The sequence below is a fragment of the Pelmatolapia mariae genome, linkage group LG3_W, assembly GCF_036321145.2.
Source record: "Pelmatolapia mariae isolate MD_Pm_ZW linkage group LG3_W, Pm_UMD_F_2, whole genome shotgun sequence".
Classification (NCBI taxonomy): Eukaryota; Metazoa; Chordata; class Actinopteri; order Cichliformes; family Cichlidae; genus Pelmatolapia; species Pelmatolapia mariae.
Window position 1 is genome coordinate 62,147,925 of NC_086229.1, and position 72,089 is coordinate 62,220,013.

The 72,089-nt window shown below is 41.5% G+C and overlaps 1 protein-coding gene and 1 long non-coding RNA gene across 2 annotated transcripts; both read left to right on the plus strand.

Annotated features, from left to right (window-relative positions):
• Nucleotides 1–733: 733 nt before the first annotated feature.
• On the plus strand, nt 734–15,739 carry LOC134623838 (uncharacterized). The gene is made up of 8 exons (XM_065470027.1): nt 734–744; nt 1,846–1,901; nt 2,009–2,377; nt 2,495–2,791; nt 14,717–14,980; nt 15,060–15,305; nt 15,360–15,551; nt 15,636–15,739. The coding sequence occupies exons 1-8, from the start codon at nt 734–736 to the stop codon at nt 15,737–15,739; spliced, it is 1,539 nt and encodes a 512-aa protein (XP_065326099.1).
• A 22,601-nt stretch (nt 15,740–38,340) lies between these two features.
• On the plus strand, nt 38,341–38,636 carry LOC134617748 (uncharacterized). Its single transcript, XR_010091640.1, has 3 exons — nt 38,341–38,381; nt 38,464–38,505; nt 38,603–38,636. It is a non-coding gene; the product is annotated as an uncharacterized LOC134617748 (long non-coding RNA).
• Nucleotides 38,637–72,089: the final 33,453 nt, after the last annotated feature.

Consider the following 72,089-nt stretch of genomic DNA (forward strand, 5'->3'; position numbering starts at 1 on the left):
CCCGATACCATAAAACCAGCTTTAAATACTTGTTGACTCCTCTCTCCGTGTGTCTCTTCCCCACTTCCTCCACGTGTATCTCGGGTAAGAGGAACTAAGAAGGAGAAGTGAGGATGTGAAATTTGGAAAAAGAAAAAAGTGGAAAGACATACTGTCATGGTCCTGGGCCACTTGACCCAGTGTTTTGGGTTTTTGTGCATTTTTGGTCTTTCTATATTGTTTTTAGGTTCACTTGTACTCTGTGGTTATTCTGTGGTTCCTAGGTTGGTTTTTTCAGTATTGTTTATTAGATTTCCCCTCGTGTCTTTGCCCTCTGTGTCTCCCTATGTATCATATTGTGTTTGCTCTTCCCCTGTCTCATTATTATTATCCATCTCAGCTGTGCTCAAGCTTCCCTTTTATGTCAGCATCTTCCTCAGGTCTGTGTCGTGTCCTCCCTCTTAGCCGTTTGTCTCTCTCTGTGTTTCCCCTTGAGTATAGTAGCTCCCAGTTTAGTCTGTGTATCACCTTTTTGCCGTTCAATAAAGCTGTATTTTGAGTTTGAGTTTTTGTTGCCGTGAGGACTAAACTTGGGTCCTTGCCTGCCTGCACACAGCCAGTTTGTGACACATACTTTATGAATAGAAAGGAAGTAATTCAATATGCAATTCATAGCCATTACTGATTATGTATTTTTCCTATTAAAGCCTTTCTGACCTTTTTTGAATTTTCAGCATCAGATGCTTTATGAACAATGTGGAAGAGGTACAGTTTTTTTGTTGTCGCATTAATAAGAAACACTTATTAATGCCTTAAAGTTATTAATTACATTTTGTTTTTGAATGGAAAATACTGTTGTTCTCTTTGATAACATATAAAAAAAAATATTCTACTCCTTATAATTATAGAGCCAAAAAACTTTTAATAATTGTATTCATAATCTTCCTTTTCCATATTCTCTGGCTCTTCACCTTTTTCCTTCTGTTCATAAAAAAATCAAAAGTTAAACGCCACACATTCACATGCAGAGGGTGTCTTGATCGTTTCTGATGTAATTTATCTGGCTTTGTCTTGCTGATCTCCTCAGAACAGCTGCTGTTAAAGCTTCATCTGGTGACTTTTTCCCTTACTTAGTATTATTTAAATCCCTTAGGTGAATGCACTGTTTATAAAAGAATGCAGTGAGTTTGTAACTCTCACTTTATGTGACCCTCATGCAACTTCTTGGAGAACATTAACATTGCACTAGCACTGACAAATAGCTTCAGGCTCCGGTTGACCTGTTCTAATAATCTTTCTCTTTCTTTTTGATGTATGCCAACTTCTGCTTTGTCAGCATTTAAATAAGGATCAAATTTACTTGCCTTTTTTTAACAAGTGACTCACAATCTAAACACATTTTTCACCTACACTGTTTGACTGATTTGAAGTCCTTTGCTCAAAGTCATAATCAGTATAATCAACACTATAGTTATAGTGTGAACCGTTATCACTGATGGTATTCTTTGGTGATGGTCTGTTATCATTCCGCTCTTTCCGAGCGATTTTTTGAACCTGTCAACCCAGAGTCTGTGCATTGTTCGGCTAATTCGGGCCAGCCAGACCTTTTTTGCTGCCGCCGTAGCTTCCTCCATGGTCAACCTCCAGATTTTATTCCCCACTGCTTCCCACATGGTTGTCTGCCGGATTTGATTCGCCACCGCTGCTGCGTTTCCTACGTGGTCAGCCCCCTGAACTGTTTTGTTGCCACTGCTTTCATGTGGGCAACCCCGGGAACTGTGTTTTTTCTCTGTTATCGGCTCTGTTTTGCTTTCTGTTTTCATTTGATCTCACATATTGACTCTTCACTTCTGTCTCCTCTCACAGGGAGAAGATGATCTGCAGGATCCTGCTGCTCATCATCCTCACCTCATGTGTCTCTGGTTAGTTTACGGCTTCACTTTATGAACTCCAATTAAAGCTCAATAAGATATTTGTTCCAGTTCTCAATGTGTCTGCTCCTCTCTTTCCCTCTCTGTCTCCACAACAGGATCATTTATAGTAAATGTGACACAGACCTATCAGGCAGAGGAGAACCACAACATCACCCTGGAGTGGATGTTCACAACAAAACCTGACCCCAAATACATTTTTATCAACTGTGACCAGAAAAGTAGTGGCAAAGTCCATGAAATTTTCAGTAACAAAATCCAGTATCATATACGTGATGTTGTTGAGGTGTCAGTGTCTCAAGATGAAAGGTTTTTAGGACGCGTCCAGAGTGACAAAGATGCCCTCAGAGAAGGACGAATTAAACTTCAACTGTCCAGACTCAGGACTGAGGACTCGGGCATGTACACGTGTCATGTGAAAACAGATTATGGATCTGGCTCTGCCAGCAGTGAACTCGAGGTCACTAGTAAGTTGAGTTGACTTTTTAATAGAGTTTTGCTGCTCAAATCACCTTTGCTGCTTTTAGCCTGTTCCAGGTCTTAGTGTGTCTGCTCTTCTCTTTCCCTCTCTGTCTCCTCAACAGAATCATTTGTAGTGAATGTGACACAGACCTTCTATCGGGCAGAGGAGAACCAGAACATCACACTGGAGTGGACGTTCACCACCACACCTTACAGCTCCTGGAGCTACCTTTTTATTCAATGTTTTCAAATGACTGATAGCGAAATCTCAGACTTGTATCATTTCTATGATGGTGTTGAGTTATCAGTGTCGAAAAAGTTTTCAGGACGAGTCCAGAGTGACAGAGATGCCATCAGAGAAGGACGAATCAGACTTCAACTGTCCACACTCAGGACTAATGACTCTGGTCTGTACAACTGTACAGTGAGGGTAGATAAGGGCTCTGGTTTTGCGGGTTGCAGACTCAGTGTTATTCGTAAGTTGATTTAACAGAATTTCTTTTCTAATAGTTGGTTATCTGTAACACTGACTGCCGTGTGTATTTGTGTAGACTTTTTGAAGTTGAGGATTTTGTAATTTGTGTAATCTACATGCCAGCAACCATTATGATGATTAACAATGATTTTTTTTGTTTTTCCTTGATAGCCATTGTTGAAAATCCTCAAACTCCACAACCATCTTTAATTCCACCTCAAGAGAGTAAAGACAGGTCTGGTCGTGTTGGACTGGGAATGGGAATATCCTCGTCTGTTTTGGTTGTTTGTGCTGCTCTTTGTTTTATTTTGAGAAACAACAAAAAGAGAAAAAACCTGATGTTAAATGTCTCAGAGACACAACTGATCTGCACTAACATGAAACCTTCTAGAGGACAAACTTTCTATCAAGAGTTAGTCGAACTTCAAATAAATACCTGAGTCACAAAATCAATCAAGACTTATTCAAGTCCTAAACTAAGTTATGAAATAAAACCCAATAAACAGATGTCATTATTTAGTTTTTCACTACAGTGTTAATGCACTGTAAGTCAGTGAAAAGTTTTATATAAATGCAAGTCCAGTGCGAGGAACACACACACACACACACACACACACACACACACACACACACACACACACACACATATATATATATTGATTGACTGATTGATTGATTGATCATACTTTATTCATGCCGAGGGAAATTGGGTTAAGGCTGCCAGCCGTGCCAGCGCCGTATATATATACATATATATGTATATATATATATATAAAAAAAAAAAACACCCAGCACGCCCCTACGGGCGGTTTATCCTTCAAGCTCGGGTCCTCTACCAGAGGCCTGGGAGCTTGAGGGTCCTGCGCAGTATCTTAGCTGTTCCCAGGACTGCGCTCTTCTGGACAGAGATCTCCGATGTTGTTCCCGAGATCTGCTGGAGCCACTCGCCTAGCTTGGGAGTCACCGCACCTAGTGCTCCGATTACCACGGGGACCACCGTTACCTTCACCCTCCACATCCTCTCGAGCTCTTCTCTGAGCCCTTGGTATTTCTCCAGCTTCTCGTGTTCCTTCTTCCTGATATTGCTGTCATTCGGAACCGCTACATCGATCACTACGGCCGTCTTCTCCTGTTTGTCTACCACCACTATGTCCTGTTGGTTAGCCACCACCATTTGTCCGTCTGTATCTGGAAGTCCCACAGGATCTTAGCTTGGTCATTCTCCACCACCCTTGGCATCTCCCAAGAAGGCATCGGTGGGCAATGTATATAGATCTAACGAAATTAACATGTTTGAACAATTAGAACATTTCAACAAAATAGAATATTGTGAATAAAGTTTATGGGGGTGGGGGTCTTGTTTTGGCAATGATGCATTTCTTGTCCTTACATTTGTGTTTTTACAATATTAGATTTTTTTTAATGGTTTATTGTTAAACAACAACACAAAAAAATAGATAATTTTATACAAATAGAATAAAGATGGAAAAATGTCCAATGTGATGCAGACAGCTCTGTGGGTGCTGATTTGATGTATCAACTCTAGTGAAACTATAATATCTTTCAAGAAGTGAAATGTCACCATTTCTGTAGAACTGATCTCCTCATTGTTTAACTTATAACACATGTCTTTAAATGTGTTACTGACACTGGACTAGCATTTATATCCACAGTGTTTCCTGATGCTACAATAGAACAGTACACAGTTTAACCCTATAATGCCCTTTGTATCATATTTGATACATGAGACCTCTATCTCATCAACATGATCAATACTTGCCATAATTTCAAAATGTTATGAACAAAACTCTTTTTTTTGTCTAAAATGAATGTTGTTGTTAACCAAAACCTGCCAAAAAATGCCTACTGTGATTCAAAAAATATATAATAAATATATAATAAAAATGTATCATACACAACATGATATAGCAAAAAAAATTGAGGATTTTGTTATAAGGATTATTAAACATCTCAGTTCCAAAAAATCTGAATATTCTGTCTATTTTTTTAATGCTTTGGGTCTTAGAATGTTAAAATAGAATTCTGAATGTGATGTTACATTTTCAGGATTTCTGCTGCCAGCTGTAATAAATATACAAACTTCAAATAAAAATCATGATGACATGGTTTTAATGATGATTTTTTGGTTTTAATCCCATAATTGAGAACTCAAATTCGCAACAAACACTTTTCACTTTAATCTTTTTACCAAATCAAAGATTAACCATTATCAAAACAACTATTTCCTGTAGCATGTTTTCCAATTCATTCAAGATCAAAAGAATAGCAGCAGTGTGTTTAGCACTGTATACTGTATACTATATAGTGTTTGAAAAGGTAGTAATTGGGATCAATAAGTAACCTTTAATTGTGTTATGGCCAACTGTTACAAGTCCAAACATAGGGTTATTTCAGCTTGGCGCTGCTAAGTGTGCACATGGGACCCTTTCTCGGCGTTCATCTTTATTGCCCAGTGTACTGTCCAGCCCTTTCTTTGCCTATACAGTAAATAAACCTGGACCACAGGGGATGCAACAGGGATTCTGTTTTCTCACCTCAGCTGCCAGAAGGTGAGAAAAACCATTTGTTAGCATAGATAGTAGTGTACTTCTGGCCAACCCACCTGACAAAACTGTCAAATTTCTTAACTCTTAACTGCTCTCGGACTCACTTTGGCCATAAAACTGACAACGGGACACAATTCAAAATGATGAATGTAAGACTAGTGCTCAGGTTATGGGGTAGTTCCAGAAAGTTATGTACAGTCATGTGAGAAAATTAGGACACCCTATGAAAGCCTTTGTATTTTAAAATATAGTTGGACATATGGATATTTAATATCAATTTTAATGAATTGCAATTAAGTCACTTTCATTTCCAGTAATACATAAAAAAAACATGATTGGAAATTGATATGTGAACAGTTCATAATAAAGAGCTGATTATTTAATGGGGTGTCCTATAAAAATAGGACAAAATAAACAAAATAGGACTCACATGACTGTATATAAAGGAGGGTCTAAAATGCCCCAAGCTTTTTTCTGGTCTGTCATTTTGTGTGTCTTTGCTGTTTATGCTTTAAGGCTCTTCACCCCAGGGTTTGCTTTGCTTTGCTTTGCTTTGCTGGCTTTCATTTTGCTGTAAAATGCACTGTTTGATGAACTCTGTTCTAACAATTGTATTCTTTTCCAGAGGATCTTTTTGAGTGATTTAATTTTAATTAGATCTGAAAAGCTGGACCCACACCGCACTGGTGTGATAATTGTTGAGTCTGTGCTTCCACAGGCCCCGCTAGTTTAGAGACTTATTCCTCATGAAGAAAACAAAACAGAACATCTTCAACCGGTCTTTTAGGTGGTAGAAAAAACATTAACCAGTGGTGTGTCCTGCTGTAAATCACATGATCAAATCACACAATTAACCCTCTGCTGTAGAAAAGTAACGTAAATGTTAGCGCTGCGCAGGTGTATACACACTTTCTCACAGTGATCTCTGTGAGCAACACAAGTTTCCTCCTGTGGTCCTCCTGCTCCTGCAACAAGAGGCACACACAGAGATAAATCTACACCTTTGTCACATTGGTGTGGGGGTTAACTTCGCATAGTGTTGTTATGTCAGTCAGTCTTGTCAGCTTTTGTCAGCTTTTACCAGTCAGTCAGTTCCCCATTTTCTTTTTGAATTTTCACTCATTCATTCATTCAGTGATTCTTCCTTTGCTGATAGTGGAATCTATCATCGCATTTTGTTTCCACCCTCAGCAAAATGACGACATTTCAAAAAGAAAAAGAATTTAGACTGGATTACCTCGCTGAATCCTTTTAAACAGGGACTCGCTTTCTAATTGTCCCAATAAGTGGCTTTCTCCTGAGCCCATTTTAATTTTGGAGAAACTCACTTTGCAACCATTCACAACAACATGTTGTGTAGTTCTTCCTATTCAACGTTCAGATCTGCTTAGATGACAGAGAAATTATCAAACAAAACTTTTAGTGCACTATGAAAGTAACAAAATAAAAAGGAAAAAAGAAAAGAAAGGAAAAGAAAGGAAAGAAAGGCCTTGTTAAGTCATGACACGTGTTCTTCATTTCAGGGGGGTAAATCAGACCAAACCTAATTGGCAGGCTCAACTTTGCAACAAAAGACAAATCATCAGCCAGTTTAATCTCATCCAATCAGCCACACACAACATACTGCATAACCCTGTTGTCTCATCACGTAATGAGTCTCTTCTCATGTAACCAAATGTGTCACACACCAGAAACTCAACAATCAGCTCACTCATTCAAGACCCCTCATCAGCATTCTGTTTTCTCCTCTATGATGCAACCATCTGTCTTACTAATAATATTCAGTCCACTAGTATATGTATCACTTTCATCTTACTAGTGACTTGGACAAGATGACAAATAGAATCTCATGCTTAAGATGCTGTCTGATCTTCATGAGTGTCATTGTATGTGTATATGCATGTAAGGTTAGTATGGTTAATGCATTTTCTGTTTGTGTGTGTTTGTGTGTACCTCTCTCATTTTATAGTCCAGACTCCTCCTCAATTTTCCCACTTAAAGCAGTTTCCTTTTTTCCCAGGATTGCTAATCCAAATTTGATTATTCCCACACTAAACGAACAGCCTTCCTCTGTGTTCTCACCTGCACCTCTCACTCCGTTCTCCTCTCCCACTTTGCAGTCCAATGGCAGTCAGTTCTCTTCAGCTTTGTCCTGTGTTTTCCACTGTCTCATCTTGCCATTCCACTCCAAACGGTCTCCTCAAAAGTCATCTTCACACACAGTGAAGTTGCAGCTTGCTGGAAACGCATCTCCATCCATCCATGATGATGGGTTTTCTTTCTCTCTGATGCCGTTTGCACACACTGCTGCTGGACCTCTCTGCTCAGGACTCTTTTGTTGTCTCTTGGGCTGCTGTGAACTGTAGATGTGCTGTGCTTCTGGAACTGCACTCCTTGTCTTCAGGCAGAGGTTAGCTTCCGTGGAGCTTGTTTTCTCAGGGTGAGGAACACATAGGAGTTACGCTGTAAACACCACTCAGCCAAAAGCTCGGCCTGACTGTTTCCTAATGATGTTAAACCTATAATTTTCTTCCAACTGCTGCATGTGGAAAATTGATCCAGGTTTGCTTTCACCTGAAAGTGACAAACTAAGACATTTTTAATGATCTTCTTTTAACTGTTGACTAGGCCCTCTCGCTAGCCATCTCTCACTCACTGTAAGAAACCTTGGAGTGTTCCTGGATGGCTCTTTTAAACTTGAGAAACAGGTCTCCACTGTGGTAAAAAACAGCTTTTGCCAGTTGCGTCAGATATCTAAAGCAAAGCCATTCCTTCCTTTAAAGGACCTTGAAAAGCTTATCCACGCATTTATCACATCCAGATTGGACTACTGTAACTCCCTCTACTCAGGCCTCCAACACTCTTCTCTTTACCGGCCTCAGTTAATTCAAAATGCAGCTGCGCGTCTTTTAACAGGTACGAGAATCTATGAATGCATAACTCCAATTTTAGCCAAATTACACTGGCTCCCTGTTAAATATCGCATAGATTTTAAAATTCTTTTGTTCACTTTTAAAATTCTGAATAATTTAGCGCCCAGCTATCTTTCTGATCTACTCCACTTATACAATCCCAACAGAGCACTTAGATCGTCCAATCACAGGCTCCTAGCACAATCTAGGTCTCGAATGAAGTCGAGAGGTGACCGGGCCTTTGCAACCGTGGCACCTAGACTCTGGAATAACCTCCCTGTTCATATTCGTACTGCCGAGTCGATCCAGTCTTTTAAATCACGTCTTAAAACTTATCTTTTTACTTTGGCTTTTGATTCTAACTACTTGGCTGTTCTAGCTTGTTGTGTTGTTACCTATTGTTTGTTGTCCTGTTTTATTGTTTGTTTTAATTGTCTCATGCTTTTACTGACTGTGAAGCACTATGGTCAACACTGTTGTTTTAATATGTGCTATATAAATAAATTTTGATTTGATTTTGATTTGATTTGATTTGATTTTCATTATCCTCATCCCTGCTTAAACAACACACATATCTCTCTCTGTTTTATTTTTTTTTTTTTGAACCCTCCTTTCTTAAAAACAGAAAGTGGGATTGCAGTTGTTTCAGGCTGAGAAACAAAACACTCTTCATGATATCATTCATATTTCATCAACACAACTATTTTATCTCTTTTGTGTCCACTGGGTTAGAAAGTGACCTGCAGAATCATCTCTTCCCCAGTTCGAGACCACTTCACTCACATACTTTCACACCTCTCTGTAGCTCACACACACCATGGCGTCAGACACAATCACTCTCACTTCTGCTTTGCGCACAATTTCACTTCATTCTTCAATGATCTACATACTACGTGCTGCCCGGTAAATACTTTGCAGTGTATTTCATCGCCTTTGTTGGCAGACTTACTCAGTTTATTCCCCATTACAAGACAACAATCAGCCACACTCAAACAGACCACGTCTGGCCCGCACTCGCACACACACAAAATAGGCCTATTGCTTGCTTATTGCTTATTGATTCCGAACTCTCCTACGGCGGAGTCACCGAAACCTAGGTTGTCTTTAAAACTCTCAACGCCCCAAATGGCGGAGAAGCCTGCGTCTCTCTCATGCGGCTAGCACACTCCCGTACCTGCGTTTAACGCACAGCACGTAGCCGCTCTCTAAGGCCTTCTGTACTCACTGTTCGTGTTGTTTTGTTCACGAGAAGAGTCTCTGGATCCCGTCAATCGCCATCCAACCCGAGGAGAGTTCAGACGCAAACTCTCCGGCCTGGCAACAAAATTAAGCACCAGGGCTTTCATCAAGCGTCCCAGATGCTGTCTGCCAGCAGACTTCGGCGGTGTCATCTCCCTCCTCCTCGGTGGACGCGGTGTTGGGCTTCAGCTCGGAAGGACCAAATAAATGTTGAGTCTGTGCTTCCACAGGCCCCGCTAGTTTAGAGACTTATTCCTCATGAAGAAAACAAAACAGAACATCTTCAACCGGTCTTTTACTCGCTAACGAGGAAAGGCTTGGTCAGAACCAGGCTGTGGAGCTTAATGCTCCTCACCTGTCTCCAGCCCAACTCCTTCAAAGAGCAGCCCTCCTCGTAGCCTTTTTATTCCCATGAGAGTTACAGTTTACACAATACAACACAAGCACCTCCCACCGTAAAAAAACCCCCTTGGTTACAAAAGACAAGGCACTATGTGTGTGTATGTGTAAGCACCTGTATGCATGTGCAAGAACGTATGTGTGTGTGTGTGTGTGTGTGTGTGTGTGTGTGTGTGTACAATAAAACCACGTCAGCCTCCCCCAGCACCAAATTGGTTGGAGAGGTGGTCAGAGACAAAGGAATGTCTTTGATCATATAGTTTGAACCAAGACATTACAAATTTAAGAAACATAATGACAACATTCAACAATTTGACTCTAACAATAATGTTATCATGTTGGCTTCAAAATTTGCAACCCAACAGCTGGGGGTGGTGTGGAGGGTGCAGGATGTCATCTGACTGTCGTTATTTTCTAGGGTTAAAATGTTAAGTGCCTTGAGATGACTTTTGTTGTGATTTGCTGCTGTATTACTAAAATTTGATTGAACTGAATTTCACATATTTTAACAGCATTGACTTTTAAAAAATATTTACTATTGTTTAAAGATAAAAATTAAAAGCTTACAGCAGTTTGACAATTCAGACATTTTGCAGTGCAAACACCAATCAGTTGATGTCTTGTTAAAAAACTTCATTTTCAATTTTCAATTTTTTCCACCCACTTATATCAGAATAGGTTGGAAAAAAAAAACAACTACAACAACTAAATAGCACACAGAGCAACAGGCGGGGATTAATTTTCTCATGTCCTCAGACTGTAAATGAAAAGGGCTCACATCACCGAGAGGAACGATGAAGGGAACATCTCTGCAATGTCTGTTGAGTAAGTAAAAAGCCTTCTTAAGCTACATAAAGCTTTTTTTACACAAGTTTTGGTGGCTGATCGATGACCAATGTAAGAAAATGACATAAAAGACAAGTGAACCAGAATTTAAAGCAACTTTAAAACACAAAGAAGACACATTTCGGCTGTGAAGAGGAAGTCTGAGCGTCTTACCACAAAAAACAGGTTGTGAAAAATTTAATTTAGCAATTTAGTGATTTTAAAAACCAAACAGTACAGTGAAAATACAGTTACTTTTACTTTCTGTCTTTTAGACAGTACATACAAAACCTCTACAGTATGAAAACAAAATAGAAAGATATGAACAAAAATTAAAAATCTTGTCTGTTTAAAAATAATCAAAAAATTCCTCCCTTCCCAGATTAAGATAACAATGTTTAAGCTCTGCTTGATTGATTACTCAGAAGCAGACAAATTAATTGTCTACATACAACATAAACAGCAATCATTAATAATACATCTAATCTAAACAATAATCTGTAACACAAAGGTAAATGTAACCCACATAGCAAAATTGGTATGGCCCAGATCTGGCCCACACAATGTGCTTACACATGGCCCACATATCGTAAAGAATGACGGCCCTTTGGTGGCCCAGATCTGGTTTTCCAGGAGGTGGCCCACACATGGGCCAGCACAAGGCCCGTTGTAGACACACTGGTCCTGTGCTGGCCCAGAACAGTTTCAGCTCTGGCCCTAGACGTCAGCCTAATGTGTACCTTAATCAAGCCGTGTAATAACAACATATGCTGGAACACAATAGTGCAAATGTAACATGACAAAACTCAGTTCAGAAAGTGAATGGACTGATTCTTATGTGGCACTTTTCTACTCTTCTGGATTTCTCAAAGTACTCTATACAACATGCCACATTCACCCAACCACACACTTTCTCTAAACTGAGTGCTTCCTAACTACATTCATACACATTCACACTCTTGACATGCAGAACGGAGAAGGCAGGGATCGAACCATTAAACTTCCAAGGAGTAGTTGACCTGCTCTACCTCCTAAGCTACACCCGGTGGAAAGCCTAAGTAAACCCTCACTAGGTTTTGAATAAAGTGTACACTCACAAATCTGTCACACCTGCATTTGAAACGTTGGCTACCATAGCAGTATAGTATTGAAACATGGCATTTGGGTCTTCTAACTAAAATAGGAACACAAATAGTGCCATCATTGCCAGACTTGGCCCACATCTGGTTGACATACATTGGCTTGGAAAAGTATTCACCCCCCTTGAACTTTTCCACATTTTGTCACATTACAGCCACAAACATGAATCAATTTTATTGGAATTCCACGTGAAAGACCAATACAAAGTGGTGCACACGAGAGAAGTGGAACGAAAATCATACATGATTCCAAACATTTTTTACAAATAAATACCTGAAAAGTGATGTAATACTATAGATCAACTTACCTCAGAATATATAAAGCATATAAACAATTACAGCAATATGATGCAACAAACACAGCAGTGCTACTAATCCAAAATACTCAAAGCTTCATAGAACTGAAACAAACATTTATTTTTAGCTCCATTCTGCTGCTGATACATACTTTAGGTTTCTGAATATTAAACTTGTTGCTGCCTTTCATAGTGTGTAACTTGAAGGCCCTGAGTACTTTCTCCCACACTGAAAACACTGGAATGATAACATTATTTGAACATTACCTAATAAGACTGATTCAGGACAGACAATTAGTTATGTTAAACCTTTCTAGCAGTCCTTCACAAACAGGGAACAGTCTGTCTATTCTCTCCATCTGTCAGCTGCTGCTGGCTCTTCCTCCTCCTCTTCCTCACACACTGCTGAGTTTGTCCTGGTGGATCATCAGGGGTGCAAAGCCTCACAGATGATGTGCAGCAGTGGGTCCCTCAGTCTGTCCTCACTCTGGACACTTGCAGTTGTCACACATGGAAATCAAATGTGTGATAAGCTGCAGGATTCAAACACAAGTGTAACTTATAAATACATGTTCATACTTTTATTCCACAATCAGAGAGAAAGAAACAGAGAGAGAGTGCAGCACAGACAGACAGGTGACAGTCTCAGGTGTATACACTGCTACAAAACAGCACAAGAGAAGGAGGATTTAGTGTTCGTGTTATTACGAGTGCTAAACAAGAAGAGTTCCAGATGGTCCAGTGGACACATGTGTGACTCCTGTGATTAAAGCATCTTTCTTTCAGCTTAACGAGTGAACCGTCAGCTCGTTCAAACACACGTTAAAGTCCGTTTGGCTCGACACCACCGAACAGAGGCAGCAATATAACATAGCTAACATTAACAGTGCAGTGAATCCTGCTTGTGCCGTGATATTCAGGACTGCAAACCGAGCAGCATCACTGACTTTCAGCTTGTTGTGTTTGTGGATATATGACTGACTTTAATTATCCATAAAATCATCACATTCTCTGTAAGATTAAGGTCAACTACTGAACGGTGTATATTTCAAAGTAAAGGCTTTAAAACAAAGTTAACGCTGAAAGTACAAACATCACTAATGTCACATAACTTTGCTGACATGTGGCCAACAGTAATGTTTTAATGTTCTTCATTATTACACATTAGCACATAAATAAGTGACATAATATTCAGTACTTAATTTGGAAAGTTTACTCTTTGGCTGCCCCGCTTTAGCCATCCGTCGTTTTTTGGGGGGAAAAAATATCCACACCCACCACCGCGCTATGAATTGTGGGATATGTGGGGCCATGAAGTCTACACTGGACCCAGCCTTCAAATTTGGGGAAATGAAGGGCGCATTTGTCAACCGTATTTGTAGTATACTTCGAATTGGGACACCCTTCGTCGTGCCGCTGTGACATAATTGGTCTACAAATGCGCACTATGAAGCGTGTGGTCACTGGATTAGGACACAGCTGTTGTTTTAGTTTCACTTTCACCTGGTGTCATCCTGCCAATTTGTATCAGCTGTGTCCCCATGTGTTTCCAGTCCCCTCGTTACCTCCTGTGTATCTCCATTTGTTCCTCATCATGTTGCCTGTGTATCTTCCATTAAGTCGTCATAGTTACTCATAGTCATCATAGTGTTTGTTGATTCATAGTTTTCAAGCCATAGTTTCACAGTCTAGTAGTTTCTGTAGTTTGTTTTTTTGCCTTGATATATGTTCCATGTGTATCAGTCAAAATAAAAGCTCGCCTTTTGTTGGAATTAATTCTGTCTACTTGCCTGTGTCCGCACCTGGGCCCTCCACACACACTAGACTACAATCACAGATCTCTGATACACTGTTAGAAAAATAATTTAAGTTAAAGACTTTGTCTAATCTTGAAAATGAAACATGTTTTATGTAGAATTTATTTCAGTCAGTGTTCTGTGTTTTCTGTGGATGTGATTCATGTCTGATTGCAGTCATCGTATTTGACAAATCACAATTTTTACATTTTGACATGAATCATAAACCAGACTTTAGAGGAACATTTTAATCAACACAGACACCAAAGAATCTCCTCTCTTTATCGGGCACAGTAGTACAGAAGAAAGTATGACTAATCACTTGACTGACTCATTGATGAAGAATTGATTTGTTTGTGAAAACTCAAATCAACCTTTTCTCTTTAGTTCTGATCTCGCTGCTGAGCTGCACAACACACCAAGGTCAGTAACCTTCTTCTGTCACAGTTTAAATGCTTTAAATGTTTAGTGATGTTTCCCATCAGGACCGAAGCATTCATGCTACCATAGGGTAAGACGCAGGTCACAAGGCTAAAACATAGATGAGAATGGTTGTCTGTGAGAAATATACAATCATTATTTAACTGCATGTCTTTTGGTTGAACCCTGATTGGGTTCATGTTTCACAATGGATCTCACATATAAAACTACTTTCTCTTCATCCTGGTATCAAGTTTTACATTTTAACCCTCACAGCTCGTCTGACTGTGAGTCCCAGCTGCTCTCAGTTCTTTGACTATGACTCTGTGACTCTGAGCTGTGAGGAGGACAACAGCTCTGCTGGATGGACTCGGAGGAGAAACACAAGCAAACCGAACATCACTCAGTGTGGAGATCGGTGGGGAACAATAGTTAATTCTTCCTGTGACATCAGTTACATCGTCGAACGAGACAGTGGAGTTTACTGGTGTGAGTCCAGAGAGGGTCCCATCAGTAACATGGTTAACCTGACAGTCACTGGTAAGCTGAGTGTGTGGAGTTAGTGTTGATGAAGCTGTGTGTAAATGGATGAAATGCTGTAGTTTGTCTCTGTGTTGAGGTGGATCAGTGATCCTGCAGAGTCCTGTCCTCCCTGTGATGGAGGGAGATGACGTCACTCTGCTCTGTAAAACAAAGACCACTCCCTCCAACCTCCCAGCTGCTTTCTATAAAGATGGCTCCCTCATCAGGAAGCAGCCTACAGGTCACATGACCATCCAGCATGTTTCCAGGTCTGATGAAGGCCTCTACAAGTGTGACATCAGCGGTCATGGAGAGTCTCCATCCAGCTGGATCACTGTCACAGGTGAGGAGCTTCACTCTGATTTCATCTTCTTTTGTCCATATATTCACTGACCAGAACTCTCTGCAGGTAGACCTCCAACCACAACCTTGCCCACCACTTCTACACATATTCCCCCTGCCTCTGCTTTGTCCCCTTACTCTACAACCCTCCATCTTGTGATCAGAGTAGTCTGTCACCTGGTGGTGTTCTGTCCATACTTCATCTCCACTTTCATCGTGGTGTCTCTATATCGAGGCAGAGCCAAAGGTAACACCCTGAGTCTCCTCAATAATTTATCATTATCATTTATGATTGCTTTTGTATTATTTCTCTGATGACCTCATGTTACAGAAAATGACCCCACTATCCCCATGGCAACAGCAACCAATGCTGAGCAGAGATTGTGTGAGGACTATGATGATATTGGGTCGGTGACCACTGAGCATCAGTTCTAAGCTCATGCTCCATCTGCTGGTGTTCATCAGGTCACTGTGACTGAATTACATGTGATATCATAACACCTGGCTTTTATTGAGATTTAAATTTATAATCTGAATACGTATTTGCTGGCCACATTACTTTATAGAAGAAAATGTCTAACTTTGGGCCTAAAAGGTCTTGACAGGAAACACAGGCTTGTGCAGCGCATGCTTTGCAAAAGTGAAACCGAAAGCAGAGTCTGAGTGCAAGTATTTTGAGCAGGTTATTTTATTATGCATTTATATCTTTGATTAAGCTTTGATTAAGTTTTAAGCAGTTGTATTAGATTGAAATATTTGTTTTATATATTTTACACATAAGTCAAGATCAGTACACACAGGATGGCCTTAGCCTGGGCGCCTAAGCTGAGGTCAAATAAGGTGCAGAGCGAGGGCAACACAGCACACACACACACAGCAGTAGACTCATTTAGTAGGGGAAAGTTTAAGCCTGTTTTGCCAGGGTTGCAGCTTTCAGGTTGTACGTGACTGTTTGAGAAGCCGGTGCAGGATGTCCCAGAGACAAGCGACAGCGAAGGCGAGCTGAGGGGACGACACCTGGATGGAGACGAGACATGATGTTCTTCTAAACTGTGTCAAAAGTTAACTGAACAGTTGTGGTTTTGGATTGATGTATGTTTTACTGGATCTGCCTGGCAACAGAAAAGGGGGGCTGTACTACTTCACCCCTATAAAGTCTTTGGTCTGAATATTGTACGACAGTTCAACACTGAATCTGTACAGTGTTGGACTCCACATGTGTATTCATTAAAATGTCGTCTAATTGCACCTGGCAGGATCAGTGGTCATTATTTTTGGTCTTCCTCCTCAATTTCTGAACCCTTAACACTTTGTTCATGTGAACTTTATGAATAAAGGTTTTCCTTGTTGACATCCTGATGTTTCTTTTTCACATTTTTGTAGTTTTTAAGTTTTATGTTAGTGTCAGTGAGAGGGAAGATTTGCAAGCTTGATCAACAACAGCATAAGTACATGTAAGCAGTTAACATGACATTCGTGTCTTTAGACTCTGGTAGTAAACCCACACAGGCTCCTGTCTGCTTCCTCGTATGTATGTTTTTCTACAGACTCATGTACATCAGAGCTTGCTGACTCTTGTGTAACACCTCTTTGTGTAGCTGAAACTTTGACCATGGCTCTATTTTAACCGTCTGTTGTGTGGTTACTCTCAGCTTCGTCTGCAGTCCTTGGCTTTCAGATCTGTGTTTCTGATCTGGTCTCACACAACCAGAGAAGGGTCTGAAAAGAGAAACCCGATGTTGAACTGTGTTCCAGCTCTGAAGGTGATGACGGTCTGCTTCTCCTCCTTTTTTATTTACTTCTACTGAATCAATGGAAACAACCTGAATCACAGACACAGTCCTCAGACAGGGATAGAGACCAAAGTTGAACAAGTTTATCTTTTAAATTTGAAGGACTGGATCAAAATTTGATTATTGTAATGCCCTGCTCTCTGGTCTCCCCAAAAAGAATATTTCACCTTTGCAACTTTTGCAAAACTCTGCAGCTCGTGTGCTGACGAAGACCAGAGGGCGGGCCCACATTACACCGGTTTTACAATCGCTGCATTGGCTCCCCGTGTGTTTCAGGATCGATTTTAAAGTTCTTTTATTGGTTTTTAAATGTCTTAATGGTCTTGGGCCTTCTTATCTTTCAGATCTGCTTTTACCATATGAACCCTCGTGGACCCTGAGGTCCTCTGGTACTGGCCTTTTGATTGTCCCTAAAGTCAGGACACATACTCACGGAGAGGCAGCTTTTCAGTCGTATGGTCCTCGACTGTGGAACAGCCTGCCGGAGGAGCTCAGGGCCGCAGAGAACGTTCATGTTTTTAAAAACAGGCTCAAGACCCACCTTTTTAATTTAGCTTTTAACTAACGTTTATTTATTTTATGCTTATTTATTCTATCCTGTTATTCTATTTATATTATTAATTTAGTTTTACCTAATATCTATTGATTGTATTCTTATTCATTTTTTTATCTTCTTACTCTGTTTATACTTATATTTATATTGTATCCCACTATTATTTATTTTATCTCTTTATTCTGTTTATATTCTTATTAGGTCATATCTCTGGTGTTTCCTCAGAGGGGGCTCTCTGCACCGGGGCTGTGATCGACCGTGGCTGCTAGGGCTCTGTGGATCCTCTCAGCCTGGCTGGGGGGCTTCTCTGCCTCCCTCCTGCTGTGTGCCCAGCCTGGAGGCTGCAGTCTGTGACCGGCTCCCGGTGCAGACAGCTCCCTGTGATAGTGTTTCCTCACTTGGCTAATGCGTACCCAGCCCGATGTGTGTATCCATGACCGTTTCTGTTAATGAGAGTGTGGGGAATGAGTGGGAGGGTGGGGTGGGGTGGGCTGCTTTTAACCATGTAAAGCACTTTGTGCTACAGTTTGTTTTGTATGAAAAGTGCTTTATAAATAAAGATTGATTGATTGATTGATTGATTGATTGATTGATCAGAGATGAGCGTGTCTGAGGTAGAAATGATCAAATAATGAAGGAATAAATGTTCTAAGGTTCCTGTTGAACATGCAGTTTCATACTTATCAGAGATGAATGGGATGGTGTTCTTGTTTCCCTGTGTTTTTAGTAATTATATCTTTAAACCGACCTCATGATGTTTTAGCACTCTTTACAATTCACTGACTCTCAGCTCCCTGGAGTTCCTCTAAACGTTTGTTATTAACAGTTTTCAGGTGTGAAGTCACAAGCTTTCTTTCTCAAACTATCTTAAAAAGAAAAAAATGTGTTTAGGTATTTCCCCCCCTTTTTTTAAATCACAGTTTGCTGGATTAGAACAATTCTATGCAATGTTCTGGTTTGATCTCAAGGTGGCAGTGTTGTTTTACTGCTACCAGAACTGCACTCAGACTGCAAAGGGCTGTGATAACTGTGTTAAAATGTTGAACTAATAAAGTGAAGTTATGACATCTGTGGTTTTTATTATGATCACAGTTATCAAACATTTTTTTAAGAAGCTTTTCCTAAAGAAGATTTTACAACTTATTTCATCCACATATTCCCATGAACTGGGAGATTATCTCTGCAGATAGATGTACAATTGCAACCTCACCCAGCACCCCTCCTTTGCCCCCTTACCTCCTCCTCCCTCCCCCTTGTAATCAGACTGGTCTCTCACCTGGTGATGTTCTGTCCATACTTCATCTCCACTCTTCTTATGGTGTCTTTATATCGACGCAGAGCCAAAGGTCTGAGGATCCTCAATAATTGATCAAGCTTGATTACTTTTAAAGACAATGGATGGATGGATTCCCTCCTGTGCATAGACAGGACAGATTTAGATATATCCAGGACTGAACAAGAAGCTTATCAGTTCAAAGTTTATGAAATATAGAAATAATCAGGTGCTTCTGAGAAACTGACTCATCCAAATTACAAAGGCTGGACTGTCTATGAGTCAATTACAGACGTATTAGAGTTAATGTGATTGTGAGTTTATGCTGTTTTTAAGTTTCTCTTTACATCTGTCTCAAAGCGCTCTGGGCTTATTAATCACAAGAGCAGAAATGGCTGTTCTTTGTAGAAGGGCAACCTCACAGTGTTGACCTTTGACCTCCAGAGAGCCACAATGCTCCAGCTGTTTTATTTGTTAGAACTTATCCACATTTCTCCTCCTGCAGATTTACCCCACAACAATTCTACAGTAAAGCTTATGTTAATCCATTTGTGACACACTCAGTGATCTTTGTCTCTGTGGGTTCTGATTTTGATGTATTAATTTAAGCAAAAGTATAATATCTTTCAAAATGTGAAATGCCACCATTTCTATTGACAGTAGAATTGATCTCCTCAGTGCTTCCTTTCATAGTGGATAGTTTAGAGTTGTCAGGAAAAGGTGTTAAAAGGAGTTCAACTTTAATGCTCAACTTATAACACTTCATGTCCTCAAATGTGTTGCTGACATTGCACTAGCATTTATATCCACAGTGGTTCCTGACGCTGCAATGAAACTTGAAAATACAATTTTAAACTTGATGTTATATTTTTAGCATTTCTACTGCCAGCTGTAATAAATATACAGTCATCAAATAAAAATCATTATGACATGATTTTAATAATGTTTTTATGGTTTTAATTCCATTTCTGAGAGCTCAAATAAGCAACAAATATTTTTCACTTTTGTTTACCAAATCAAAGATTAACCATAATCAAAACAATTTTTCCTTGTAACATGTCTTTCAATTCATCCAAGAGCAAAAGAATAGCAGCAGTGTGTTTAGCAGTGTGTGAATAGTAAATACAGTTCATGGGAACTGCTCTTAGTCTAGTTCACCACCTGAGACCAGTTTGTCTCAGGAGAACCTACCAGGAGCTGAACCCTCCAGATAACTCTGAACATCTGAGTTCACAAATCCCTCCACCATGTTAAGGTGGCAATTGAGAGACAGGGTCACTTTATTGGTGCAGACCTTGGTAACAAAGATGAAAAAGACACAAATATGTTTGAGTTAATCACAGCATTTCATGGCACATCTTACGTTTGCCATATTTGTCCACACTTCCTTGCAAAAGCACTCCATATACGTTAGATTCCGAGGACGTCTCTTGTGCACAGCCCTCCTCACGTCACCCCACAGGATTTGGTTTGCCTACTGTGCTACATGCTGTGTTGCTGTTCTGTGTATTGTGATGAACTGTTTGGGTGTTTATATGACTCTGTTTAATAAACTCTGTTTCAAGAATTCTACTTTTTTTCCAGAGGATCTTTTTGAGTGATTTGATTTTAAGTGGATCTAAAAAATGTATCTCCACATCACTGGCTGGATAAGGTTATCATGTTGGCTTCAAAATTTGCAACCCGACGCCATATATATGGAGTATGCAGGAGACACATGTAGTACACAGCTAGTACTTCCTAGAGCTGCTTCAGTATTGCTGTAGGTCTCTTGGCAGCCTCCCTGACCAGGTTTTGTCTTGTCTTCTTGTCAATTTTGGAGGGACATTCATTTCTTTGCCATGTCACCGTTCAAGTTTTGCAGAAAATCCCAGCAGAATTGGGAAACCAACAGATAAAACACTGAGTCCAGCTTCTTCCCGTTTCTTTGAACCATCTCTAAGTGCTCCTGGTTGACCTGCAGATAAGAAACAGGTGTGAGGTGTCAGATAGGTAATGAGAACAGAACAGAACATGATCTTTAGCGGAGTTCACATAATTGTTGCAGACATGTGGACCAGACCAAACTACTGGTTTTTATATTATATACAAACAGGACTGGTCACCAGGAGCACCGGAACCTTTCCTGGTAATCTGAGGATGATTTGGATCATTAAACCTGAGTTTGTTAGCAGTTTAAAGACTGTGCACAAGCACAACTCTCTCATTGGCCTCTTGCTAATTAATTTGCAGTGAATTTTCTTCATTGTGATATGTTGGATATTGTGACAGTCCTAAGCAGCAGGAAGGGCAAGAACACAGAGGCTTGGGATGTTGAACTGACCTGAATAATTGTCCCAGTTCACCCGAGCAGAATTCATTGCTGCTTAGCAGGTGATTACTTCAAGACAAACTGGTTGTCATCTTCTTCACTAGGATGAGATTGGATGATGTTCCTGTTTTTTAGGCATCAGAAGAGTAATAACAAGAACAATTAATCCGACTGCAGAAAATCCCAGAGATATCAGCAGTCCATTCTGTCCGAGACTGTATCCAGCCTCTTCCTTCTTCCCTCCATCTCCGAATCTTTCTGTCTGACCTGTAGGTGAGAAACAGGTGTGAGGTGTCAGCTGTCAGGTAGGTGATGAGTGAAGAACAGAACAGAATCCATTTCCTCTCCAAACTGCTGTCAGACATTATCTACTGCACTCTGATCACAGCTCTACTTACTCACCTAGTAGTCAAATTCAAATTCAAATTTTTATTTGTCACATACACAGTCATACACAGTATGATATGCAGTGAAATGCTTACACAACTGCTCGTGACCTAAAGAAGAAAAAAGAAAGACTATGAATAGGATAGGAAATAAATATGAAAATTGGAATTAAAAGGGTACATTTGACTAGGAAGGAATAAGATAAAATATATAAATTAAAGTTGAAAATAAAATAACTGTACAACAAAATACACAATACACAAATACACAATATAGAAATATATATGAATGTATGAAGAAATATAGAATAATAACAGCAGCTGTACAAGTATTAAATGGAAATGAAGAAATATAATGTCCAAGGTTGTGCAATCCACGTTTGTAAGTGACTTGTGCAGTGCAAATATGCTTAAAGTGATTAAGTGATGAAGTGATTCGATTAGATGACCACGCATCTAATCAAATGAGTGTAAACAATGTCCAGAATGTCCAGTGTGTGTAAAAACCATATGTGTGGGTCTGTTCTATGTGGTGGTGTGATTGAGAGACCGTATCGCCTGCGGGAAGAAGCTCCTCCTCAGTCTCTCTGTGTTGGTCTTCAGGGAGCGGAATCGCTTCCCTGACCTCAACAGAGAGAACTGTCCGTTGTTGGGATGGCTGAGGTCCTTCACGATCTTCCTGGCCTTGGTCCAGCACCGCCTGCTGTAGATTGAGTGCAAGTCAGGGAGCTCGGAGCGGATGGTGCGCTCAGCTGATCGCACAACCTGTAGAGCTCGTCTGTCCTGCATGGTGCTGTTCCCGAACCAGGTTGAGATGTTTCCCGTCAGGATGCCCTCTATGGTGCACAAGTAAAAGTTCCTGAGCACCTTGGAGGGCAGCTGGAAGTCTCTCAAGCGTCTGAGGTGGTAGAGACGCTGTCGGGCCTTTTTCACCACGGTGTTGATGTGACAGGACCATGACAGGTCCTGCATGATGTGAACTCCAAGGTATTTGAAGCTGTCCACTCTCTCCACTGGGCACTCGTTGATGACGGGGGTCTGGTAGTTCCTCTCCTGCTTAGTGCTGAAGTCCACTATCAACCCCTTTGTCTTACTGACGTTTAGAAGGAGGTTGTTCCTCTGGCACCAGTTCTCCAGATTCCTAATCTCCTTCAGGAAGGCCGTCTCATTATTGTCAGAGATCAGGCCCACCACGACGGTGTCGTCAGCAAACTTGATGATGGTGGTGGAGTTGGTAGTGGCCACACAGTCATATGTGTACAAAGAGTACAGCAGGGGGCTCAGAACACACCCCTGGGGGGCTCCAGTGCTGAGAGTGATGGAGGCTGAGACATGTCCACCCATCCTTACTGCCTGTGGTCTGCCAGTTAGGAAGTTGGAGATCCACTGACACATAGATGAGCTGAGTCCCAGGTGCTCCAGTTTGGTGGTGAGTGTGGAGGGAATTATGGTATTAAATGCAGAGCTGTAGTCGATGAAGAGCATTTTAACATAATTCCTCCTTCTAGAGTCCAAGTGAGTAAGTGATGTGTCGAGGAGATGAGAGATGGCATCGTCTGTGGAACGATTTGGACGGTAAGCGAACTGTAGTGGGTCCAGTGTGTCTGGTAGTGAAGAAATGATGAAGTCTCTGAGCAGGCGTTCAAAGCACTTCATCACTACTGAGGTGAGGGCTACAGGGCGATAGTCATTGAGAGAAGCAGGGTGGGGTTTCTTCGGGACAGGAACAATGATGGACTCCTTGAAGCATGTGGGGATCACCGACTGAGATAAAGAGATGTTGAATATCTCAGTGAACACAGGTGCTAGCTGGTATGCGCAGTCTCTGAGGATACGACCTGAGATGCCGTCTGGTCCTGCTGCTTTCCTGGTGTTCACTCTCTGCTCGGAGATGATGATCACGTTTCCGGTATTGGCAGTATCTTCCTGTCTACAGCCGTTAGCGCTGCTAGCAGTAGCATCATTAGCGTCTTTAGCTGCAGCCTCGAAGCGAGCATAGAAAGTGTTCAGCTCGTCTGCCAGAGTCACGTCGGCGTTCGTCATACCGGTTGTTGGTGCTTTATAGTCCGTTATTGTCCTTAATCCCCGCCACAGGCTCCTAGAGTCGCTCTGTTGGAGTTGTGACTCTAGTTTCCTCCCGTAGCGCTGCTTCGCCTCTTTCACCGCCTTCCGCACGTTATATGACGCGGCTTTGTATGGGTCCATGTCCCCCGTCGCGAGTCCAGTGTTGTAGGCAGCGGGGCGGGATCTCAGAGTGTCGCGGATGGTTTTATCCACCCACGGCTTCTGGTTGGGAAACGTTGTGATAGTCTTTGTCTCCACGGTATCATCCGCTAGTTTCCCGATGAATCCCACAACCGCTTCCGTAAACACGTTGACGTCATCATCGGAGCTGTTTCTGAACATGTCCCAGTCTGCGTCGTCGAGTGTGTCCTGTAAGGTGGCCACCGATTGGTCCGTCCAGCGCGTGACCTTCCTCTGAACCGGAACTTCCTGTTTCAGCCTTTGTTTGTATTTTGGCATGAGGAAGATGGCAGCATGATCAGATTTGCCAAACGGAGGGCGAGATTGTGCCTTGTAGCCGTCCTTGACCGTAGTGTAGCAGTGGTCCAGTGTCCTTTCACCCCTGGTGGGGCAGGTGATATGTTGATGAAAGTTCGGCGCTGTGCGTTTGAGGTTGGCACTATTAAAGTCCCCCGTCACAATAAGCGTGGCGTCTCGGTGTTGTGTCTGGTGCTGGGTGAGTGCCTCATGCAGCTCGCATAAGGCAGTGTCCATGTCCGCTTGTGGTGGAATATAAACGGCACTTATAATGACCGATGTAAACTCTCGAGGTAGATAAAAAGGACGACACATGATGGGCAGTAGTTCCAGATTTGGTGTGCAGGAGTGTGTGAGAGGAACAACGTTCGCGCTGTTGCACCAATTGTTGCTCACCATTAAACACACACCACCTCCCCTTGACTTCCCCGAGTCCCGTGTCCTGTCCATGCGGTGAACCGAGAAGAACTCGGCCCGCTGGATGGCATGGTCCGGCACCGCTGGGTTCAGCCATGTCTCAGTGAAGCAGAGGAGATTGCAGTCCCGAATGTCTCTCTGGAACTTTATCCTGGCCCTGAGGTCATCAAGCTTGTTCTCCAGTGACTGGACGTTGGCGAGCAGGATGCTAGGCAGAGGTGTGCGGTGTGCACGAGCTCTCAGCCTGTTCCTGACGCCGGCTCGTTTCCCTCGAGGCCGCCGCTTCGCGTCGCGTCCTTTGTTCTCCCTTAAGATCTCACTCGGCCAGCTCGGATCCGGGGTTAAAAACTTCGAATTGTGAGTACATTGTATACCAATAGAAACAAGAGTGTCACTGTCATACCTAATGTACCCAATGGTGATGATTTTGTCGATTTAAAAACGCTGAAAACTAACTTAAAAAACAAAAACAAAGAAAAGGTGGTCGGAGCAGTCGTGACGGCAGCCGACCTCACCGGCGCCATCTTAGTCTAACCTTCAGCCTGATTTCATGCTTGATCTCAGAGGTTTCTTGCCTACTGTCTCCTGTGTCTTCCACAACGATACAACACTCGTAGGTTCCAGTGTCATTAATGGTGGTGTTGCTCAGGATGATGGACATATCCATATTTTTCATCTGTGGATCTCTCAGCTTCACTCGATCCTTAAAAATTGGATCCTGGAAGTTTTTATGTGGGAGATCATCTTGGTAGAACAAGACGTATCCATCTGATAGCAGATCATGTCTTTTCCACGCCAGCAGGATGAGTTTGCCATTTTCTGGACCCTGACACTCCAGCTCAATATTCCTGTAAGGCTCCACATCTATCTCTTGTAGACCTAAACAAAAGATCAGATTATGTTAAGTTATTTGTGATTTACACTTTTTTTCTAGTCAAAAGCAAATCAGACCAAGCATGAGCTCATGAGGAAAATCCACAATATTGTATTGTGGTGTGAAAAACTAAGTACACAGTTACTGCCTTCATGGGAATTCTGAGGATGCATGTAAGTACCAGTCATGTGCTGTTAGTTAAATGGACTTCATTAACCAATAGATTTTGGCAGTTTTCTGTTTTTTGGGGTGTCTGTTAACACAATGTCACAATCTTCCCCAGCAAATTCACCCAAAGTTCAGACAATGCAAATAGGAGTGAACCAAACTTTGTCCACAATAATGTCAGTGACTGATGACTTCATACAGAAAAGGATAACTTAACTTATTGCAGCTAAAGGCAGTTCACCAAGCTACTGAAACATTTTTACATGACTACAAAGAGGCCTGTGAAAACTCAATTTTTACACATTTTTAAACCTGGACAGTTTGAAATTGCAAATTTCAACCCCCATTTCTCAAAAGACTTTAGTCTATATTAGATCTTCTTTACAATCTTCTACACAGAGAGACTTTCTACAAGAATGAAGCACACAGGACTGATATTATCCTTGTACCCTGCTGAGTAAGTATTTATTTTTCTCTTTTTCATTTAAGTTAAGAAATAATATCATTGTTGTATTTGTGTTAAAGGGCTATATAATCAGCCTGATACCAGCTATTTCAAAATACCTTGCTTACCTCAGTTAATTCACATAGTAATGCTTAATGCTACTTTAATGTTTCTAAACTTTCCTTTGAAACTGCCATTGACTCAAATGACTGCTCGGGATGATTTTCAGTTATAACTATATTAGCTTATGTAACGTCATTGGAGAGGGAATTGCTATTGTTTCACTGTCTCTGGCTGTTTCTGAACTGAAGCTGAGTCAGTTTCCTTTTTAAAATTTGATAGATTTAGTGTCACATGTGCCACTGGCTCACTGCCTGTCCAGCTGCTGAACCATGTTAGCTGTGCTCTGCTCATCTCTCTTTTAAAATGAGAGTTTCTTGTTTAATACAAATCGTTCAGGCAATTCAGTCATGACATTAACCACTTTAAACTTTGAACTGCAAAGAAAATCATTCCCAGGCTTGTTATCACCCATCCAGCCATTGGCAGGAATTTGAAGAGGAAAAACAACACAAGCAACATGCTGACTCATCTATGCATGTTAGAAAAGGTTAAAGGTTTGAGTGGTTAGGCTGTCGACTCTATCACATAGTAGAAATGGTACTCAGCTTTTCTTTCTTTATTGTTTTCTTTTTTTATGATTTGAACAACACACAAAAAAATTAATTGTACGAAATAATATTTACAAACCAAATGTCATTTACACACATGGACACAGTTTCAAACATGACCCACTTGTCATACTGATGTTTATTTGGTTAAAAAGAGACTTTTAAAAAAAACACTTACCTGCAGACTGCAGTGTGTTCCAATGCAAAATCATAAACAAAAACACGACTTTGACAGAATTCCTCTCACACACTCTAAGGAGTGTCTGTAGTCTGAATGAAACAGAGAAGTTTTAGTGAACAGCTCTGAGTATATTACGGGGGAGGGAAGTAGGGCGAGAGTAAGTCTTGTAATTCAAGAAAATTCTGCTTAGAAAAAGAGGGGAAACAGAAATGAAAAGCTATGAAAGCTACGTGTATGTCTCTTGCACCTAAACAGAAGAGCAAAAGCAGGAAGGAAGAGGGCTTTGCTATTTGAGTACCACAAAAAATAAGACCAAGAATGGCTTATGAGGAGACTCTACAGTATAACGTGGTGTTGGGGTTCCTTTTATCCGCACGATGCTAATCGCTGCACAGAAACACCAGCTGGAGTCCTGTTAAAAAGTCCCCTCTTAATGCTTCCATAGGAAACTAAGTGTCACTGCAGGGTGCGCCGTTGTGTTTAAGGAATGGATCCAAGTGCAGACCATATAATATAGTAAACAGGAACAAACTCATAACTAAGAATAAATAGAATGAACTAGACTTTAAACTCAAGTCAACCTGATAATAATACAAGAACTTAACATCCTTTCAATATACCTAAGAAATCAAAGATATATAAAAATCAACTCAAAATGCTGGGTCACAGATCCCAGCCCCTGACACCAAGAAGGTGAGAGGCAGCCAAATAAGATCAGTCTCTGTTTAATATGTTAAATATTAAAGATCAGGAAATGAATTCAAGTCACTGGTCCTAAAGTTGGATCTACAAACCAATGTATTAGGGCTGTGCGATATGACCAAAATCTCATATCCTGATATAAGAATTCTATCGTCCCAATAACAATATAAATCGCAAAAATGTAACATTTTCTGTAAATTCTGTGAATCTCGGGCAGCTCGTCTTGTGGGAAGTGCTTCCAGTTGCGCGTCATGTAGCTGGAGTCGAGTGTTTTAACCGATGCATGAACCGATACATTTTTAGACATAAGTTGTAACGGCCGCCGTTTTCTTTGTGAGTATTTATTACAAGGCGTGCTTCGGGGAAAAGTCTGTTCTAACGTTTTAGTCTAAGGTTTATTTTTTAACACCTGGCGGCTCCTTTTTACTTCTCATCCGTAAATAATCTGCTCTTTCACGTGATTCAGTTTATTTTGAAAGGTCTCAACAGGGTCTTGAGCTTTATTGTGAAAGGTTTATGTGGAACATAAACAAGTGGACACGCGATGCTGTTACCGTCGTTGTTGCTAACGACAACGCATAAAAACAGGCGCTTGTCTGTCCGTAGTGTGGTTATATAAAATATAAGAGAAAGAGAGAACTTTAAGAAATTAATATAGCCACTACAGTGACCATCAAAACGATGAAAAAATATTGCCGTAAACAGTTTATTTTGCGACACCATGAAACAAACGATAGCGTAAAATTAAACGATAGACGTTTTTATATCGTCATCCGATATATATCATTATATCGAACAGCCCTACAATGTATCATGGGATTCACTTAATTTTCACAGACCTTCAAAGATGCCTGGAAGGTTTTTACAGTTTCATATATCACATTTCATCCCTGAGTTTGTTCCTTATTTTCTTGCTCACTGTCCTTTACAAAGACACACCCTCTACACAAATGAAGCATGCAGATGTTAACCTCGTAACCTGCTTCTAGCCTTAAAGTGTTTTCAGCCTGTTTGGTGTTGAAGCACGTCAAAGGTCAAACGAGATCACCACACCACAATAACTATGAATAATAATTATGGTATTTTGGTTGAGAAGGATGAATAGCAATATGTAGCAACACATTTATTTTGTGTGCAATGAAAGGAAATGTGATAGACATTTTCAGTTGTTCCTTTGATGTTATCATATAAGTAACAACATCCAGGCTGTTCAGCTTTCAATGCTTTGTCACTTTGTATTTTAATGTCTTATTTCATCAGTCTGAAACTTCCTCCTGCTCATGTTCAGTTCAACCAGTCTGTTCAGACAATATTCTAGAAATAAAAAAAGATCTTACACAGAAATATCATTGCTGGAGAAACAGTTAGTAGAATAAAAGCGACACTAACAACATGCTGATCCCTCGACACAAGTTAGAGCGACTTCAACATTTAAGTATTAGATAATTAAAACAGTTGTTTGTCTGTGAAGGTTCTCAGTCATCCAGGTCATCGTAGTCAAAGGAGTTTGCAAAGAAAAGCGTCTGGACTTCTTTAAGTTGCTTGAAGACGTTACAAAATGTTGCAAAACTCCTAAACACAGACTGAACAACATGGTGTATGCTGTACAGTGCAGCGAGGAATGCCCAGACCTCTACATCGGAGAGACCAAACAGCCACTTCACAAGCGTATGGCACAACATAGAAGAGCCACCTCCACAGGATAAGACTCAGCAGTCCATCTGCATCTTAAGGATAAAGGTCACTCTTTCGAGGATGCCAATGTTCACATATTGGACAGAGAGGACAGATGGTTTGAAAGAGGAGTGAAAGAGGCCATCTATGTCCACTGTGAGCGACCATCTTTGAACAGAGGCGGTGGTTTACGACACCAACTGTCTGCCATCTATAATCCAGTTTTGAGTTCCCTCCCCAGACGCCTTAACGCCCACTCACATCCTGGGCCATCTGACCTCAGAACAGAATTACAGTAAACAGAATTGGTCTTAGCACTGACCAATTCTTAGAGTGCTTGCTAGCGCTGTCCTTAGAAGTTAAACGTGACAAAACTATTCAGGAAAAAACACCTCGTATATATTGTTTATCATGACTCTGGTTTTACGTGGCCTATCAACACAATTTATAAACTGGTATATATCACCTTGTTGCTTTGTCATCTTGAAGTGGTCATGTGATTGGCTTACCACGACTACTTTATTCTTCCTCAGTCAAACAGCAGCACTTATGCCATTGTTTTGCCCCCTTAGCTCCAGGTGTTGTGCCAAAAAGTGATCGTCGGGCAGAAAGTGATTGCTGTCCGCGGGAGCGTGCGCAGCTGCTTAAAGCTGTAGCGTCCAGATTACTTACAGCTACTTCCGTGCAACTGATATAAGGTGCGGTAAGCTGACCACAGATTCAACCGTCTGTTTGTTGAAAAATAGCAACGCGACCGCACCGCATTTTCTTCTTAGTAACGGTAACGGCGTTGTAACGTTAGAAATAGTACTTAGTCTTTACTGAAAAAAGTAACGCCGTTAGAAACCGTTACTTGTAACGCCGTTACTTGTACCGCCGTTATTCCCATCACTGGTCAACAGTATCTAACGCTGCACTGAGGTCTAGCAGGACAAGCACAGAGATGAGTCCACTGTCAGAAGCCATAAGAAGATCATTTGTAACCTTCACTAAAGCTGTTTCTGTGCTGTGATGAGCTCTGAAACCTGACTGAAACTCTTCAAATAAGCCATTCCTCTGCAGATGATCTATTAGCTGTTTGACAACTACTCTTTCAAGGATTTTTGATATGAAAGGAAGGTTGGAGATTGGCCTATAATTAGCTAAGACAGTTGGGTCTAAGGACGGCTTTTTAAGTAAAGGTTTAACTACAGCCACCTTGAAGGCCTGTGGTACATAGCCAATTATTAGAGATAGGTTGATCATATTTAAGATTGAAGCATTAATTAATGGCAGGACTTCTTTGAGCAGTTTTGTAGGAATGGGGTCTAAAAGACACGTTGATGGTTTGGAGGAAGTAATCATTGAAGTTAACTCAGAAAGATCAATTGGAGAAAAAGAGTCTAACTGAATATCAATGGTACTAAAAGTAGCTGTAGATAATATTACATCTGTGGGATGATTATTGGTAATGGTATTGGTATTGGTTTTATCTCTAATAACAAAAAATTTTATTTGTGAAGAATTTCATGAAGTCATTACTAGTTAACGTTAAAGGGATGGTTGGCTCAACAGAGCTCTGACTTTTTGTCAGCCTGGCTACAGTGCTGAAGAGAAACCTGAGGTTGTTCTTATTTTCTTCAGTGATGAATAGTATGATGTTCTGCTTTCTTATAAAGTAACAAACTATTTCTCCAGGCTAAATGATGATCTTCTAAATTTGTGACACGCCATTTCCTCTCCAGCTTACGAGTTATCTGCTTTAGGCTACGCGTTTGAGAATTATACCACGGAGTCAGGTACTTCTGATGTTAGGCCTTGGCCTAACAGTAGGAGCTACAGATACTGTAGGAGCTACAGTATCCAGAGTCGTACGTAGTGAGGAGGTAAAATTATTAACAAGACAATCGACCTCTGTTGGAGTAGCGTTCAGGTAGCTGCTCTGCTGTATGTTGGTACAGGGCATTGAAGATGATAACAGTGGGTGGATATATTTTTAAACTTAGTTACAGCGCTTTCAGAAAGACATCTACTGTGATAAAGTCTACTCTCCACTGCTGTGTAATCAATTATTGTAAATGTAAATGATATCATGAAATGATCAGACCGGAGAGGGTTTTCAGGAAACACTGTTAAATGTTCAGTTTCTATGCCATATGTTAAAAGAAGATCTAGAGTGTGATTAAAGTGGTGGGTGGGTTCTTTTACAGTTTGAGAGAAGCCAGATACGCCGCATACAAGCAGCGGAAATGAGCTTCCTCCGAAGGGTGGCTGGCCTCTCCCTTAGAGATAAGGTGAGAAGTTCAGCCATCTGGGAGGGGCTCAGAGTAGAGCCGCTGCTCCTCCACATCGAAAGGAGCCAGCTGAGGTGGTTCGGGCATCTGACAAGGATGTCTCCTGGGCGCCTCCTGGGTGAGGTGTTCCGGGCATGTCCCACCAGGAGGAGGCCCCGGGGCAGACCCAGGACACGCTGGAGAGATTATATCTCTCGGCTTGCCTGGGAACGCCTTGGTGTTCCCCCGGATAAGCTGGACGAGGTGGCTGGGGAGAGGGAGGTCTGGGCTTCTCTGCTTAGGCTGCTGCCTCCGCGACCCGGCCCCGGATAAAGCGGAAGAAGATGGATGGATGGATGGATGGATGGATGGATGGATCGATCAAAGTAAACTGTATTCTGATCTCTCCTGTATGCAGTGCAGCATACAGAGAGATGAGAGGACGAGGCTGCAGGTATATCACAGCAAAAAACCTAATAAGTAGAAAGGCCGGGCTAGCTAGCAAGCCAGCTAGCTGTCAGCAGGCTCCGAAAACGTCTGAGCACTTTTGCTAATATGGGATGTCTTGATAAAATGAGCAGATATTTGAAGTTTACACAGCTACTTTCTCACCTGAAAATATTTTAAAAGTTTATTTTGTGACCTAGAAACAGTAATATGAGCAACATGAAAACTAAGCGGCTACCGCCATTGTTTGACTCAGCTGGGCCGTGCTATGAATTGTGGGATGTGGTGTTTTCCACGAAGCATATACCCTTTCAATTACCGTAACACCTGAAAATCTTTATTATATCTAGGAGGCCGGTAAACTATTGTACACAGCAGCGAAGGCGAGTGGCCCAGTTCACACAAACAAAGTTCAAAGCTGGTGTAGGGTGTTGGTGAGGATAACTGCTTAAAGTCAAAGTGTGCTTTAAAAACAACAGCTAACCACCCCACCGTTACCAGAAGCTCTCGGAGCACTAAAATAAGCACAGCCAGCAGTGATATTTCACCTGCCTGCCCCCTAAAGCTTCTCTCAATTTTTGGATCTCAGAAAGAAGATCCTTGAACAAGGAACTTAGAACCAACATGCCTCTTGGCCCCTCGTCTGTCCACCCTCCCCTCCGGAACCTGACCTCTGCCTCTCACAATAAGATCTCACTTTATGTAATTTCCATCCCACCAACAATAACCGTCAACCCCTCACCCATGAGAGAATCCTGAACTAACCTTGGTCTTTTCTCTTCTAGAAACCCTTTTGTGGTGACAGCTACTTCCAGTGTCTCCCCTTCAGTCCAAGCTGTGTAATCAATAAACTGTACTTTGACCTGTCAGCTCCTGTCTATGTCTGCATTTAAATCCAAACCCTGAATAAGCCTAGTCGCCCATGACAAGCTCAAGTAATAGCAAAGTAATTATGCTTTGTTATCCTTGTGTGAAGCACTTTGTGATCTTTTATCTAGAAAGGTGCTATATAAAAAAAGTTTTACTTACTTATACAGGGCTCTAGACTAACTTTTTGCCATGGGCGCACCGGCACAAAACTTAGGCGCACTCAAATTTTTCAACCGCATCGCTTAACACCGCAGTTTTACATGTGCACTTTTTTGGGGGGGAAATTGCAGTCCATACAGACAATATTCATTTCTAAATGATTAACTAACAATCTTGTACTTAAAGTGCTTTGGAAATATTGTAGAAAATGTTAAACTTAATCATTATCTTGGCCTGACGACCTGTTTGCTGTTGCATACTGCTGAAAGGCAGTGGGGAGAGGGGACACCTGGGCAGTGCATTTATTGCAGCATATAATGTGTTTTCTGATTACACTGTGCTTTTTCAGCATTCAAAGATTGATGGCAACGTGTCAGAGCACTGGCTATGAATTTCAGACGGATCAGTCCTTAACTTAACAAAAAAGTTATCAATAGTTCTTTTCATCTTTTCTTATTACCCACAGCTACATCCACTTCTGTCGGGCCTAGGCTACTCACTAGGGCTGGGTATCATCACTGATTTCTATAATAGATTCGATTCCAGTTCTTAAAGTCCTGATTCAATTCAGTTTAGCCTCAGACAGTCAGAAATATTATAATTCTGATCATTTATCAGTACTGATACATGTGAGACTTCATCAGAATTGTGAACATCACAGCAGATGCCTTTGTGTCAAAGTAACTGAGAATAAAACAGAAAAACATGAAGGAGATTTTTCTGGTCTGGCTTTTTATAGCAGATAACCTTAAAAATATTCTGCAATTTTGCATAATTTTAAAAAGTTTCAATTTCTTCAGTGTTGAACACATTGACTGTAGAAAACATGGACGACGCGACTCCGCCTCCTCCCATTGTGCAAAAATGAAGCCAAAATACCCCGCTTGTGGAGGCTGCCATCTTGCAAATTTGGAGCCAGAGTCTGCGCAGTAGTGACTTGAGGTGGAGCGACTGTGTAACGCTCCCGCCCACACACCCGCTGGACATGACCGCAAACACGCCCCCCTACACTTTTTACGTAGCCCGGCTGCTCGAGTTTTTTTGCTGGTTTACCGCGACTGACGACTCGTTTAATTAAGGTAAATACAACCATGTCACTGTTATAAAAAAAGACGCACAGCTTATCATCTTATAGTTCTAAAAATCACTTTGTTGTTAATTCGTTAGCTAGATTAGCCGCTAGCATACGCACTGTGTTGGAGGCTTGTTGCTAGCTAGTTAGCGATGCTACACACCTGCTACTCTAATAGTTTGTGTTAGTGAATGATTCAGCACTTCTTATGTTTGTTTTTTATCCATTTTTAGACAGCAATGAGATCATCTGCACACTCTACAGAGGCCCAGAGTTGCTGTTAATATCAAAAATATAATGCTGTCCTTTGAGATTTTAACATAAGACTGTGAGTGTAATGGATCTAAAACTGTTTAAATCTTCAGAGCCCTCTACATCCTGGTAACATGGAAACTTTAAAAACATCAGCAGAACGTTTCAGTAGTGTAGTCTAATTTGTTCTTTTCATTTAATAATAGAGTCCATATTATATCAACAGCTACATTCACCCTGGGGAGAAACTAGTGAGGGAGACCACCAGGACCAAGCTGGGTTTCCTGGGTCCAGAGGTTTGGAGAAACTTCTTCCTTTTCTTTCATCACAGCTGTCCTGTGCCAGAAGTTCTGTTGACCGACTGAGACTTCATTTAAGAAACACCAGGAAGACTGAAGCTCATCGCATAGATCAAGCAGGACTCATGATCTTCACCAGCAGCTCCCTCACAGGGAAATTTTCAGCACTCCTCCGTAGGCCTGATCCAGGAGATGGATAAACCCAGCATTTCATGAACACTGTGATGGAGACCTTTGGTTTGTGTAATGTTATAAATACTCGGATACTCCCCAGAGGCTCCAGACTTTTACATAAAGATATTATATTCAGTCCTGTAGAAAGTTATATATTTAAAAATATATGATCCTCTCTGGTTACTCTGGTATGAATAACTCTGAATCACTTTATGGTAAATAACACACTATCTGCAAAAAACTGTGAAAGAATTCCAGATGACAAGTTTGTAGTTCAACATACAAGTGACAACCTTTGACCTTCATCAGGTTTTATTTAATTGTGCCAGAGAAAATCTCATATGCTCTTCATGCAGCTGAGTACATCAAGTGTTTAAAACAGAAGCTGTGCAGGTCTGAGATCAGCAGCTTTGTGAAACACCAAACTGAGGTCCTGTTAATGCTGATATATAGTGACACAGTTACATGAGTGATTAATCCTTTTGTTTTTTTGTCTTTAACTTTATCAATAAAGCTGCAGCTTTCACTACAGCACATGTGGTACTTTAACCTTTGTACTGTTTTCATCAGTTCATTTTGCAGTTAACATGTGAACATGTTGGATGATCTGTCTGCTGTCACTGGGTGGTGCTGAGGTCTGAATCTGAGGGCAGCCCCTGTAATCACAAAGAGAACAGAACCATCAAACTCAAATATAAATTTTATCCCTCAAAATTGAAATAAAGCTGATTCTTCTGTCCTCACACACTCAGGATCTGAAGTTCTTCTCTTACATTTTTTCAGTATTACAGTACACTACAGTACTTTAATCCATAGTTCCTGATTAATGAGGAGTTACTGAAGTACAAGCTTTTAAAAAAATGTTACTGTCTTTACAGATGTGGCAAGAGACTGAAAACATGCTGCTGTTTGCACATATTTAACATTCAGCTCTGCACAGGAGCTGCAGCAGGGTGCAGCCTGTTGTTTTTAAAGTATAATACTTGTAATAAAAGTACAGTAACAGTAATTAGTGACTGAGTAGCCCGGGGCGTTTCTCTTGATTTCTTTAGTAAATTCATTCACCTGCACAGATTAGCTAAACGAACCCTGACAGCCGAGTGCTCATTTTAGCTAGCTAGGTCTCAGGACATAGCTAAGGACGGTAGTTACGGATTAGCTTACAAACACGATTAACTTACCGAAAAAGTGCAGCGGGGCCTCGGGTCCTTCTGTCGGGTAGTCCAGTTTACTGAAGAACACCTCAGGCTGTCAGGTTAAAACACTCGGTCGTGTTTTCGTAGCGTAAACGCTGGCCCTCCTCTCAGAGCCTACGCTCTATCTGCTATTCCCAAACAGAGATACGCAAGTTTCTCCGTGACTGCAGCTGCCAGTCAAAGCTGCTATGATGACGTTTCACCCCAATTTAACATCACCGCGGTAGGAATTACAATCAAACTTATGGGAAAGGAGACCCCTTGGACATCAATCAGCATGATGAGAACTATTGATAACAAAAGAAAGAATCTTTGGAAAAAAATTATCTAAGGAGAATAAATTTATTTTAGTCTGACCCCAGTCCCATCCGCTAACATGGAGGAGGCGGGGTTTATGACCTATACTGCAGCCAGACACCAGGGGGCGATAGAGACGTTTTGGCTTCATTTTTGGGGAGCTGTCGCGTCGTCCATGTTTTCTACAGTCAATGGTTGAACAGCAGAAATTAGGCTTTCTTGTCCGAGGTCATTTAAGTGAAAAAAAAGAAAAGAAAAAGACAGCAGCCGACAGCGCTGTAAACAACGGTAGACTGGTGGGTAATAAGCGAATGAATTATGCAGAAAACAGATTTGAGACGGGAAACTGTTCTTGAAGTACACACACAGAAAGAGAGAGAGAGGGAGAGAGAGAGCTGTGCATGACGTGTGATTTTTATCGTGGTGGAAGCAAAACAGCAAAACTCAGAGGGAATTCATGACGACATTGATCAAATGTGAAGCGTAGTTTTCTGCTGCTTTTGCTGCTGGCTCGGTGAATTTTGGTTGAAGAGAGACAAAACCTGCAGCTCAGAATCAGCGCAAAAAGACGTAAACACAGCGTGCACCCGACGCATCAGAATTGCTGAGCTCCGACAGCGTGTCCGTGTACGGGCCGTCGGGTGAGAAAGCCGAGAAAGAGGAAGTTGATTCTGATGCGTCGGGTCGCTCTGTGTTTACATCTTTGTTTGGAGTCCGTGTACCTGCTCTCATTTGCTGTTTGGTGGTTGTTGAAATAGTTTTGTGAGCTTTAATCTGAGAATCTGCCGTTTCTGGCAAAACACAGTTATATTTAAAAGTCGATTCAGGATTTAATGAATCGATATCGCTTTTTTCAAGCTACTCACCGCTTCTTCTTCTTCTTCTATATAGGGTTTATTGGCGGTTGGCAAACAGCAAAATGGTGCATTACCACCACCAACTGGTGTGGAGTGTGGACCGAAATGACAAAAATAAATAATTAAACAAATAAATAAATAAATTAAAAGAAAAGAAAATATTCAAATTCTTCCGAACAAATGGGTCTGTCTTAAAAACCAAAATACAGCCTGATAACTTTCACTCAAAGAGCTCACGCGAAATAAATCAAACAAGTCCAACTTCACTTTCATATCGTCCAGCTTTTTGATCAGTTGTCTCCTTTCCATAACATATTTCTGACAATGCAATGAAACATGTTCTATTGTTTCCTGTTCCCTACTGCAGTCACACTCCCCTGTACAGTGTTTACCTATTAAAAATAATGTGCTATTTAAGCCAGTGTGTCCAAATCTCAGTCGAGATATAATCGTCTCCTCTCTCCTGTTTCGTCCTGTACTTCTCATTTCCCCCACTTCCCTTTGGATCTTGTACAACCATCGCCCTTTCCTCTCCTCCTCCCATTGCTTTTGCCACCTTTCCTTCATTTTGTGTCGTATTCTGAGCTACTCTCCTCCCTCTTCCAACTGCACTTTCAACTGGACCACGGCCAATCAGAGAGGTCCCACCCCTGACTATCTCTGATTGGTTTAGTCCACGATGGGGCATAATGTGTGTCTGTTGTTGACCACATGGAGAGTTGCAGAGATTTTTTTGTTTTTTTGTTACCCGAACAGAATATTTTTTTAGTAGCACCATTGAAAAAATTTGGTCACATTTGCGACCAAATTGGTTGCACTCTAGAGCCCTGTTATAAGTTTTAAAAAATAATAATTTGCAGAACCCCTTGTGGGTATACATGACTTTATATGATGGAAGTATATCAAACTCAACCAAATGAAAAACCATAGTTAAAATTTTATCATTTTCCAGAAATCACTAAGACAGTGAAACAGCACACTGTCAGGCTGTAAGATTAAACATTTTCAGTAAACGTGAGAGTGGAAACATCAATATGTTGCTGTTTTTATGTTATCTATAAACAAGATGAAAATGAAAGTAAACTGTGATCAAGGGGAATTCCTAGAAGTCACATGCTCTGTTAAATTGAAAGGAAAAAACAGATTTGGAAGACTTTAAAACTGTAGATAGGTTCACATTCTGGCATCGGGTGGCAGGCTTTGTCCAGCAAAGGTAGGTTCATTTTAATCCAAAGCAAAAATGAAATTGTGTATTTAAACTTTGAATTAAATAGAGTAAATGCTTCGTGTTTCAGTTATGGGTTCTTCGTCTTCAAAAACAGCTACTCCATCTCAACGTAAGTTTATTCAAAAGCTATAATCAGACGAGTTGTCATCCAATAAAAAATGTACTATACATTTATATTATTTTCTCTTTAAATTGTTTCTTGTCAGTTCTTGAAAACCCATGGAGGCAAATTAACTATGGGTGAGTGAAGCTCACAGAAAAAAATACATTGAATACATACATGAATTATTTCCTCTATTTAGTCAGTAAACTACCCAGTTGTTCCATGTTAATTCATTTTTCCATGTAAGGTGTGAGATAATGTAATATTTCCTTTCCTAAGCAGAGAGAACCCAACTGATCAGCATTTTGTGGAGAACTACAAACCTCAGGTTGAAGAACAACATCTTAGGATCCTCCTTCATGGTCCAGTTGGAGCTGGAAAATCTAGTTTCATCAATTCTGTAAACAGTGTCTTACAAAAGAGAGTATGTTGCGAGGCTTTGGTGGCTAACTCTTGTGACTGTTTCACCAAAAAGGTATGGACAGAGTACAACTATGCCAATAACAGTTATTATGTGACTCACTAAATAACTTGTAGCCAGAGCAGTGATCTGGTTTTATCCATGAATGTGCAAGTTGGTGAAGGCTTTTATCTATGTTTTACTGTCATGTATGCCAAGTTAACATGTGGTGGAGAACTGGAATTGGATAGTCTTATGTTCCACCAAATGAATGCACCATGTTCCTATCCTATCAGTAGCATCAATGAGCTAACCTGGTAATACTTAGTGCTAATTAGGACTAGCTATTACTAGATACAATAGCTATTATTGTCTAATTTTGTTAGCCCCTCCCCCCTCACCAGCTCGTGTTACAAATGTCGCTTTCTAGTAGTAGTGGCACTTTAGTTCCTCTATCAGATTTGCCCCTTGCTCACCACTTCTGGTTTCAAAAGGCCAGAATAATAACTTAAAAAATTTTCACCTTGAAGTTTTGGTATGGAATTCCACTAACCCAGGGGTGATGCTGTGGTGGCAACAAATTATGAAAATAACAAGAGCCCAATAGATTCTAAAATTCTTCTGAATTTATTATCATTATAGGACCTGTTTCTTAGAGTGTTTGAAAGTTAAAATAAATAAATGTATTCTCCATATGTGATCCACAGTATACAACCTACAAGATCAAAAAGGGAAATGCCTTTTACCCCTTTGTCCTAAATGACATGATGGGGTTGAAATCCACAACCAGCAGAAGAAACAGAAGGATTCATGTGAAAGATGTCAAACAGGCGCTGAAGGGCCACATAAAAGATGGTTACACGGTAGAGTTACTGCATTTTTAAAATTCTGACATTCAGTTAAAAGAAAGAGATCTTTACATTATTTTGTTAATTTTTCGGTAATTCATTATTTTGCATTATTTGTTTTTATATTTACACTTTATCTTTTAGTTCAACGCTGAAAATAAACTGTCAAAAGGCGATAGATACTACAACAGAACTCCAACTGAGAACGACAAAGTGCATGTTTTGGTTTGTGTTGTTGATGCCAACACTGTGTCTCTGATGAACGATTCCACTGTGGAAGCAATACAGGACGTCAGAGATGAAGCCGCTGATCTGGGTGAGCAAAAATCACTGCTTCTTCTTTTTACAATGGGAACGAACTGCCTTAAAAAAATCTAATGTAAGCCATCAGTACTTGTTAGTGTTTGTTGCCATTTCAGTGTAAACACCCATCAATAAAGCATAACATTTAGTCACACTGTTAAGCTATAAGTCAGCCCTTAATTCCTTATTTATAAAGCATTACTCTAGTATATAATTTATAAATACAGATAGAAATGTATTAATTAGTAAGCTCATACATAAAATATATAATTCAAAGTCAAAATATGTGATTAACAAAGTAATTAGATACACATTTACATATAAAATGACTACCTCATTGTTTGTGAGTGTGTTAATAGAGAGTTTAGAAATATTTTTTATAGTTAAATAGCTCGTTTGAAAAGAGGATTATTTTTGCCTTATACAGCATTTATAAGTGAAAATTAAAGTAAATGAAGAATTGAACAAATATGAGCTATCTTCACAATATCAAAATGGCACAAAGCAAAGACATACATACATACATACATACAGTATACAAACATAACCCACCTGAGATTTGCAGAGGTAGGATCAGAGTGTAAACCAGAGTTTGTAAAATGGGTTTAAGAGAGGGCTACACCGAGCAATTGGAGCCAGAATGCATCAGTTTCTTTGCTAAAACACCCACAGATTCCCCTGTATATCCTGTACATTATCTCAGCTGTCAATACTATTCCTCCAACGTCAGACTCGTATGTGCCACGCAGCAGCTCCAAGTACCTGGTCTTTGGATTCACAGTTATAATCACAGTTCACAAATGACAGTCACAGTTGTAATCACAGTCATTTGAAAGTTACCAAATTTTTCACGAGTCTTCCAGATAGAAATTGGACCACAGTCTTTTATGTACAACAGGAAGTGTTAGGAAACACTTATCTCACATTACAATCCATTCACCCAATATTTGTATTTTATTTGGTCAGAGATTCCACAAGTGGCAATTTTCACCAAAATTGACGAGGCTTTTCCTGAGATAAATCAAGATGTGAAAAATGTCTACAAGAGCAAATCTCTGCAGGAAAGGGTACATTATTTTAATCGAACTTTATACATAAACGCATTATAATTAAACTGTCAAAATAATTCCAATATTTTTTATATTTCTTGTTTGTTTGTTTGTTTATTTAGATTGAGCAGTTCAGCAAACGTGTGGGCATTCCTATTAAGTGTATTTTTCCAGTGAAGAACTACCACTCAGAAACAGAATTGAATCTTGACATTGATGCTATAATAATGAACGCCATGAGACGCATCATTGAAATTGGAAATGACTCCCTCAACAGAAAGTTAAGATCCCAGACCTAGACATCCACTGTACTGAAAGTGTGGTTTTTGTTAAAATCATCACAATAATTGTATGTGTTACTGTCAATGGAAAATTGTACTTAGTAGTCAGTATAATCTTTTGAATGATATAAGTCTGCATATGCTTAGAATACTGCATGTTGACCTTTTGATGACTCGGACTGTTGTTTGTTATAAGACTTGTTCTGTGTTCTGTTATCATGCAGGAAAGGAGAAGTTTCTTCTAGCAATAATAAGAGCTGAACAAGTAGTTCCACTTCCTACCAGGAACAGGAGCCGCTTCCCACAGAAACTCACACACACACCCACATACGCACATGCTTACGCACCAACATTCTACTGATATGAACAAACGTACTCACTGTTGTATTACCCTTGTATATAAATAAAGACAAGAGCAAGAACAGAGCGCAAAATCACAGGGCCCCCACTCTCGTGTGAGCACTCTGTGACTGCCCTTGCAAGTAAAAACTGCAGCGTGTGTGTTTCCACTCTCTGACTCTCTGACTCTCAGCTGAAGAAGTGTCTTTAGAATACATCTCTTGACAGTTACATTGTGTGTGAGTGAAAAGCATGGTTCCATCAAAAGTCTGAAATCAAGAAATTTAAGGTCTATATTTCCCTGAAAATCTACAAGATGTGTTTTAAGACTAGTAGAAAAATAATAATCCTCCAAATTTGTTTTTAAATGTTTATTATTAAAATTGTTTTAGTTTCCTGTATTGCCAGATGCTCTGCCAAAGGCCAAAGGGAGACTGAGCCTATAAATACACACATGAGGCAATTAGGGAGATATGAAACCCCTGGGTGAACAAAAATAATCGACTATAAAGATTTCCTTGATAGACTATAATCAAGGAAACAAAACAGAAGGAAGAAAAGGAACAAAAATGGCAAAAAAACAAACAAAAAAACAAAAAACGTAAATGTAATAAACTACATAAAAATTATAAATTTATGAAGTAAATAACTGAGATCTCCATAACTCCAATATAGGTCTTTGAGCTAAGTCTGGAAAACACACAAAGCTTCCAAAAAGCTTGATCTTGTCAAAAGTGGCCTGGAGGCCAGTTAAATAAAGAGAGATCATTAGAAAGAATGAGCAGAGGCCTGTGAAAAGGCACAATGTTGCAAGGGACAGGTAAGAGAAGACCCTGACTTTAAGCTCTGGCTGCTGTAGGCTAGGAGGAAGCGCAGAGACAGAATGAGGCTGAGAGTTGGCAGAGCAGGAATAAGAAGGAAGACTTTTAAACCACCACCAAATATATGCCAACTTGTCAGGAGTTAAATTAAAACTATTCTGTTTCATTCCTGGTGATGTCAAATGACCAGTGGATAAACTCTCAGGTTAGTATTAAATGTATTACATGTATAAGAAAAAGTGTCATATAAACAAATGATGAACCACACGGCAGTGACATTGATGGTTTAATGGAGTGTATATCGGAGTATATGAAGCTCTGCACTGACAACTCTATTTCCACCAAACAGGTAAATGGACTGGTTCTTATATAGCACTTTTCAACTCTATCTGAGCACTCAAAGCGCTTTATACAACTAATTCATTCATCCAATCACACCCAGCACTTTTTCTAATGTGTTAGTGCCTATCTAACATTCATACACATTCACACTCGGATGGATGCATCGGAGAGCAACATGGGATTAGTATCTTGCCCAAAGACTGATGCACTGTGGCTTCATATTATGAAGGTTATTTTCAGCACTTTTAATGAATGAACCCATGGTGCTTTTCATGAGTACTAAAATTGAAGAGACTTGCAGTTCCCATACACCTAAAATTACCCAGTAAACTTTGCCTTCTCATACTGTAGGGATCTCAGCAAGCATACAGGACTCTGTGAGGCTACAAGCTGACAACTTTGGAATTCTAAAAGTTGAATCCAGGGCAAACTATTCTAAATTAGCATTTTTAGCTAACAGCTTGTCAATGGAAAATTGTACTTAGTAGTCAGTATAAGCTTTTAATTATATAAGTTTACATGTGATAGAATACTGCATGATGACCTTTTTATGACTTAGACTGTTGTCCACTACAAGACCTGTTTCTGTTTTATAAATTCTTTCCCACAGCAATAATAGCTGAACAAGCAGTTTCACTTCCTACCAGGAAGAGGAGAGCTGGACACTTTTATCTGCGCTCCCTAACAAGAAGAGGGGCCGCGTCCTTCAGAATCACACACACACACACACACACACACACACACACACACACACACACACACACACACACCTAACATACGCACCAACATTCCTCTGTCTATTCACTATTGTATTACTTTTGTGTATAAATAAAGAAGCAGGGCAGTGGCAGAGTGCAAGTCCCTGAGCCCTCACTCTCGTGCGAGTGCTCTGTGACTGCCCTTGCATGCAAGTAAAACTGTGTGTCTTCACTCTTAGACTCTCAGCTGAAGAAGTGTCATTTAGAATAAATCTCTCGACACAGCTACAATAAGCACAGTAACTGTTAGGCTATCATTTGTTTACTTGGCGCTTTTCCTTATATATGTAATACATTTATTACCAACCTCAGAGTTTATCCACTGGTTATTTGACATGACGAATGACTTCTGAACACTTAAATCTGTGCCCTGTTCCAACTCAAGATGCTGTAGGTCCGCTGAGTAACACTCTGGGTCCACTGGCACAGTGTAGCTCTATTAATCTGTGCTCGATTTCTCTGTGACTTTCTTGTTTGACCCAAAAACAAAATTGTAGAAGTGAAACTTAAAGTATTCGAGAGCTAAATTTTAAAAAGCATAAAATACAGTTTCAAAGCAAATAAATTCATCTATAAAATATAAAATTCTGTTTCAATTTAGTGATGATCATTTCCAAACCAATACATTGGATTTCAAATTATGCTAATCCAAATTCAGTTTTTAAAAACATTTATTCAAGTTGAGCAATTCAGATTCAATCTGAGCAATGCGAATTCAAATATAACTTATTCAAATTCATTTTCTGATTGCACAAAGTTCTGCCCATACAAAGACCCAGTTCTACAGCTCATTTGAAAGTACTGACATCTGCTGGTGATTTGAGCCCTCCTGCGATAATACATCACTATCGATAGGTAATATTATTTTACCTTGTTGTCACTTGGATCTGGAGTTTTATTGTAAACAAACACTGAAACTCAATTAAAACAGATTAGGAATAGAATTTAAACAAAGGAAAATAACAAAATAAATAATAGTTTGCTCATTCAAACTGATCCAAAACTAAACAGTATGTGATTCCTTTTCTGCAACAAACATTAAATATTGGTTAATATGTTGATCATTCAATATGACAAGTAAGTTTTTGTTGTCCTGACCTTGGAGGTCAGGGTCATTTGACAGGTATTCTTCCTCAAACAGGCAGTGAAATGTACTGCAAAGCCAGAATGTTTTGATTTTTTTTTTTTTTGTTAAATTACATATAAATGATGTTGACATAGTTACATTATCTTAATACATGGATTGTCCTCAGCATTATTAAACTTGTGTGGGATCATTCTGAGAGAGAAAAAGAACAAAAGGCCTGGAACACTATTCCTGAACAATGCTTAAAGAATTTCATTAAAAAAGACATCACCAAGAAAGCTCGGTTAAGAGAGTTCAAGCTGTGTTGAAGACTAAAGTAGCTCATATCACATATTGAATTTTAAGCTCATTAAAATTGTTAAAGTTTTGTTCTAGCCCAGTATACTGTTTCCACGTATGTTTGTAGACATCAGTTTGTATAATTCAGTAAATCACTGTGCTTATTTCCTATTTTCCCAGCAAAATACAAAGAAAGGAGGGGTGGCTCATGGCTTTTGCACAATATAGCTGAAAAAAATGAAAAGATACAAACATGTACAAAACACATACCTGTAGGATGTGCTGCAGGATTGGTGGACATTGTGACGGTGTCAGCAGAGATGTAAGATTCAATCGTACAAACGTCTTGGGTAGCGACGCACCAGATGACCTCATCATCAACAAACATGTCTGTTAACAATGGGAATGGCTGAGGTAACCTCTTTAGAAATTTCAACTGTGAGAACACAAAGCAAGTTAAACAGTAGTTTAGCTTTTGAATAACATCAATTCACATATATAGTTTGTACTTTGCATGTCTTTAGTGGTACATTTTCTTCTGCTCAAAATATTAAACTAAATTTAAATATGATTTTAACAAAGACTTGATACTTAACAAAAGATACAATGCCTAAGATGACTAAGTAACAGATGCTGAACCAACTTAATTTCCAGTCTATTTGGAGCTACTTTTAGATAGGAATATTTACCACATTTGTCAGAATTCAACATTTCAACGTTCAATTCAACGTTTCTGTGAAATCCTGCCTGCTTGTATGGTTACTCTCTCCATCAGAATACGTCTGTAGATTAAAGAAGATAAAGGTCACTATACTGGCCTAGTAAATATTAATATTATGTTTATGTATTAAAACATAATACAAGTGACAATGTTTAAGGGAGTTTAAAATCCATCTTTGCCTTTTTCACTCTCATTTTATGAACATTCATACAGCTGTCAGACTGTACAATCAGAACTGCTCCCACCAAACATAGATGTTTACATCTGCGCTGTAACTGCAATAAGTTAATCAACCGATTCGCACTACAACCTGGTTTGCCTCTTATCTGTAGTTATTTATATTTAATTTAATAACCGTACAGTACTCTGTGCAGTGGTTCCCAAACTTTTTTTGCCAGGCCCCCCTTTCTTACAAGAAAAATGTCCTCTTTTCACGTCACGCTGTGCGCCACGTTATTGTTTACATGAGATGAACTGCAGAATGGCAGATAGAGACAAAATACTGTTACTGTTAATCTGACTATCTTCAGGTTTTACACGCTTACATATACACACGCAGTTACTGTCCCTCCATTTAGAAAGGCAGAGGCGTCACGGTGTAATTATTTTACGTGTAGTTGTTTTTTTTCCTGTGTAATAATATTCAACATTGCTATCAATACATTTTTCAAAAAATGCCTCTCTGTGCAAAATGGGTTTAAACACATAAACAGCTGCGGGATACTGTTTGTCCGTGATTTGAACCGGGGAACAAATTACGGCAGGATCAGCCTGATATTATTTGTATCCCACTGTAACTTTACTGCATAAAGAGCTAACATGTCCAAAATGTCAGGAGTAGTTAGTTATTACAAAAAGTGTTTGTGAACTAAAAATCAAGAATGTGGGACACTGTTTGTCCGTGATTTAGAGAGCCCAGCGCTGCTCCCGACGCAGGGAAACTAATTTTGCAGGGGAGACCTACCTTAGCACTTGTGCAGGTGAAGCCAAAGGGAAGATATGCTTCACCATATTTTCTAGTCTTTGGCTTGGAAGGAAGTTGGTTTGGAAACATATTTGGCGATGCTTCATCTCCTGCTTTGCGTTTGTTTACCGCGCCCCCCCTAGGGGGCGGGCCCCACACTTTGGGAACCTCTGGTTTATAGTAACCATTGTCCTTAATGTAAATATGTTAGAAAAATTGTGTATGTTTCTGTTCTGTGTCCTGTGTACTGTTTGTTTGTATGTATCTTTCTGGCTGCTGTTACAACCAAATTTCCCCTTGTGGGACAATTAAAGGATTATTCTATTCTATTCTTATTCTATTCTATTTGCTGAAATGCTCAGGATTACTTACTGATTCATTGTCCTCACATAAAATGACCTTGTCAGGTCTGACATAAATTGACTTCTGATGAAACAGTTTTTTCACAAGGTCTCCATTCAAAGTCTGTTTGGAAGTGAGTGACGGCTCAACAAGTTTGGTGTGGCATGCCAGGAAAATTTGTAGCCTAAGGGAGAAAGAAAACAGTGTATGTGAACGTTTTGTTAATGCTAAAAGACTACAATACAATACAGTAGATTAAAAGGTTTAAATGATACAAATGATCTTAAGCTTACCTGCATCCTTCAACAATTGGCTGGAAGGCAGCCCTTATTGCCTGCATTACTTTGTCTGAGTCCCAGTCACAGCTAAACTCCAGTACAGATTTTATATGACCATTTTCAAAAAGCCAAGCATTTTTGTTACACCTTGGCACATGTGCAGTTAGATGGTCTGACAAGAGAATCACTTCTTTGGTGAAAGACTGAGCCACAGAATGTGACCTGCTTAACTGTGCTGGAAACCTAATGGAGGATAAAGGCAAAGTAAACATTTCTGTAAGTAATAAACTCACATTTCTCTTATTATTGAAGTACATTTTATTAAAAAAAATATACCAGACTGTAAACATTTCCAATTTACATAAACAAAATTCGAACACTCTCTAGCCCCATGGTAGCTGGGATAGACTTGTGAAATTGGATAAGTGGAAGAGAATGGTTGGATGAATGGATGGATGGAAGATAGCGGGATTGATGGGTGGAGAAACTTAACATCACATAAAAATGTATCTTAATGTAGTGAAGTAGATTCTGGGGTAGGATTTTACGTGATGTCCACGAATGCAGCACTAACATCCACACCTTCCCAGCTGACAATTAGCGGCCTTATAAGAAACAGCTGCACTTCACTACCACACGGAGGCATTTGGCAGTCTTTTCCCATCCAAGGTGGCTGAGAGCGTTAGGCAGCTAAGCACTGCAGATCTTCTCACGAAAGCTACTCATTTTAGTATTGTCCTTTAGAGAGTGGTAAGCGGGACTCTTGTGTTTATCATAATGTGGCATATAGTAGGGTGGACCTTGATGACTGTTTCCCTCTTTTGTTACAGGATTGTGCCATACTGCTGCTGTCTTGTCTTGTGCTGTTTTGTTGTGTCTTGCTGTGGGCTGTTGTCATCTTACAAACGTTTATGGACTGGCCTCGACTGACTCCTGGTTTTATGGTCTTTTACTCGGAATTGTTTTATACATGTTCTGCCCTCTATTGTTGCTTTATTGGGTTTCTTTGGCTGGTGCATTTCTCAGTTTTCCCACTAGTGGGCAGTATTACCCCTTGAGATGGTGGCTTCTTGTTTAGTTAGTTTGTGTGCGCTACACTGCCCCCTTTGGTGATGTGTTATAAGCAGCAGAAAAAGTTCACGCAGGCAGTGTGAGAAAATGCCTGGACGAGAAAACAAGCTGCACAACTTTAAGCCCAGTTTACATCGCTGGGGAGTTTGTTGAGCCATAATCTGTAAGTAATCAATGTGCAGCTTTATTTTCTGTAAGATTTGTTACTTTCCTGTTACTTAAGAGGTTATTTTAACTTATAAGGAAAGACGTTTATGGTGAATGTAAAGCATAAGAAAAGCTATGTTGCTAACTTCTGTTTTGGTTACATGATAAGTCGATACTGATGCTTGCGTATTATTTTACTGTATGTTCACAGTCTTAAAAATTAAGAGGAAAAAACGGTCTTCCGTTAAAAACACAAAGACAAAGCGATGCATCGTGTCGTTCCTGGAACCATCTCCTCTTATGTTTAGCTCGCTGCATAAGTTGAATAGCCATACATTCAACTGAGGGCAGCAGAATATTTCATTCATGCTTTTATAAAGAACTGTAACTTAGGGTGTATTTGTTTTATGTAGATCTATTTTACTAATTTGTTTAATGTTTTATGCTTTGTTTTATTGCTTTAGTGGAGGTGCAGCCGCTTCTTGAGGGGCTAGGCACGTGAGGTGGAATCCCCTCCCCGGTGCATGAGAGTGTACACACCGGGCATAGGTAGACTGCACCATTTAGATTTCAGTGTGAGTGACAGTGAGGTTTGCAGTGGAACTACACGGGTGAGCAATTGGTGGCACCCTTGGGCACTCCTCTCTGTAGGTTGCCTCCTCAACTGGCCGGTCTCCACCATTTTGTTTATTTATTTTTATCAAGCTGTGATTGTTCTAGGGTAGTATCGTGGTAGCGAGCCTGGTCATTTTAATCATTGTTTGTTAATAAAGTGTTTTAATTAACTGTCTTGCCGTCTCAGCCCTGCTACCTTAAGAACTTTTCTGATTTTACAGTTCTATGCTTTTAGTAGTTTCTTAATAAATTTTGATTTGTAAAACTCATCTGCCTCACCTCTGCTGTTAATAACGAGCCTGTGGGCTTTGGTAGCTAGTGTAACATCTACACTGGCTATAGAAATCGTTCCTGGGGTGTAACTCCCTCCCCAGGTGGTGTTGTCAACATCTGAGTCACCGTCCCTGGTTATCCTCATTCGCGCCACCACATTAAGTTGTTGCTTTAAAATAAACTTTCATTAAATTATATAGTGCCAAAAACTAGGTGTCGTAACAGCTGAATGATGTGCTTTGCTTTTACACAATATGTGCAGATTGAGCTTATGGTAAATATTATAGAAATCGAATGGTTCCACAATTAAACAAATTAACTATTGTGCACAGTTTAGTCTCCACATTTACATGCTGCATTTGGTCTTCCACGATGGAACAGTGAATAAATTTCTTCATTGGTAGTATGAGGCGGGGCACTGGTACTAATATTAGTTTGTCCAGAACATGAATTTGCCAGGCTGTTAATTAGTTCCACATTACTTAGAACTTGAGCCACAAGATTCCGTGTGGACTGGCTTATGCCATTTCTTGCAGCTACCCATACATTAAAACAGAGAGAAGCTTTCAGTCATGAACCACGAACTCACTTCTCAGATAAACCACAGTCAGCTACAGGAAGAAGCAATGTTTTCTACTAATCTGCAACATGATCAACACACTTTGTGGTTAAAATAATTATCAGTCATTTATACTATCAAGATTCTTGCAGATTAAAAGAACGGCTTCAGGTTTGTTTTGCTGTTTAAAAACTTTATTCTCTCCTTTGTTACAGTGGAATGTTTCCACAGTGCTACTGTCTTCCTGCCACAGAAAAAGCGGAGGACGATTTGACTTATAACACTGAGCTGATCAAAGGGTTAATATGATATCACAGAGAGACAGGATGGAGAAAACATCTCTATTGTGGCCACTATGTAATTACACTGCAATGATTATTCTTTCTCTGTTGTTTCTCCATCCAAAAAGACCCAGTGTGGTGTGGACTCAGGGAGGTTTAAAGGGTTTGGCAGATACAAACTTGCATAACAGGGCACTTTTTGAGGGAAATCTGAATCTTACCTAATAATTTAACAGCTTTAATTCAATTCAATTCAATTGTATTCATATAACGCCAAATAACAACTGTCGCCTCAAGGCGCTTTATATTGTAAGGTAGACCCTACAATAATACATACAGACAAAAACCCAACAATCAAATGACTCCCTATGAGCGACCACTTTGGCGACAGTGGAAAACAAAAACTCCTTTTTAACAGGAAGAAACCTCCGGCAGAACCAGGCTCAGTTAGGGGCGGCCATCTGCTGCAACCGGTTGGGTGAGAGGAGGAAAACAGGATAGAAGACATGCTGTGGAAGAGACACAAAGATTAATAACAGATATGATTCAATGCAGAGAGGTCTGTTAAGACTTAATGAGTGAGAAAGGTGACTGGAAAGGAAAAACTCAGTGCATCATGGGAATCCCCCAGCAGCCTATGCCTACTGCAGCATAACTAAGGGAGGTTTCAGGGTCGCCTAATACAGCCCTAACTATATGCTTTAGCAAAAATGAGTTTTAAGCCTAATCTTAAAAGTAGAGATGTGTCTGTCTGTCTCCCGAATCCAAACTGGAAGCTGGTTCCACAGAACAGGGGCCTGAAAACTGAAGGCTCTGCCTCCCATTCTACTTTTAAGTACTCTAGGAACAACAAGTAAGCCTGCAGTGTGGGAAACCTGGATCCCCCGTAGCCGGTTACCAAGATTACGTGAAGTACCCTCAGAAGGTCTGCTAGATGATGTTAATGCAGCACTACGGATGATACCTACAGACACACTTACCGAAACTAACAAGCTGATCTACAATACGGCAGCAGTGATCAGTGAGAGGCTTGGCTATAAGTTGAACAGCCACAAGGAGCAGTACCCTCCATGGATAAGGAGGCTAGAGGGCAAGATCAAAGTAGCACGGAGGGAGGTTAGCCAACTAACGGAGTTGCAGAAAGGTGCGACAAAGAAGGTGCATAAAAAATACAGCAAGCCGTCCATACCTGAGGCCTTGGAAACTGCCAAGCAAAGACTCACAGCCTTGGCCAGCCGCTTGAGGAGGTACACCAGAGTGTTATGATCCAAGGTTGTCAGTGTTTGTGTTATGTGCGACTCCTCCCACCAGAGGATGGCTGTGGGTTTTTTCCCCTTTCTCTTTTAGGAGGTGGACACCTGGGCGTGCCTGCTGAGTAGCTGGGTGGAGCCTCTTCCTGTCCTGGGATTGGATAATTGGTTCATCACCTCCAGTACTTAACTACTGGATGACAGCCACCTGCCCCCTCTCTACTAGCCTCCACCATCCAACAAAGAGCATGTGTTTTTGATTCGTTATTTTGATAGAGTGTCTGTGCCCAGTGATTTGCAAGTATAACCGTGTGTGTCTGCCGTTAGTACCTCAATTTTGTAAGTAGCTGTAAATAGATTTGTCAAGTAGCAATCGTGCATTTTGTTCACCTTGTATATATTCTTCACTGCAGCAGCCTAGTAGGCGTGAGAAGCCATTTTTGTTGATTAAGTTTTCTCCTGTTTTTCATTTAGGAAGTTAGGTAAGTGAATTGTCTTTTGGTTGGTTTTTCATTTGTGTAGGAACGCATAGGGACCATTAGGGAGTTTTGTTTGTTATTTTTGGCACTGCTCACTGCTGAAGAAAATAAATGGCTGCTTAGCACTTTAAAAAGATATTGTTGTTTGTGTTCTTGCTTGGGTGGTGTGTGAGTGGGCCAATTTCTTGTTGCGTTCAATACTCGCCTAGACTAAGAACGTAACAAGAGAGATAGAAGGCAGGAGAATAAACCAGCTGTTCTCCACAGAACCAGCAAAGGTGTACTCTCAGTGGCAAGGGAACAATAACAGAACAGCACCACCAAGGCTGGAGACGGAGCAATACTGGAAGAGCATATGGGAGAAGGACGCAACCCATAACGGCAATGCTCAGTGGCTAGTGGATCTGAGGACAGACCACAGCGACCTCCCTGAACAGGGTCCAGTAACCATCACAGTGGCAGATATCCAAGAAAGGGTCTCCAGTATGAAGAGTTGGACAGCACCAGGCCCCGACATGGTTCACGCCTACTGGCTGAAGAAGCTGACTGCACTCCACGAGCGTCTGGCAGCACAAATGAACCAGCTGCTAGTTAACGAGAGACACCCGGAATGGCTAACCGAAGGTCGGACGGTCCTGATCCCCAAGGATCCCAAGAAGGGACCGGTCCCATCCAACTACACCCCAATAACCTGCCTCAGTACTACATGGAAGCTCCTGTCAGGCATCACATCGGCTAAGATGAACAGGCACATGGGTCAATACATGAGCGGGGCACAGAAAGGGATTGGCAAGAATACCAGAGGCGCAAAACACCAGCTACTGGTAGACAGAACAGTCAGCCGAGACTGCAAGACCAGACTCACCAATCTGTGCACAGCCTGGATTGATTACAAGAAGGCCTATGACTCAATGCCCCACAGCTGGATACTGGAATGCCTAGTGTAACGCAAAGTTATTTAAGGGCTAGTTTTATTGCAATGGATGAGTTTACTGACTGACACGCAGAAGAAATAGTTCTTTATGGAGCCTAGATGGCGTGAATGACGAGACCAAAGACTGCAATATCTTGTACCAAAAATATATTGAATAAATGGGGGAATGGGGAAATGGAACAAAATAATTAATATAACACACAACATAATTTTTTTTCTGTGCAAGAGTCCTTTTTGTTAAGAGTCCTTTTGGTCCTTTGTTAAAGTTTCTTTTTTTAAAGTTCACTTTTTTTAAGGAATTCCTCCTTAGGGTCCAGCTTCATGTAATGGGGAAATATGTCCATAATCCAAAGACTGCAAAGTCGGGGAAAAGAGGGGAAAACAAAGAATGGTCCTACCGGCTCGCCACTTCAATATGAAGAAGATCAATTCAAAGGGGGGAAAAAAAACCTGACCTGTAGGCCAGAAAAATGTCCATTGGCACATAAAGTTCAATTCAGTTTACCGGTAAACAAATACATTTTTCTGCAAGTCTATGTAACAATGCAAATCATCATCATCATCATCAGTCACAAATGTACAACAGTTAAATTATTAATCATCTTGGCTACGTAGCTTAATCTATACATTCCAGTAGCGTTCACTACAAACAAATACAAAAACAACAATAAAGAAAAACAACTGTCTAACAGACAGCATAGCCGAATTCAAGGCAAAACATAACAATAATCATTCAATTGCACTTTGTTTCAAAGTAAGCCCATGAAAGTGCTTAAGTAAATAAAAGTGTTCAAAAACAGCGGTTTTTGAACCGGAGTTCTGCTTGCGGTGGGAAATGTTAAGTTCAAGAATTGAGGAGGTAGACCAAAATAACCACCACTGATCCGGCCGGGTGCAATTAGACGGCATTTTAATAGTTACACATGCGGAGCCAATACTGTTCAGATTTCAGCATTGAACTATCTTACAACCAGAAGTCAAAGCCTTTATAGAAGGAAATAGTACAGCCCCCCTCCTTCCTGTTGCTAGGCAAATAATACAGTATACGTCAACTCAAAACCACAATGACTTTTAACACAGTTTGAAAAGATCATCTTCTCGTCTCGATCCCAGGTGTCTTCCTGTTGTCCCCGGACGCTCGCTTATCTGTCTGGGACATCAGGCACACTTTCCGCACAACCTGTTACTTACGCAGGCACAATTTTGCAGTTGCAAGCAAAACATGATTAAACTTTCACCTAACTAAATGAGTCTACCTACAATGTGTGTGTATGTGGGTGTATGTGTGGGTCAACTTCTGCTTGCACTTTGTTTCACCCTTCCTCATAACCTTTCCACCAGACGGAAGGCCAGCCTATGTGTGTGTGTGTATGTGTTTATGTCTGCACATACACGCTGCACCTTAATTGACCTCAACTTAAGCAACCAGGCTAAGGCCATCCTGTGTGTAATGATCTTGACTTCTATGTAAAATGTATAAAACAAAGGTTTCAATCTAATACAACTACTTGAAGCTTAATCAAAGCTTAATCAAAGATAAATGCATACTCTGGTTTCAGTTTCGCTTCTGCAGAAGCATGCTCTGCAACCCCTGATTTCCTGTCAGTCTGCAACTCAGTCTCTCACTCACCGAAAGGCACAGAATGTAATACCAATATTAATAACAAATGGAATGGTAATTCTAATTATAAAAATAGCAACAAATAATAGCAGTAAAATATCCTTCTCCTTTCAGAATGCCGCCGGACAAAGTCATTTTTTTAATCCCGAAAACGATCGACTGGTTACTGACAACTAAAAGGTTGTTTTTGGTAGATATTAAGGACACTTACTTTTTTTTTTTTTTTTTTTAAACCTGTCCCGTTTGGTTCTTTTGCCATCAGAATTATTTTCTAAAGGCGAAGAAAGATGCCCAACGGATTTACTTTACCAAATGGACCATCCCAGCCTTGCCGTAATGGTCCATCTGATTCACCTTTTATTGTTTATTTTATTTTCACTTGCTGAATACGGGACAGACTTGACTGGTGGAAAGAAAGGGGAGAAAGAAAGAGGGAAAGAAAAAAAAAAAAAAAAAAAAGGACACTTACTGCTGAGGTGAAACGAGTTTATAGACGAATTGAGGGGAGAAAACGCTTTGTTTTCCAACGCCGTTCTAAACGCCATAAGCTTACAGCCACAGCAGGAGTCGAACCCGGAAGTATCCCTCCACAGCCGGTTTTCATACTTGCCGCGACGTGGAAGGAGCAAATCAGGAGAGGGACCTCAAATCAGCTAACATGGGTCATGTGACAGTGCGTAGTTGATATGGGTTACAGGTTCCCCCCTCGATCCCATGTACGTCCCTGTACATGGTGGCTGGTTCCGGATGACAGGTTGCTCAGTGGCAGTAAGTAGATGGTCCTCTTCATCCTCCAGTGCATGAGTGAAGGCGGTGGTTAAGCCATGGACAAGTGCCTGAATGCTCTTCAAGATGGGCTGACCCATCTTAGAGTACTGTAACCGGTCTGGTGGTTTCCTGGTCCGAGTTGATGTTCTCACCGGTTCTAGTTCAGAGCTGGAGGTGTCAGAGTTAGATGGTAGGTCAACAGCAGAGGACATACTGGGCTCAGTCGGCAATTCAACATTGGTAGGTTCAGCAGAGGACAGACTCCCCTCTGATTCCACAGTTTCAGGAGCTTCCTCCTCGACAGGGGTTTCTGAATCAGGGGTTTCGCTTTCTGCTGGCTCAAGAGGAGGCAAAGGGAGCGTAGCAGGTTCACAGAATGGCGTATCAGATGGTAAAGTTTCAGTGGCTGGAACGGTGGATGAAGGTTTTGGCAGATTGTGGACAGTGGTGAATTGCAAAGGCTCCGAAACAGGATCAAACCATTGATGCGGTATCATGTCGTCTCATCTTCTGACTGAGGTTGTGCACAGTCCTCATCAGAAAGGTTGAGTGACTGCTTCCTGGTTGGTTTTACAGCTGTTCGGTTGGTTTCAGTGGAATCCGGCAAGAATCCACATGGTAAGAGGAGATCTCTGTGTAGAGTACGAATTGGTTTGAATTTGTTCTCTGGCCGGACAGTGTACACCGGAAGATTTTCTGCTCTTTTTACCACCACATAGATGTCTGGTTCCCATTTGTCTGCGATTTTGTGTTTGCCTCGGAGTTTCACATTACGCACCAGCACCCTGTCACCAACGTCCAGTTCAGAGGGGGTTATATGTTGGTCGAAACGGCTCCTGTTTCTTCCCATGAGCTTCTCTGCATTTCCAATTGCAATTTTGTAGCTCTTTTCTAGATTTGACTTTAGGTTCTGGACATACTGTGAATGAGTGGGTTGATTGTCGTCCACAGGCAGTCCAAAGACCAGGTCAATCGGGAGGCGAGGTTGTCGACCAAACATGAGCTCATAGGGTGAGTAGCCAGTAACATCACTCCGGGTGCAGTTGTATGCGTGGACCAAGGGCTTAACAAAATCTTTCCAGTGAGTTTTCTCTTCAGTGGTGAGTGTTCCGAGCATATTCAGGAGTGTTCTGTTAAAACGCTCGACTGGATTACCTCGTGGATGGTATGGTGTAGTTCTGATTTTGTGAATCCCAGCCATTTTGCAGAGTTCTTTTATTGTGCGTGACTCAAAGTCTGGTCCTTGATCACTATGGAGCTTTTCTGGGATACCATAATGAACCAGAAAATTGTCCCAGAGACATTTGGCGACAGTCTTTGCTTTTTGGTTTGGAGTGGGGACAGCGACAGCGTACTTGGTAAAGTGATCTGTTATTACCAGGATGTCTTTGGTTCTGCTCCTGTCAAGTTCCAGTGATAAAAAGTCCATGCAAACCAGTTCCAGAGGTCGATAAGTTCGAATGTTCACCAGGGGTGCTGCTCTTTCAGGTAAGGCTTTCCGTTTGGTGCATCTCTCACATGTCTTCACTTTATTCCACACATCATTGGCCATCTTCGGCCAGTAGAATCTTCCTCGTACGAAGTCGAGTGTACGCTCAATGCCCAAATGACCAATCTTGTCATGCAGTTCTGACAGTACTTCAGCCCGGAATTTCTGAGGTAACACTAGCTGGTAATAGAGCTGGTCCCCAACTTGCCTCCTTCTCACGAGAATGGCGTTTTTGAGCTCCAGGCGATGTTGGTCTCGGAGTAGAAGGGGCAGTTCTGGGAGTTCATCCCGCAAGATGGGAGGTGGACTTTCCCCAGTCTCTAGCAGCAATATGACATGCCTCAGGGTTTGGTCTTCCCTCTGTCTCTTAGTGATTTCAGCGTTCGTCAGCTGAGAAACGGGAGATGCAAACTGAGTGTCGTTGACGAAGCTGTCAGGCAAACCGTCGGCATGGGCAGTTAGTGACTGGATGAGTGCGGTGGTGGACGTCTTTTCAGCCATGCTATAAACGAGCTGACGGTCACAAATGGCTTTGACCGTGTGCTGATCGATGGAAATTGAGGAAGACTGATCCAGATGATGTTGGGCAAATCGGAGAATTCTCTCCCTCTCCTTTTGGGACATTTGGTCATTGGCAAGTTCTCCATGTGGCCTGCGAGAGAGAGCATCAGCGTCTAGATTCTGCTTACCAGATCTGTACATGATTTTGAATGAAAATGTGGAAAGAGCAGAGAGCCAACGGTAACTGGTGGCATCTAATTTAGCAGAGGTGAGTAGATAGGTAAGGGGGTTGCTGTCAGTAATGACAGTGAAGTTGGTGCCATAGAGATAGTTGTGAAACTTCTCCATAACAGCCCACTTAAGAGCCAGAAATTCCAGTTTGTGAGCTGGATATTTTGACTCACACCTCGACAGACCGCGACTTGCGTAGGCAATCACCCTATTTTGTCCTTGTTGCTCCTGGTACAGAATAGCCCTAGCCCGGCAGAACTAGCATCTGTATGGAGAAGGTAAGGCTTCTGGGGATCAGCGAAAGCAAGTACTGGTGCTGTGGTGAGTTTTTTGATAATGGTGTCAAAGACTTGTTGACATGCAGGAGTCCAGCGACTGGCAAGTGGTTTCTTAGGATCCAAATATTGGTCTCGCTTGATGGTGGCTCTGAGTTTCCGCTGAGATGGAGGATATCCAGCAGTAAGGTCATGCAAAGGTTTGACGATGTTGGAGTAGCCTTGGATGAACCTGCGGTAATATCCTGCGAAACCCAGGAAAGAGCGGAGTTCTTTAAGAGTCTTCGGAACCGGCCAGGACTTAAGGGTCTCGATTTTATCTGGATCTGTCTGCACACCATCCTTTGACACAACATGCCCCAGGTATTTAACGGATTTCTGGAAGAACATGCACTTTTCAACTGAGAGCTTGAGTCCAAATTCCTTCAGACGGTGAAGGACTTTCAGTAGTCTCCTCTCATGCTCTTCAAGCGTTGGTGCAAAAATGATCAAGTCGTCAATGAAGACCAAAACTTCTTTCAAGTTCATTTCTCCCATGCACTTTTCCATTAGTCGTTGGAAGGTACTGGGTGCGTTTGTGACTCCCTGGGGCATTCTGTTGAACTCATAGAATCCAAGTGGACATACAAATGCTGTTTTGTTCTTGTCTTCCTCCTCCATTTCAATCTGATAATAACCAGGTTTAAGGTCAAGGACTGAAAACCATTCTGATCCAGAGAGAGCTGTAAAGGTATCCTCCAACTTTGGCAGTGCATATGCATCTTTGATGGTCTGCAGATTTAGTTTCCGGTAATCAATGCAGAGCCGCACACTCCCATTCTTCTTTCGCACCACGACAATGGGTGACGCAAAGGGTGAGTCTGACTCTCTGATGACCCCAGAGTCAACCAGCTCCTTCAGGTGTTGGTGCACGGCATCCAGATCTTGAGGATGGATTGGTCTTGGGCGCTGTTTGAAGGTAGTAGGGTCAGAGAGCTTGATCTGATGTTTCACTTTGTCGGTTTTCCCAAAGTCAAGGTCGTGTTTGGCAAAGACATCATGGAGGGCGTTTAACTTCTCAGTAATACGACTCTTCCATTCCGGTGTTAAGGGGGAGTTACCAAAGTTGAAGTTGAATCCAGAAGTTACAGGGTTAGGAGGCATACTGTCATGACTCCTTTCTTGACACTGAATGGACTGAATGGCACTGATCTCCGCAATGATGGCTTTGGCTGGGAGGGTTACATCATGATCAGACTGGTTGGAGATTACCACAGGTAAGTGGTATGGCTGGTGAGAAGGGAAATCCATAACACAAGACGGGACCATTAAGCCACCTGGCAGAGGCAACGAAGTCGGATGTTCCACCAACACAGCCTTCTCGGCCTGGAGGCAGCGTCCGAAAATTAACCCCTCCAAGGCAACAGTTTTTCCAGCTGGGATGGTCTGTGGTCCATCAGTGCGCAGCTTGATGATTCCGTGATGACTACTGTTGGCCAGTCTGTATCGTTGCTCAAGAATTTTCAGCACCGTTCTGTATCCATGTGGGGCTGGAAAGGAGGGTTGTTGGTCTGAGAATGCTTTCTCATATGCCAAGTCCAGAGTGTTTGTACCAATCAGTATTGATGGCTGTTGAGCTGATTGGACATCAGGAACTACCAGGGCAAGTGTATCAACAGCTGTGGTGGAACCCAAGAAGTCGGGAGGGAAAGTGACGTTCATCTCCACATAACCAAGGTATGGAATAGCTTGGCCATTCGCTCCTTCTATCTCCAGGAGATTTTTCAGAGGTTGTATCTCATGGTCAGAAAGATAATCATGGTGGAAGGAGTGAGAGATGGTGGTTACCTGAGACCCTGTGTCTAACAGGCAGTTGAATACAGTCCCCCCAATCATGACCTGTGCTGTACTTCTGGTTCCAATGAGTCCTTTAGGCAATGTGATGGAATGCCCATTTTGCTTGTAACTGGGACATGGGTTAACTGCAGCCTCCGTCTGTCCCTCCACAGAGACTGCCTCTAGTTTGATGATTTGTTATTGCTGTCCCAAGCCTGCTGTCTTTTTTCAAGTTGTTTCTTCTTTTTCAGAACCAGTGTCGGGTTCGGAGGGTTGGCGCATCCTGCTGACATGTGCCCATCCTCTCCACATTTAAAGCAGTAGCCTGCTCTAGGCCGGGAACTGGTTGCACTGCTGCTGGGTCTTGGTTGTGCTGATCTGAGTTGAGGTGGTACTGGCTTGGAGAATTGAGATTTCTGTGAGAGAAGAGCAGCCATTTGACTCTGCAGTTTCTGCATCTGTTGCTTCAGCTCATTAATAGCCTTGGTGTCTGAATGGCGACAAGCACATGTGCTCTGAGAGTGAACAGCAGCACGAGGCTTGGATGCAGTCAGGTGCTTCTTCATGAGATTCTCCTTGGCCAGCTGTCTAGCCTCCTCAGTTCGAAGCAGTAGGAGGAGCTCTGCAAAACATGGGGGATCACTCCTCAAGTTCTCCAACTGTAGTTTGTTTATGATATCGCTCTCCCAGCATCCTCGACAAAACTGCTTGAGTAAATGTTTGTTGAAGTCTGAAGACAAGATACCACCTCTTTTCATCACAGTGTCTAATGTGAGTTGTAAACGCCGCAAAAAAACAGAGGGTTTTTCACCTGGATCCTGTAATGTATTCAGGAATTGAGCAAACAACTCCTCTCCATCTTGTACTGTGGCAAAAGCAGAATCCAACACTTTTAAATAGACGGATGGAATTGTGTTTGAGCCCAGCCCTTTTACAACATCTGCTGCCGGAGGTAGCAAACTTTCAAGGATGCAACGAGTGATCTGTAGAGGTGCTAAATTTGGATCTGCCAACAGCAGTTCAATGTGAGATCTCCAGGTCTCATAATCGGTTTCGTTGGCTGGTTTGGGAATCTTCCCAGAGAAAGGACGAAGTCTGAATGCAGGTACGGTGTCTGTTTTTATAACGTGCTCCACCACTACTTTTTGTATTTCCGGGGGGTTCATTTCAGTCTGCGACAGTGAAAATCTTTGTGGATGTGGCAGTGACCCCTGTTGGTCAGGTGAGGGATTGCTGGCAGCTGTCTCAGGGATTGCGGAGTGTCCAGACAACGACCCCTGCTGGCCAGGCAGAGATGGTGCAGGATCCACAATTTGGACTGAGGCTCCCTCTTCTAAGTCACTGTCTTGTTCCATTCCTTCCAGATGCTCACTGATTTGTCCCATCATTTCCTTCAGGATATCCGCAAAATCCCTGCCGCTGCGGCGTGCAAGTTGCTTGAGCTCGCCGAGGTAATCTGCAGGGGTCTGGACTCCCGCTGTGGCTGTGCATTCCGCAGCAAGCGATTTTACACAAAAAGTCAAAGCAGAGTAATTCTTTGACTGATGAGTATACGGGAAAAATGTATTGAGAGCAGTTAACGCAGAACTATCAACGTATTCAACGATCAGGTTTTTGTAAAACACGCTGTTTAAGTCATCCACGGAAATAACCTTTTTGATACGACCGTATTGTTTCAAATAATCAAGAATTTCCTCATCTTTCTCAGTGTTTGTGGCACCAGAAACAATGACAGAATGTGCAACATTGACCCCACTTTCCTGAATAAACTTCATTTTTTTCCTTGTCTCGGACCTTATCAAAACCACAGAAAATACCAAATATTCAATTAAATCAAATAACACAAAAGAACAGTCATTCACACATCAGGCTCCTGGCTGGCTCGCCACGTGTAACGCAAAGTTATTTAAGGGCTAGTTTTATTGCAATGGATGAGTTTACTGACTGACACGCAGAAGAAATAGTTCTTTATGGAGCCTAGATGGTGTGAATGACGAGACCAAAGACTGCAATATCTTGTACCAAAAATATATTGAATAAATGGGGGAAAGGAGAAATGGAACAAAATAATTAATATAACACACAACATAAATAAATGCCCACAATTAAATAATAAATCAATGTGATTTTTCTGTGCAAGAGTCCTTTTTGTTAAGAGTCCTTTTGGTCCTTTGTTAAAGTTTCTTTTTTTAAAGTTCACTTTTTTTAAGGAATTCCTCCTTAGGGTCCAGCTTCATGTAATGGGGAAATATGTCCGTAATCCAAAGACTGCAAAGTCGGGGAAATGAGGGGAAAACAAAGAATGGTCCTACCGGCTCGCCACTTCAATATGAAGAAGATCAATTCAAAGGGGGGAAAAAAAACCTGACCTGTAGGCCAGAAAAATGTCCATTGGCACATCAAGTTCAATTCAGTTTACCGGTAAACAAATACATTTTTCTGCAAGTCTATGTAACAGTGCAAATCATCATCATCATCATCATCAGTCACAAATGTACAACAGTTAAATTATTAATCATCTTGGCTACGTAGCTTAATCTATATATTCCAGTAGCGTTCACTACAAACAAATACAAAAACAACAATAAAGAAAAACAACTGTCTAACAGACAGCATAGCCGAATTCAAGGCAAAACATAACAATAATCATTCAATTGCACTTTGTTTCAAAGTAAGCCCATGAAAGTGCTTAAGTAAATAAAAGTGTTCAAAAACAGCGGTTTTTGAACCGGAGTTCTGCTCGCGGTGGGAATGCCGCCGAACACAGTCATTTTTTAATCGCGAAAACGATCGACTGGTTACTGACAACTAAAAGGTTGTTTTTGGTAGATATTAAGGACACTTACCGCTGAGGTGAAACGAGTTTATAGACGAATTGAGGGGAGAAAACGCTTTGTTTTCCAACGCCGTTCTAAACGCCATAAGCTTACAGCCACAGCAGGAGTCGAACCCGGAAGTATCCCTCCACAGCCGGTTTTCATACTTGCCGCGACGTGGAAGGAGCAAATCAGGAGAGGGACCTCAAATCAGCTAACATGGATCATGTGACAGTGCGTAGTTGATATGGGTTACACTAGAATTGTACAAGATCAACAGGACCCTAAGAGCCTTCATCAGGAACTCAATGGGGATGTGGCGGACAACACTAGAGGCCAACTCCAAGCCCATAGCACAAGTCACCATCAAGTGCGGGATCTACCAAGGAGATGCTCTGTCCCCACTGCTGTTCTGCATAGGCCTGAACCCCCTCAGTGAGATCATTAACAAGACTGGCTACGGATACCGACTACGGAACGGAGCAGTTGTCAGCCATCTCCTGTACATGGATGACATCAAGCTGTATGCCAAGAGTGAACGAGACATCGATTCACTGATCCACACTACCAGGATATACAGCAATGACATTGGGATGTCATTCGGGCTGGAGAAGTGTAGTCGGATGATAACAAAGAGAGGGAAGGTAGTCAGAACTGAGGGGATCGAACTACCAGAAGGCAACATTGCAGACATAGAGGACAGTTACAAGTACCTGGGGATCCCGCAGGTGAATGGGAACCATGAAGAGGCAGCTAGGAAAGCTGCAACCACCAAGTACCTGCAGAGGGTCAGGCAAGTCCTGAGGAGTCAGCTGAACGGTAAGAACAAGATCCGGGCTATCAACACCTACGCCCAGCCCGTGATCAGGTACCCAGCTGGTATAATAAGTTGGCCAAAGGAGAAGATAGAAGCTACTGACATAAAGACAAGAAAGCTCCTTACCATGCATGGAGGGTTTCACCCTAAGTCCAGCACCCTGAGGTTGTACGCTAAGCGGAAGGAAGGGGGCCGGGGACTGGTGAGTGTCAGCACCACAGTCCAGGATGAGACAACGAACATCCAAGAATACATTGGGAAGATGGCCCCAACTGACAGCGTGCTCAGTGAATACCTCAGGCAGCAGAAACCCAAGAAAGAGGAGGGAGACGAGGAACCATCATGGAAGGACAGGCCCCTGCACGGTATGTACCACCGGCAGATAGAGGAGGTGGCTGATATCCCGAAATCCTACCAGTGGCTGGACAAAGCTGGACTGAAAGACAGCACAGAGGCACTAATCATGGCAGCACAAGAACAAGCTCTGAGTACAAGATCCATAGAGGCTGGGGTCTATCACACCAGGCAAGACCCCAGGTGCAGGCTGTGTAAAGATGCCCCTGAGACAATCCAGCACATAACAGCAGGGTGCAAGATGCTAGCAGGGAAGGCATACATGGAACGCCATAACCAAGTGGCCGGCATAGTGTACAGGAACATCTGTGCCGAGTATAACCTGGAAGTCCCGAGGTCAAAATGGGAGATGCCCCCAAGGGTGATGGAGAATGACCGAGCTAAGATCCTGTGGGACTTCCAGATACAGACGGACAAAATGGTGGTGGCTAACCAACCGGACATAGTGGTGGTAGACAAACAGGAGAAGACGGCCGTAGTGATCGATGTAGCGGTTCCGAATGACAGCAATATCAGGAAGAAGGAACACGAGAAGCTGGAGAAATACCAAGGGCTCAGAGAAGAGCTCGAGAGGATGTGGAGGGTGAAGGTAACGGTGGTCCCCGTGGTAATCGGAGCACTAGGTGCGGTGACTCCCAAGCTAGGCGAGTGGCTCCAGCAGATCCCGGGAACAACATCGGAGATCTCTGTCCAGAAGAGCGCAGTCCTGGGAACAGCTAAGATACTGCGCAGGACCCTCAAGCTCCCAGGCCTCTGGTAGAGGACCCGAGCTTGAAGGATAAACCGCCCGTAGGGGCGTGCTGGGTGTTTTGTTTTATATATATATATACACATACATACATAACAAAACACACACACATAATCTGGGCTTTCACTCCCTCACGTTGGACCTGTTCCTATAATGACAGACAGCATGAAGCTCTGATCGAAGAGTGTAGCTGCTACAGCTGTGCCGCCACAGTCTGAACCTGGAATAAGGTTTAACAGAGAGCTTCCTCTGTGACAGGATAACATGTTGAAGTTTCTTCTTGTTTCTGCTTTATGTTCACAGAAAAAGAAAAGTAGTGAATTTATCACTCAATGTAATGCAGACAGCAGCGTGTGGACACACTGAGAGGCCCACTTCTGTTTTTCTCTGTTGCTGACTCACAGGAACATCCCAAATGTCTCAATCCACCCGAAAGCATGAGTCACGATCAGTCACTGAGAACCACGTGACGATGATCTTTCCATCCATCTGACAAACATGTCTCAGAATATGTTTTCAAAGCTGAATCCAGGTCCCCTTGACTTCTGTCACCACACACAGACATGGCATGTATAGTTTCAACACTCCATCCAGCCACCATCTTCTTTTATTTGAGCCACACTGGTTCATCTAAAGCTGATCTCAATAGATACAAAACAAATTTGACCCAGAAGAGTCTTTGTGTGCTTTTGATCGGTAGGCCCACGAAACTCCTTTACAGGAAGCTGATTTCAGCTCTCTGATTAACAACGTCTTGATCCCTGATCCGATGAATCTCACGCAGTAGATAATGCAGGGTTCTGGAGCCGATGTGGGTGAGAGGACTCGCCCAGCCTGACTGCCTTGTTGCCCAGGAGTCTTCGCTGCTTGGCCTGATATGAAGAAACCTGAGTAGCCCTGCAGGCCAATTCTCAGTCACACCTGTTATGGCAGCTCCCCTCTCGATCGTGACTATGATGATGATGAACACCTCTAGGCATCCAAGTATATACTTTACCCCATTCACATCCCATTCTCTTGCTCTCCCTCTAATATCAAGTCAACCAATTAGGTTTTGTGGTGGCAGATTTATTTTCTCATGTGTTAATCACATATTTAATCATATCACATTAGTTATAGTAATATCACTTTCTCACTTTACCATAGTAAGAGCACTCCTGTCATGAGTTTGCATGCATGTGGAATGTTAACACAGGGAGGCCATTGTAATGGGAGACGTTAAACAGATAGTGGGACTCCTTCTGCTTATCAGGGATGTAAATCCTTAGGTGACGGCCAAGCAGAAAACAAGGTCATAATTCTCTCTGTGAGGGAGAAGGTATAGCTCCCTGTGAGAGGGGCCAACATGTAAGAGTTTGTGGAATGTTCTTTGTCTGTGTCTCTGTATATAAGATGTAAGGGCGGTGGGTTATGAGCTGATATGCAAATTAGTTGATTGTTACTAGATCAGGGCAGGATGACTGGATTATAAAACAAGTGAATAAGATGTAGCAGAGGGTTGAGTTTCCTGTTTCTGATGTATGGGTGAAGCTTGCACCCAGATATACACTGTATACATGAGAACAAACTTGTTTGTGATATACATGACAACATATCACATGTTTTATGTTGGGGAAAAAAAAGGAAAAGTTAAATAAAATTAGGTCTGTGAAAATGAAAAATAAGTAAAAAAAAAAAAAAAAGCACAGACCTGGGGAAGAAATTCACATTCCAGTGATAAAACATTGATATGAAGTGTTTAGGAAGCTTTAAATGGTGAACATTAGTGTTGTGTGAACTCTTCAGCTTCAGCTAATAAAAAAGGATGGACAGTTGTCTGTGTATTTAGCAGGTGGAACTATGTTGGTTGGCCCCAGACTTTCCAGAATTGTGTGATATTCTGGAGCACTTGTGGGCAACCAGTAAATATGATGTGGGGAAAATGAACAAAGGTAGTGACTCTAAAGTCTGATTTCAGACCGTCTAAGCATCAGTTATTAATTAAAGCCAGAAGCAGTGACTGCAGCACTCCATGGCAGGTTCTAATCCCTACAGCATGTTGTTTCACCTGAAGGCAAAACTTTTCCTGTGATTTTTCCGGCAGATTTTGGGGTTTTTGTTTTAGTACCAGGCTGATTCTGCCAGTTAGGTTTGGGTTGTTTTCTTTTTCTAAGAGAAAGACTGTTTTTTTTTTACACTTAGACATGTCCGGAACCGGGCCTAATATGTTTTTTGTTTTTGTTTTTTGTAACGGTGCACTTAGGGAAAAAAAAAAAAAAACCTGCCAGGTATCATCCCTCTGGGGGTGATATTTTGTGTGTTGATGATTTAAAAGCAGGCCTGCAAGATTGGGAGTAAAAGCGCTATAAAATACTTTAATTAAGAGCAAATATAAGGTGAGCTTCTCTAGATTACAATTGGCTTCTGAGGAAATTCACCTACCTAGGACTCTGACCATATTAGATGGTAAGTCCTGTGTTTAAAAGGATTGTAGCAATTCAATCCATTTCAAAAGCAAGAAGAATTGTTGTTGTTTTTGTAATATTGCTGCCAGTGGATACTTACATTCGTGCGCGGTTTTCCACTATCAGCAATGATTGCTACGAATGCATGTGACTGGATGAATGCATGACTGGACTGTGGCTGGACTGATGATGTGGACTAAGTGTGACTGACTTGAAATTGAGGAGACGGTAACTATTTTAGGATTAGTCACTGCTAATGCCTAATCCACCCCAAACAGTGAAAAAAGGGTGGATGTATGTGTTTTTGTTTGCTTGTTTTTGCAGGAGCAGGAGGATGACAGAGACCAGAGGAGGGGAAGACCTGTGGGTTCACATGAGTGTGTGTGGGCCTTGCAGACTTGACCCTTTAGCTGCTACTTTTCTGTGTTACTGATTTTGTGTGGAGAATACTGTGTTTTACTGGCTGCTTGTTGGTTATAGTAGCACACTGTACAGTGGGAAAATGTGTATTCAATGTGAAACACATACTATGTTAAAATCAGTATCACTCCTTTCACAGAAAAGGAGGGTTGACCACATGATTTACAGCAGCACCTCTGGAATCTGTTGATCCAGACCTGACCTGTGAAGACACACAACTGGCTAATGGTTTTTTTTCCTCTCTAAGGGATTCGGCATCACACAGGCAGACATGAGTGAAATGAAGCAGGTTGTGCAAAACAGAACATCTTAGTGTTGGGCTCATTATCAGATCACTGTTAATCTCATAGTGTGAAAACAAGTGAGTGACATTACTTAAGAAAAGTTACTGGTTACAGTAGTTTTGATTAAACATATGGGATGATACATGATTTGGGCAAATAATGGCAACAGTAGTGTTTTAAGAAATTTGGGGAAATAAACTGCGCATGACACACTTGTGTCTGTGGTGTGGGATGCCTTATTACTCTTATAACCTACAGTTGTTTGCAAATGTGAAGTTTGTATTTACTCACTGATTTTGGTTTCTAGGTAATTGTGGTGTGGATGCGGGCTCCAGGCAGAGCCAAGAGTTAGACCCACTTAACATGACATTAATGCTGATTTTATTCTCTAACACAGGGTTACAGGGCTGGAGCGAAGTTACTCCGGAGGAGAAGCCCTGTTGTTGTCTCAGAAATTGTCTAACTAACCTTTTTATTTTGTTATTCTCCTAGTTCTGATGAGTTGACTCATGGGAGAGACCATATGTCAAAAGGAGGGATTCCAGGCTTAACATGAAACAATGCTTTCTATGTTTTCCATTAGTTTTTTCATGATGATTTTTTCCATGGCTTTTTTACTGTGATTTGTGGGATTAACATGTTATGGACAGGTATTAAACCTCTACAGGTGGTACACCCATGTTCAGATGAGGGTTTGAAAACCTATAAGTGAAGTTCACTAAACTGAAAGGGAAAAAGTGGATTGATGTTGGTTGACATGTTTTCCAAATGGTTAGAAGTTTTTCCTTCTAGTAAGAAGATACAGGTGCAGTGGCCAGAGTATTGCTGGAAGAAATCATCCCAAGGGTGGAATCTCCAGACTGAGATTGAGACTGGGTGCTGATCAGAAGTCTTCAGAGACCCAGCGAGAAGTAGGAAACACTCATGGCATAGCTGACAGCCCAGGCAGTGGTTGAGGTCAAAGGTCGTGCGGCTTGGGGCCCTACTAGTCATTATGAGAAGATTCCAGAATCACAGCAATAACCATAAAGCTGCATTGGAAAGAGAGGGTGAGGGGTGAAAAGAGCGCCCTCCTCCAACAACAGCGTGCCAAGCTCCAACTCAGCGACTGCAGAGCGAGTCTCTGTGCCACCCAAGAGGGATCAGCGAATGAATGCAGATAACACCTTATTAAACAATCAGGCAGTTGTGCCTGAAGTAGTTCCGTTTGATTTCGAGTAAAGGGGATCGTTGGTGTGACGTTTCTAATCATCTTATAAATGATATGCATTTACATGACTCTCTGAACATCACAAACTCAGTTAGAGTCCTGAGCCTGAGTAGAAGTGACTGGAGTAGTTATGGCATACAAGTTTTACAGCAACCTAACTAATAATTGTGTATATTTTGTAGGGTAGCTAGACTGATTTTCTAGCATGTCAGTTCCTGATGCGTAAGTGCATGAGGTCCTCATTGTCTGAGTAAACATAGTAACAACAGTTGTGAGTTCTTTTGACATGTGTATTCAACTTTGACACATTGTTTGACACCCTAAAGTAGGATTTTGGGTTCATCACATTTCATTGAGGCATGATAGGCCTCAAACATGCTGGAAGCACCTAAAGAATGAGGTTGTTCTTCCAGAGTTAAGTGTGGTTGTTTTGGTTTCCCCGGTCACTGATGTGGGGACAGTAGAGATAATTGTGAATGCCTTTGAGAGGGTTTACAATGTTTAAATGGGTCGATTGCCCTGCAATAGTAAAGAGTACAGTGCACTGCATAGATAGAGAGGAAAGATCAATCTCTCTGTTGTAAATTTAGCTCAGAAGTGTTTGATATACAGGGAGTGCAGAATTATTAGGCAAGTTGTATTTTTGAGGAATAATTTTATTATTGAACAACAACCATGTTCTCAATGAACCCAAAAAACTCATTAATATCAAAGCTGAATGTTTTTGGAAGTAGTTTTTAGTTTGTTTTTAGTTTTAGCTATTTTAGGGGGATATCTGTGTGTGCAGGTGACTATTACTGTGCATAATTATTAGGCAACTTAACAAAAAACATATATATACCCATTTCAATTATTTATTTTTACCAGTGAAACCAATATAACATCTCCACATTAACAAATATACATTTCTGACATTCAAAAACAAAACAAAAACAAATCAGCGACCAATATAGCCACCTTTCTTTGCAAGGACACTCAAAAGCCTGCCATCCATGGATTCTGTCAGTGTTTTGATCTGTTCACCATCAACATTGCGTGCAGCAGCAACCACAGCCTCCCAGACACTGTTCAGAGAGGTGTACTGTTTTCCCTCCTTGTAAATCTCACATTTGATGATGGACCACAGGTTCTCAATGGGGTTCAGATCAGGTGAACAAGGAGGCCATGTCATTAGTTTTTCTTCTTTTATACCCTTTCTTGCCAGCCACGCTGTGGAGTACTTGGACGCGTGTGATGGAGCATTGTCCTGCATGAAAATCATGTTTTTCTTGAAGGATGCAGACTTCTTCCTGTACCACTGCTTGAAGAAGGTGTCTTCCAGAAACTGGCAGTAGGACTGGGAGTTGAGCTTGACTCCATCCTCAACCCGAAAAGGCCCCACAAGCTCATCTTTGATGATACCAGCCCAAACCAGTACTCCACCTCCACCTTGCTGGCGTCTGAGTCGGACTGGAGCTCTCTGCCCTTTACCAATCCAGCCACGGGCCCATCCATCTGGCCCATCAAGACTCACTCTCATTTCATCAGTCCATAAAACCTTACAAAAATCAGTCTTGAGATATTTCTTGGCCCAGTCTTGACGTTTCAGCTTGTGTGTCTTGTTCAGTGGTGGTCATCTTTCAGCCTTTCTTACCTTAGCCATGTCTCTGAGTATTGCACAGCTTGTGCTTTTGGGCACTCCAGTGATGTTGCAGCTCTGAAATATGGCCAAACTGGTGGCAAGTGGCATCTTGGCAGCTGCATGCTTGACCTTTCTCAGTTCATGGGCAGTTATTTTGCGCCTTGGTTTTTCCACATGCTTCTTGCGACCCTGTTGACTATTTTGAATGAAACGCTTGATTGTTCGATGATCACACTTCAGAAGCTTTGCAATTTTGAGACTGCTGCATCCCTCTGCAAGATATCTCACTATTTTTGACTTTTCTGAGCCTGTCAAGTCCTTCTTTTGACCCATTTTGCCAAAGGAAAGGAAGTTGCCTAATAATTATGCACACCTGATATAGGGTGTTGATGTCATTAGACCACACCCCTTCTCATTACAGAGATGCACATCACCTAGTATGCTTAATTGGTAGTAGGCTTTCGAGCCTATACAGCTTGGAGTAAGACAACATGCATGAAGAGGATGATGTGGACAAAATACTCATTTGCCTAATAATTCTGCACTCCCTGTATGCTGCCTGACGTCGGCAGGTCCCCGCTGCAGTTCCGCTGCCGTGGTTGGAAAAAGTCTCTCTCACCTCCGTTTCTTTGCCCTTTGGTCACCGAGGCGTAGGTTCTCCGATCGCTGCGCTGGCAGGGCGATGTCCATTCGTACGTCTCGTCTGTCCACTCACAGTCTCTCCTCCGTTTTCTCTGCCACTGCACCATAATCCACGGCTCATTCTCCAACCATGGAGGCATGTTTAAGGACCGTATTTTAGCTATAGGTCAACTGTCAAACACTATTGTCTTTGCTAATAAAAGTCAAGTGCTGTATACTGGCAAATCACACTTACTCCATTTCCATGTGATACACGAGCACTTTAATGAGCTTCACTTCATAAATCACACATTACATGAACACACATGTGATTGAACAATATAGTCCATAGCAGTCTTTGTGTGGCAGGTGTGTGAGCCATGGAGATTGTGTCCATTGCAGGCTACACCTCTCCTCACATTCAAAATTCACAGGCCACAACAACCAATGGGAAAGAGTCTTAATGAAGGAGTCAAAGGTCTTTGTAGAAAGTTCACTTTGATTGGTTGTATGCCCATGTGCTGCCTTCAGGGGCCTCAGGAAAGAAGATGACAAGCATTCATTTTGAAAAAACTGAACTCTTGGAAATAGGCCTGTAAAAATGGCCATACACAATCATATTTGTATAATTATTTACATTATGAGATTCTCTACACAGGAGTAAAAGGATTTCAGTATGTCCATACAAAATCATAATTTGTCCCATCATATATGTGTCAGTAACAATAATACAAAGTCTCCAAAAGAAATGCACACACACACATAAGAGCAATTATATGTTTCTTTAATTGACAAGTTCTTCTCCTGTGGGATAAAAGGCAACAATAGCATGACAGATTCGGGTTCATGATATATGCAAACAGGGAGTTTCTCACTATTAGAGACTTTCAGTTAGGGGGTCGGGGGCCCCCAGAGTGGGTCGACAAGGGGCACGTGCCGGTTAGGGAGAAGTAAGTCGGGACTCCGGTCGCTGAAGGCAGCCGGGCTCCAATGCACTGGCCATCCTTGATCCCGGCTCAAGGGTTCCCGTCCCCGCCCATGTTGCTCCCAGACAGGGGTCTCATGCCCTGTCCTGGATACAGGGTTTAATTAGGGCCAGAATTAAATCCCTGCTTAGGGTCTAGAGAGAATTCA

Excerpts from the sequence above, each read along its gene's own strand:
- LOC134623838 (XM_065470027.1), top strand. Across the intron at positions 1,902-2,008 it reads CCTCACCTCATGTGTCTCTG|GATCATTTATAGTAAATGTG; the intron begins GTTAGTTTACGG and ends TCTCCACAACAG. Across the intron at positions 14,981-15,059 it reads GGTTAACCTGACAGTCACTG|GTGGATCAGTGATCCTGCAG; the intron begins GTAAGCTGAGTG and ends CTCTGTGTTGAG.